The sequence below is a fragment of the Macadamia integrifolia genome, chromosome 2 (assembly GCF_013358625.1).
Source record: "Macadamia integrifolia cultivar HAES 741 chromosome 2, SCU_Mint_v3, whole genome shotgun sequence".
Lineage (NCBI taxonomy): Eukaryota > Viridiplantae > Streptophyta > Magnoliopsida > Proteales > Proteaceae > Macadamia > Macadamia integrifolia.
In genome coordinates this window covers 27,005,425-27,077,364 of record NC_056558.1, presented here as the reverse complement: position 1 = coordinate 27,077,364, position 71,940 = coordinate 27,005,425, and the positions used below count along the sequence as shown (strand labels likewise).

The following is a 71,940-nucleotide window of genomic DNA, read 5'->3' as shown; positions in this document are numbered from 1 at the left end:
TAACCGAAAAGAACATAAGGGACTTCTTCCAAAGGGCGGTAGTCTATAGATTTGGAATCCCCCAGGTTGTGGTGACGGACAATGGAACTCAATTTGCCAATCCAACCTTCGACTCGTTCTGTGAGGCCCTCGGCATCGACCACAGGAAAACCTCCGTCGGTTATCCACTGACCAACGGGCAGACAAAGGTAACCAACCGTACACTACTTCAAGGAATAAAAAAGAGACTAGACGACGCCAAAGGACTATGGGCAGATGAGTTGCACCACATCCTCTGGGCTTACCGCACTACTGAGAGATTAGCCATCGGAGAAACACCCTTCATGTTAACATACGGCAGTGAAGTTGTACTTCCAAGGCGAAAACGATGGAGGGCTCCGGGCGAATCTAGACCTCTTGGCAGAAACCAGAGACACTTCGCAAGAAAGGATTACCGCTTACCAACAGAGGGTCACGAGGCACTACAACACCAAAGTTCGAAAGAACGAATTCAGGAAGGGTGACCTCGTCCTCCGAAGGGCAGAAGTGTCGGACCCGAGACATCAAGGAAAGCTAGATCCAAATTGGGAAGGGCCCTACAGAGTCTTGAGGGTAATACGACCAGGGTCTTATCACCTGGAGACTACGGGGGGAGGAAGGGTACCCCGATCGTGGAACTCTCAGAACTTAAGAAAATTCCATTAGTAGTGAAGTGGCAAGCACGCACACTTGTCGTTTGTAGTTTTTTGTAATTTTCGCCCTTGTGCACTTTTTTGTAATTCCTCATCCTAAACTCTGGAAGATTTTATTCATGGATAGTGCGAAAGCTGGTTTACGAAAATTGAGAGGAATTCTCCAGTCTGATGACCTTTAACTTTACTGAACGGCTACGACCGAAGATCTTCACCTCGGTCGGGGTCTCGGGCAGAGGCGGAGCCGAGCTTACCGAAGGACGACACCTCCGTCAAGCCTCGGGCAAAGGCCGAGCCAAACTGGCTGGCAGTGTTCGCCTTGGCCAGGGGGTTCAGGTAGAGAACAAGCTTTGCAGGGCTAGCATCCACTCCTCGGCCGAGGCAGGGGCAAGGCTGGGCTGACCTGACTGAGGGTCCCACCATCGGCCTGTGACCCGACTCCAGAGCCGAAGGAACTTGACCAAAGGCAATTGATTGTCGGGAGCGACGACTATCGTAGGGTCGGCCCTCGGCTAAGTCTAGGATCCATGCCAGTCTAATAGACCCTTCGGTTGGAGCCAACGGAGAACACTTAGTGAAAATTGCTTGATGTTTATAGGGTCGGCCCTCGGCTAATTCTCGGATCCATGCCATTCTAACAGACCCTTCGGCTGGAGCCGAGGGAGAACACTTGGTGAAAATTGCTTGATGTTCGTAGGGTCGGCCCTCGGCTAAGTCTCGGATCCATGCCAGTCTAACAGACCCTTCGGCTGGAGCCGAGGGAGAACACTTGGTGAAAATTGCTTGATGTTCGTAGGGTCGGCCCTTGGCTAAGTCTCGGATCCATGCCAGTCTAACAGACCCTTCGGCTGGAGCCGAGGGAGAACACTTGGTGAAAACTGCTTGATGTTCGTAGGGTCGGCCCTCGGCTAGGTCTCGGATCCATGCGTCTAACAGACCCTTAGGCTGGAGCCGAGGGACACTTGGTGAAAACCACTTAGTACTTGCTCCAAGTCCCTCAAGTCTAGTCCTCGGACTCAGGAAACCTATCCGATAAGCCGAGGGGAGAGGACCGAGCCATGCTTAAGTAGGAAGGCGGACCCTAAGGCAGGCAACGAGGGGTTTCGGCCTCTTTGCACCTAGCTACGGACTAAAGACTACCTTACTCAAAGGGACACAGAAGGCGAGAGAAATGAAAGATGGGGGCAAAAAGACTTCATTCATTCATAAAGCCCGACGGCCAAGATTACAAGACGAAGGCCCGAAGGCTGTAGTTACATAGGAAGCCCGAAGGATGATTACATAAGGCCCGAAGGCCAAGATTACAAGAAGCCCGAAGGCTGATAACATAACAAAAAGAAAGGGGGTTGTCTAAGCTGAGACCCGGGGTGACCTCAAGGGGCGTCCGTCGGGTTCGCGGCCTCTTCTTGGGCTTGGAGGGTCTCTTGATCCTAACCTCCATGGCCAGGAGTTGGAGGGACCTCTCGGTGCAGCTGAACCTCACCCTCCTTGCTACAGCCTCCACCATCGGCATCGGCAACCTTGGTGGCTGATGGGGCCGCCTCCACGTCGTCGTCCTCAAAGATGAGCCCGCTATCCTCGAAGGAGACCCCGGGGTAACGCTCGAGGACCCAGTCTCGGACCTCGGTAGCGCCCATTGTGAACCCCAGGGCGATGGCACGCTTAATCTCCTCCCCGAAGTCCTCGGAGGACCGATACTCCTCGACCCCTCGGGCCTCGGCCTCCTGAATTCGAGCCTTCATCTGGTACTTTAGCTCCATGAGCTTCCGATCGCATTCTCGACGCGCGAAGACGAGGTCCTTCTCCAGGTGCTCCACCTTCTCGAGGAGGATCTAGCGCTCGTTCTCCAGGGCGGCCTTCTCTCGCTCGACGACCTCGAGGTCTCGGCACATAGCCTCGGCCTGAGCCGCCAGTTGACCCATCTGATTTTGTGCCTACATGAAACACCGAAGGTCAGAATGCTAAGACAAGAAAGAAAAAAAAAGAAGAGGGTTGGGGGACCGATGCTTACCCCGGCCATGAAGATGCAAGCATTCGTGATCATGGCCGCCGTCCCTTGCTTCTGAGCCTCGGCGGCGTCTCGGGGAAGACTCCCCTTCATCACCAGCTTGCTAGCAACTCGCCCGACGGCCAGCGTGTCGTCCTCCTTTACCAACCATTGAGGGACAAACCCCACTTCAGCCCTCACGGTAGCCACCCTTGGGCCTCTAGAGGCCGCGGTGGGGGAGGGGTTTACGAAGGCCCATCGCGGCCCGAAGCAGCGAGGGCCTGGACTGCCTTGGCGCTCTACCCCTCGACTTTAGACGTCTTCTTCGGGGTCTCGGAGGATGGCCCCTTCTTCTCCTTCCACTTCGGCCTCGACTGCTGTTGGGCATCCGGCGCCTTGGCCTCCTTGATTTGTGCTTGCCTTGCCGCAGCGGCAGCCCTAGCCTCGGCCCTAGAGACTTGCACTGCAAAAAGAAACGATGGGAGTTAGTATGAAGCACCGACACCCAAAGGAAGCGAACGGAGCCTAGCCTAACTCACCTGGGCTAAGCCCGAATTTGAAGAGTATGGCGTCGGACTTGAGGCAGTCGGCCTCGACTGGAGGATAGTCTTCTTGTTGCCTCGCCATCGCCAACGACTCCGTGTCTGCCCCGAATAGGGCAGGAGCGGAGTTCACCTCCCTAAGTTCCGAGATATCCCAAACAGTGCCGAAGGGCACCCCCTCGGATGATCTCACAAAGAAAAACTTCTCCTTCCACCCGTGGATGGAAGTTGGGTAACCCTTTAGAAGCCGAAGGTCCTTTCGAGGGCAAAAGTAATACCAACCCGAAAGCCCCTTGCAGGCTTGAAGGAGAAAGTAGTTAATGAAGAGGGGGAGGGAGAGAGGCCTGTGGTGCCTTACGAAGAAGACGACGAAGTTGAGTACTTGTCGCCACCCATTCGGCGTCAGCTGGGTCGAACATACCCCATAGTGCCAAAACACTCAGGTGAAGAAGGGGTGGAGGGGTAGCCGAAGGCCGCCTTGAACGCCTCCTTGTACAAGCACAGCTCCTCGGAGTTCCGATAGTTGGCTCGGTCGGATGGTCTGGGCAGACGGAGCTCGAAAGCGTCCGACACACCAAAGGAGGCCCTCAGCTCCTCCAGTTCTGGCTCGTCCATCGTGGATACGATGTTGAGAGCCTCCACTTCTAAGGGCTCCTGGGTCTGAGCTCGGGAATCGAGCACCCTCTCCCTGAATCCTGCACTGTTGGAGCCACCCTCGGACCCAGACGGCGAGGCCACGGACGATGAGTCGCGGGAAGAGGGAGAGTTAGTGGAATCCGAGGACATCCCTTGGACCTCCCCTGGACTCCTATGCCTACGGTTTGGCCTCATCCTCTTGGTGGACAATGGGCTGTAGCTCGACAAGGAAGACATTAACTTACTTTTTGGGTGTCGCTAAACTAAGAAAAATCAAGACGAAGACGAGCTCTTCGAAAGGAACACTGAGGCCGAAGGTAAGCTCTTCGAAGGAAAAAGAAAAGTGCCCCACAAATGGCCCCCCACACTATATAGATGGGGAGAAAGACGGTACGATTACCCGAGCATTAATGGCGCCGCCACGTCAGAGTACGAACCCTCGAGGTTTGTGCTCGAACGGACCTGACAGAAGGTCCCCCTCTCGGTTGGGAGTTCGGCCAAAGCCGAACGGACCTGACCGAGGGTCCTCACCTCTGATTGGGAGTTCGGCCAAAGCCGAACGGACCTGACTGAGGGTCCCCCTCTCGGTTGGGAGTTCGGCCAAAGCCGAACGGACCTGACCGAGGGTCCTCACCTCGGATTGGGAGTTCGGCCAAAACTAAACGGACCTGACCGAGGGTCCTCACCTCGAATTGGGAGTTCGGACAAAGCCGAACGGACCTGACCGAGGGTCCTCACCTCGGATTGGGAGTTCGGCCAAAGCCGAATTGACCTGACCGAGGGACCCCCTCTCGGTTGGGAGCTCGTCCAAAGCCGAACGGACCTGACCGAGGGACCCCCTCTCGGTTGGGAGTTCGGCCAAAGCCGAACGGACCTGACCGAGGTTCCTTACCTCGGATCGGGAGTTCAACCAAAGCTGAACGGACCTGACTGAGGGTCCCCCTCTCGGTTGGGAGTTCGGCCAATGCCGAACGGACCTGACCGAGGGACCTCACCTCGGATTGGGAGTTCGGCCAAAGCTGAACGGACCTTATCGAGGGTCCCCATCTCGATTGGGAGTTCGGCCAAAGCCGAACAGACCTGACCAAGGGTCCCCCTCTCGGTTGGGAGTTCGTGCCAAAGCCGAACGGACCTGACCGAGGGTCCTCACCTCTGATTGGGAGTTCGGCCAAAGCCGAACGGACCTGACCGAGGGTCCTCACCTCGGATTGGGAGTTCGGCCAAAGCCGAAAGGACCTGACCGAGGGTCCCCCTCTCGGTTGGGAGTTCGGCCAAAGCCAAACGGACCTAACCGAGGGTCCTCACCTCGAATTGGGAGTTCGGCCAAAGCCGAATGGACCTGAGCGAGGGTCCCCCTCTCAGTTGGGAGTTCAGCCAAAGCCGAACGGACCTGACCGAGGGTCCTCACCTCTGATTGGGAGTTCGGCCAAAGCCGAACGGACCTGACTGAGGGTCCCCCTCTCGGGAGTTCGGCCAAAGCCGAACGGATCTGACCGAGGGTCCTCACCTCAGTTGAGGGCTCAGAGCAAGGCCAAATTCGAACGGACCTGACCGAAGGTCCCCTCACCTCGGCTGGGGGCTCAGAGTAAGGCTAAGGCCGAAGGCAAAAAAAGAAAAAACAAAAAAAAAAAAAAAAAAGAGAGAGAGGAAAAAAGGAAGTGAAGAAAAGAACTATGATTGCAAAAAATTTGGTTACTCCCACAGGAAGAGACTCCTAGTGGGAGTAAGGGGGCTCCTGATACAGCCAAATTGATCTCTCAGTGGGGAAAGGACATGTGTCACCCACCAGATAAGGATTCCAAGGACTCAATCACGCTCGATCACGTCGTTTGTATGAAGGGAATATTCCCTACAAGAAGGATGGCCGTATTGGAGAAAGACAGGGAAAAGGCAAGAGAAAACCCTAGACCCCAGGAACCATATAAGGGGGCTGAGAGGAAGGAAGAAGGTAAGCATTCATACCCTCACCATTACTCCCTTACCGAAAACTGTGCGGCCGACCCTAACTTGAGCGTCGGAGGACTAACCCCGGACAAAGCTCTTGGCCTCTGCCGTCTGCGCTTGTGCAGGACTGACTCACGGGGTTTTTGGCAGCAACAATTTCCAACCACTCTCTGTACTTTATTAGATTTCCAACCACTCAGTTGGAGATTAACTCTAGAAGTGAGAGGTTGACATTGTTTTCTATTGAGTCTATCACTCACAAGCTCTACCTAAGAAAAGAGTTTACAGCTAACCAGGGGAATGCCCAAATAATTATCCATAGAAGAGATGGGAGCTGATCCAAAACGACTTTTTACTCGTCTTTTGAAGCCGGCACATATATTGGGAGTGTAATGGACTCTAGATTTAGCCTCATTAATATATTTCTCAATGAAGTGGCAAAAATATCAAGAATGGAGTGAAAAATCCTAGAACTATTCAAGTTTGCTATACCAGAGAGAATGAGATCATTATCATTTTTTTTTCCCTGCTAAAATTTGAAGCTCATTTAATCACCAGTTTCTAACTTTCTTTTGTAGCAAACATAAACAGAAAGTCAGAAACTGGTGTTGAAATGAGCTTATTCTTCTCAAATTTCATCCAATAATAATCTTGGGCAAAAGAACCATGTCTTGACCAGCATAAGATAAGATTGAGATTCGAGATGTAATTATATCACAATAATAGAAGAAAGGAGCCATTTTAATCCAAAAGACTAACCATGTGACTCTCGTTTGCACCTATTACACCCAAACCTTTATTATGGTTTTTTTTTGTTTTTTTTAATAAAAGATGTAAGAAAGTAATCCTGAAACAGAAGATTGGAGATAACTGAAGGTGGAAGATAATTCCAAAAAACAAAATATATGTTAGAAGCATCAAAAGAGGCAAGAACATTAATTAACTAACCTTAAAATGTAAGCAAACGTCACCTTTCGCAGAGAGGAAGCTAGATGCTTGCAATTTTCAAGAATTGAAACAATGCGCCTCAATTATGGGTAGATTCATTAATGAGGACACCACATAAGATTAATTTGACCCATATTATGCGATGGGGTCAGTAAGCGGTCATGCTGCTTTTCAACCGAGGGGAAATTTTTTGATTCCAATCTGACGTCAGAAAGAACCATTTTTTCTTAGGGTCCCACAGCTGAATTACGTGATCATTTTTATTTGGATTTTGGGGTTAGAGGTTACGTGATCCAAAAGTCCCCAACTAAGACAGTTACACTTAACACAAGGCGACATGAAGCGGATTCTGATTGGTTCACGAAAATCCATCGGGACGTCACCACTTTCCGTTCAAAAACTCCCCGCCGTATCAGTGTCCGTTATCACTTTGATAAAGATTTACCGCTTACAACTTATTGATTATACTACTCGAAACACAATCCTTTAGATTGAGATCTCTTGAATCTAACGGATCCTATTCGTTTGTTTTAAGTAATATTTGACTACGAAAGAAAAAAGACCGCTGTTGGAGAAAACTTGGGCAGCTGGGCAGTTTCTCGACGGCTCTGCCCTTCTCTCTCCTCTCTAGGAAGTAGCTGAAGTTTGAGTATAGAAGATAAATGTTACACAGCTGAAGCATCTGCTCCACTCATTGAGAAAACAAAGGCTTCTTTCTTTCTTCTCCTTCTGTAGAGAGTTTGATTTCGATTTGAAGATTTTTTTTCTCTGAAGTCGAAGTGGAAAAGTTTGAAACCCCAAGCATGGCGATAGATGGAAGAGGAGAAGAAGAAGAAGATCTGCCTCAGATTCAGCCTCTGCTAGAGATTCAGAACCATGTACAGCTTCGTCGATCCACCTCCAACGCCACTTCTCAGGTTGCAATTGTGGGCTCCAACGTTTGCCCCGTCGAGAGCTTGGACTACGAGTGAGTTTTCGCTGAAATCTCCACAGTTTTTTTCTTTTTCGGCTTTGTGGATATGATTCTTGATTTGTGAGTTGTTTATGTAAATTGCAGGTTGATTGAGAATGATTTCTTCAAGCAGGATTGGAGGAGCCGCGACAGGGTCCAGATTTTTCAGTATATATTCATGAAATGGATACTTTGTTTAATTATAGGGATTCTTGCCGGCCTTGTCGGATTCTTCAATAACCTCGCCGTCGAGAATGTTGCCGGAATGAAGTTTGTCATCACATCGAATATGATGTTGGAGCATAGGTAAGTTAGTGTTATCTTTCTCATATCTAACTAAATTCCGTTTTTAATTTCTCTATCTCAGTTTTAGTATTTTTTTTTCTTACTTTCTTTTCCCTGATCGATAGGTTGTTGAAAATTTGGGCAGGTACGCGATGGCTTTTGCGGTTTTCGCAATTTGCAACTTCGTTCTCATTCTGTTTTCATCCATAATTACAACTTTTCTAGCGCCTGCAGCAGCTGGTTCGGGTATACCTGAAGTTAAGGCTTATTTGAACGGTGTGGATGCTCCAGGAATCCTGTCTAAGCGAACTCTGTTCGTAAAGGTTTGATTTTGAGGCGCCTTAGAGTTAGTTCTTTGTGTTCGCTGGAATTATTTTCTGGTCCTGGTTTTTTATTTTTATCAAATCATTGGAAATTTATGCAATTTAAATGTGAGAAAGATACTTTCACCAAATGCAAGTTTTGGCATGTTGAGAAGATCTGCTGTGACGAGGTGCACGTAACCAGATGAATGGCATGGAGATGCCTGCTCACTTAGTGGGTATGGCCTGCGCTTTTGGGCCAAAATTTGACTGCTACTCAACTATGTGATGTTTTATACTGATAAGACGTTTTTGCTGTGGCAATTTGAAGATGGTTCCCAATCCCCTGCAGAATGTAATCTTTCCCTAATTAGAATTTAAAAGTGCCTATACTGTGGTTTTTGTCATGTCTGAAATAATTTGTTTCAGCTTTGAGCCAGTAACACGAAAGGATGATTTTCTTCCAACTAAGATATATAGATGCTTGTTCTTGAAAGACTATGTGATGCAATGGTCTTATCTGTGATTCCGAATACTGATTTGGGTGTGTTTAGAGTGGATTCAATCTCATTTTGAAGTTCTATACCCCTTATTCAAATGCAAAGTTATTCTTGCTTTCAGCCTCCATTTTCCTTGCACAGAAGGCATTGAAAAAATCCTTCAGATATTTCTCTTAGATTTTCATTTTTCATAGGCATTTTTTATAGATATCATGAAATTCTGTTCATAGAAAAATCAAGTCTTAATTGAATGAAAGTTTTGGTTGCCAGTTTTCGCTGACCTGGAGTGCTTTGGGTGACAAACTTTGTCAAAATTTTCTGTGCAGTGCTGGTTTTGCTTCTGTTTTATCCAAAAGAAGCACATGCTTTTGTATGAGACTATTGAAAAGCTGAATGACTGAAACTTTAACTTATATTACAGATTATTGGTAGCATTACAGCCGTATCTTCGTCTCTAAATGTGGGAAAGGCAGGACCCATGGTGCATACTGGTGCATGTATTGCGGCATTACTAGGTCAGGGTGGGTCCAAGAAATATGGTTTGACATGGAGATGGCTACGTTTCTTCAAGAATGACAGAGATAGGCGTGATCTTGTAACATGTGGATCAGCCGCTGGAATTGCTGCTGCTTTCCGTGCACCTGTTGGCGGTGTATTGTTTGCTTTTGAAGAAATGGCATCATGGTATTGCCTTTATTAAATCTTCAGTTATTTGTTCATTCTTTCATGGTATATCTGCTTTTCCTAGATTGGGAAGATCATTTACGTTAGAGGATGTGGTATTAAAATAGCAATCTGCATAACGAGGATAGACACGGGGACCTCTTCTCCTCCTTTGTCAAATAAACATATATCTGTGCAACCGTGCCACGTTTGGATGGCTCAACCGTACCCACATCAATACATGTTAACGGAGCCAGAAAACTGTTAAGAATAAGGGATCTTCCTATGTTAAGTACTCTGTAGTATATGGATCTCTATGTGACACATTGTTATCATCCACATATATCCAGTTTTTTTGGTAATGCGCTCCCTATCAGATGATCACTGAAGAAAATGACATATTTCTTATTATTGCTGACTAGTACGGTGTTTTCTGGTGTAGTATTCCTCTAGGAAGAATTGTCCTGCTATTCTTCTTGTTCTAGAAGTTGGTACATACTTCCCAACTGTTTCTTTTTCTCCTCTTTTTTGCGATTAGTATATGCCCTCTAAATTTCTCACTGTTACTGTGTCAGCTAGTTTGTTCAGTTCCTTGCTATCATGCTTTTATGAATCTTTTGGCATGCACGTTATGTCTTGGCAATGCGTTCAACTTTAACAAAAAATTTCCTGCAGGTGGAGAAGTGCCCTTCTTTGGAGAGCATTCTTCACGACAGCTGTGGTTGCTATTGTTCTCCGTGCTCTGATTGACATTTGTAACAGTGGCAAGTGTGGCTTATTTGGTAAAGGAGGGCTCATAATGTATGATGTGACCTCAGAACATGTTTCATATCACCTTTCAGACGTACCTGCTGTTCTACTACTTGGAGTTATTGGGGGCATATTGGGAAGTTTCTATAATTTTATTCTGCAGAAGGTCCTCCGAATTTACAATCTAATCAATGAGTGAGCATTAACTCTACCTAAACCATGACTTAGGCATCCAAAATAAAATTTTGAACTCATTGTGATGTTTGTCCATCTTCCAGGAAAGGACATGCTTACAAAATATTTCTTGCTTGCTTAATCTCCATATTTACGTCCTGTTGTCTATTTCTATTACCGTGGCTTGCATCTTGCCGACCTTGCCCGGCTGACAGATCAGAAGAATGCCCAACAATTGGAAGGTCAGGTAACTACAAGAAGTTCCAATGTCCTCCAGGTCATTACAATGACCTCGCCAGCCTGTTCTTCAACACTAATGATGATGCAATTAGAAACCTTTTCAGCAAGAACACAGACAGTGAATTCCAGCCCTTGTCAATCATCATCTTCTTTGTAACTTGCTATTTTCTTGGTATCTTGAGTTATGGGGTTGTGGCTCCTTCGGGTCTGTTTGTACCTGTAATTGTGACAGGGGCAGGTTATGGGCGCCTTGTTGGAATGCTGTTGGATACACACTCGAATCTCAACCATGGCCTCTTTGCTGTGTTGGGTTCTGCTTCCCTTCTTGGTGGATCAATGAGGATGACTGTGTCCTTGTGTGTTATTCTCTTGGAACTGACAAATAATCTACTATTGCTGCCCCTGATGATGCTGGTTCTTCTTGTTTCAAAGACTGTAGCTGACACTTTCAATGGCAATATTTATGACCTTATTATGAAGTTGAAAGGGCTTCCTTACCTAGAAACTCATGCAGAGCCATACATGAGGCAATTGTCAGTTAGCGATGTTGTCACAGGGCCACTTCAGGTCTTCAATGGCATTGAAAAGGTCAGCAATATAGTGCACATCCTAAAAACCACAAGACATAATGGGTTCCCTGTTATTGATGAACCTCCAGTTTCAGATTCCCCGCTATTGCATGGTCTAATCCTCCGCACCCACCTTATTCTGTTGTTAAAGAAGAAATCTTTCTTGCCTACACATGTCCCTACAGGAATTGATGCCACAAAGCTGTTCTCTGCTGATGATTTTGCAAAGAGGGGTTCAGGTAATAGTGACAAGATAGAAGATATAGAATTGACGGTGGAAGATATGGAGATGTTTGTAGATTTACATCCGTTTACGAATGCTTCACCCTATACAGTCGTAGAGACAATGTCACTTGCAAAGGCTCTCATACTCTTCCGGGAAGTTGGCCTGAGGCACCTGTTGGTGGTGCCCAAGGGCTCTAGTGTAAGTGATCCTGTCTGATTTGTTTTACTTTATAATGAATTCTGCTATTTAAAGATGAGATAATCTGAGAAAACCATAGGCAAAAAAAAAAAAAATTCAATGCACCTATCACATACGAGTGCCTTCTATGTTGCTTCCACAATATCTAGTTTATCTGTCTCAAACAGAAAGAAATGGATAGCAGTTAGGGAAAAATTTAAATTTGCTACCACCCAAAGACTTCCACTTCTGTCGATCCCATGGGTTCCACCGCTTGATGTGGACAAGTGCACTACCGTGCTAGTGGTATTCATACTTTATAAGTAATGTCTCTTTCATCTATATGACCTTATGTCACTGTTGATCTTGTGGATTAACTTTGCCTTTGCATAGTGGTCATTTCTTTGTCTAATTGCTGTTACTGCTTCACTGTTATAATGCAGATATCACCGGTCGTAGGCATTCTGACGAGGCATGATTTTATGGCGGAGCATATTTTGGGATTGCATCCTTCCCTAGTAAGAAGCAGGTGGAAGAGATTAAGATTCCGGCCCCACGGTATAGTTAAGATTTTTAGGGCATCTCAGGCAAATCTGAGAGCCTACATTTGAGTTTGTAAATAGGATCCTTGCAGAGCTACACGAGGTGCATAATTTATTGTAGCACCGATATCATCATTTCTTTTCTTCAAATCCGCTATCTGAACTGTAATACATTTAATAATGAAGTGATACATCTGCTAGAATCAAGTACACACTCTTTCAGGCTTCAGCTGCCTTCATTTCTTCTCTCCAAAAAATGGTTAGTAGAAAGCAGAGGAGACAAGGAAGGATAAAGAATCAACCCTATAATGTGTCAGAACATGTGAACTGCCGTCGCTCAATGGATAGATACAGATAAAAGTATGTTTCCCAAGTAAGCAATGTCTCACCTGCTGCTCTGTTACAAAATATTGATTGCTAGCTCAGGTTTCTGAATATGTTAAATTCATATTCGACTCCTTCAACTGGTATTTGTGCACCTTCCTTGACATTTTGGTCAATAAGCATGTACCTTATTTCAAATTTTAGTTTCAGTTGATTAATTAATCAATAGATTACCCTCTTCTATGTACTCCAGGGCATAGCATGATGACCCTATACTAACTATTTTTTCAATTTGTATGGCTGATGCTCTCTTGACTATTCATGTGGAGCATAGGCAACGAGGGTGACTGACCAACCAAAGGTCTCTCTTGTAGTTTCATGCCAAAACCGATTCCCTCTATCTAATCTATTCATTCCTGAAAGTTACTACTTTTATCTACTGTTTTGGATGATTAAAGAAATGGTGTGAAGATATTTAAATGCAAGGGCAGTGCCAGTGTTTTGCATTTCCTTTTCTGAGCCTGGATTAAAGTAGATAGCTGTTTGGGTTGCCAGCCGAAATTTTTATAGATCCTGAAATTTCCAAGGTTGGATGGCTGAATCAGACGTGTTTTATAAGCACAAAATAGCTTGGAGAAACTATATTGGAAGAAAAGGTAGTAAAGATCAGCAGTGCAATATTGAAAGTGAAGCATATGAAATTGAATTATTCCCTCCCATTGGTCTGCTCGTTAGCATATATCTGCGTCAGCATGGTAGCATTGTTTTACTCATATAATTTTTAGGGAGAGGGTTCCTTGAAAGGCAGTGTGCCCCTGTGCTAGTGTGGTGGGTAATGGGAGAGTATGTGAAAGCATTAACAGGGGGAGATTTTTGCCTTAAATTGACTTCTTGTTTCTTAAACTTATTTCATATTTCATTGCCATTTATCCTACTTTTATTTATTTGTAAATGGCAAGGAAGCAGCATATTTGGATATAAGAAGCCGCATAATTGGATATGGTTAAGGAAGTTAATCCATGAAGAGAAATTAAATAATTGACTAATACCAATCCCCCCCACCCCCAACCAAAAAAAAGAACCCCAAAACAATATCCAAAATTTTAAAATAGAAGATATATTTTAATTTTTGGTTATCATATATCACTATAATTTTCTATTCACTTTTAAGACAATTCCCTTCCAAATATTTTCTGCTGAAATAAATTGAGCCAAATGAAAATGCAAGGGGCATATAAGAAAAAAAGTTGCGATATAGTTGTTTTACAAGAAGCAGTATACTCCAAACACGTCTTTCTGTCAGAAACATAAATCCAAGCATAAACTTGCCCAATTTACACCACATAATTTGCTAAAAAAATGAAAAAGAAAAAAATTAGCTTTCAAGAATTATAGGGAATTGGAATCAAGATTACTATGTGATGCGGCAATAAATCTTCCTAGGCTACTCTTGGAACCTACACAAAGGAATAAACACAAGGGAGTGACCACTAGGCTGATCCAGCGGGGGACTCTTTGATGCCTATATCAATCACTATGTAAATATAGATTTCAGTAAGAATGGAAAAGCCAAAACTGAGGATTATAGCTTAAAGGAGAAAAAAAAAAGGCTACCACTATTTCTTGAGGTCACCTAACTGGGGCTTCATTAATTGGCTATATCCTATCCTTTTGCATGTATAACAAAAATATATATTGTTGGTATACACAATGCTTCTCTATATTCCTCTTGATTTCAAAGTCTCACTAAATTCTAAGGGCTTCACTCCAGGCTGGAAATAGACACAAAACATCAACCATGATCTAGAATTGAAAATGGAAGAATGAAGACGAGGGTGATTATAGATTACAAACCATGGAGTTAAAAAAGGAAATTAATCTGAATTTACCCTTACTACTACACGTGTTTGACACTCCTAAGAAAGTCCATTCTTATTCCCCACAATTGCTCGCTCACTTCTTTCATATCTGGCCGATCAGACCGTGTAGGTGCAGCACACTGGAATGCCAAACTGAACATTTTCACTAGTATCTTTACAGGTACCACTTCCTTCATCAAAGGATCTACAAGCTCCACCACATTTCCCTCTTCACACTTCTTGAAAGCCTGCACACCAACAATAATTAGTTATTTTATCTTATATAATATTAAGTAACAAGATCTAATGGGTACAGTAAGGGAAGCCAAGATGCCATTTCCCCTTGCCTCATCACAAAATTTGTATATTTTAAGGGGTGGTCCACCATTTGATGAGCTACAACCAAGAAGATTCCCAAAATCTACAAGTCTATTGAATCAGTTATCAACCACAGCTGTAGCATTCTCTCATATAATCACAAATACATCAACCCTCCCAACACATCAAATGGTGGAATCCACTGCATGTTATGGTGATGCATTTTACAGATGTGACTCTAGAATATGTCGTAGGGCTTTCAAACCCTCCTGATCAGTAATGACAATTACTATAGAACTAACAATCTATTCAAGAAAACAGATGAATTGCTTACCCATCTGACAGTGACCCTTTCATCAGCAGGTCCCTTCAACTCCATTGGCCGACGACCAGTAATAATTTCAATAAGCAAAATTCCAAATGAATACACATCACTCTTAGGGGTGAGTTGATAGGTCATCATGTATTGTGGATCAAGGTAACCTGCAGTCCCCTTCACTTTGGTTGATATATGTGTCTGGTCATTATCCATTGGACCAAGTCGTGCAAACCCGAAATCAGCCACCTTGGCTCTGTAGCTGTCTGTCAGTAGAATGTTGGATGATTTCACGTCCCGGTGAATTACTGGCTTCTCTATTGAGGCAGGAAGGGAAGGAGAAAAATAACAAACCATTATCGAAAGGCTCAGGACAAGAAAAAACAGTAGCACATTCAAAGTAATTTTCAAGGGTGTCTATGTTCAATAGTGATGTTAACAATAAATGCGAGTTTAGTCCTGTAATAAGCCTATATATATATATATATATATATAGGGGAGAGTTTTCTGTCTGGGACTGCGGCTTCTGCACCAGCACATTCGCCAATGGGTGCATAGAAGCATCGACAGGGCAAGACAGGGGGTGGGGCAGTCATTCCCCCCCCCCCCCCAATGTGTCTGGGTGTAGCCTCCACATTCCCCCACAGAAAACATTTTCCTATATATATATATATTGAAAGGATTTTTGGGCTTCAGACAGTGAAACAGGTGGACAAAGCTTTTAAATGTACATATCTCAAAACGATGCATAGTAAAAGTGTGATGCCACCAAACGATATAGGAAAAAATTGTATACAGATTACAACAACCATCTTAAGTTTGCAGTTTTCTATTCAATAGTTAGTATTTTATTTTATTTATTTTTTTAAATAGTATAATTGGAAAATTCCATTATTGACTGGTTTAGATTTTTCCACTTCACTTCCCTAACAACTCTTCAAGAAAATAAGACCATAAGCAAGAGTAGTAGGGGCCCTTAAATTCTTTGACCCCAACTGCATATAACTCTCTCATGTCATCTCGCTCATTTTATTTTATTCACTTCAGTTTCTTAACTGCAGACTAACTCATATTTTCAGCAATAGTGCAAGAGGACACTAAAATATACATCTCCCCTTCCCGCACCCCACTTATGTTTGTATCTTAAAAAGATGACAACTGCAATTTTTTTTCTCCAACATAAAAACATAACTGGGGCTTCCAAAAAAATAGTAGTCTCAAGCAAATCTTGTTCCATTAACTTCATCTTCTGACAATTCAAACCAAGCGATTAATCTTTTGCATAACTGTATATTATTTTCTTCTCAAAATACCAAGTTTATTTAATTTAGAGAAGTTTTTCTAGTCTGGCAGGCCTACAAAGTTTCTTTAGTCCGGCATTAATATTTGCTACATGGAATATTGGATAGAGCTGAAATTTTGGAAACAGATGGACCACAAGGGCCCTTGCTTACATGTCAAGTTTCAGCCACAATAGATTGGCCTAGTAGCAATATAAAGATCTGGAAATCCAGTGAAAGGACCAAATCTTCTTCTTCTTCTTCTTCTTCTTTTTATATATATATATATATATATATATCCCTTTCATACTTATAAGTAAATGGGACCAAATTTAAGATTTTACAGAAGAGGCTCTCTTTGAAAGTAAAACTAAAAGAATAAATTCTAATATATTTTCCTTTCCACTATTTTATATGTAATGCCCTAGTTTCCTAGGCGTCTAGGCACCCTCCAACCACTTAGCATTGCCTTGTCATCATGACAACGATGCTTGTTCCATAAGGTATGCCAGTGTTTTTTAAGGCCCAGCCACTTATATTGATTGAATTTAATTCAGTCTGGTTTTCTCTTACCTCTGCAGTTTTTACAACGAGGTTCATGTCTGTCTAGGAAGTTTGTTTGTACATAACAATTAATTAATGGAAATTCTCTCTCAATTTGTGGAGAGGACCACATATTTTTCTGTTGCATTAAAAAATTGAAATTTAGAATTCTGAAGGATCTTGAAAAACAGAAAGTCTAGAGAATTTTTGCTTGGGTTTAAACACTATTTACATAGGAAAGCTGTCAGCATATTTGTTGCACCCCACATATTCCTTCATTTACTTTACTTATAGTTGGGACTACTTTTCATAGTCCTGCTTCTAGACTTCTACTGAGTTCTAGTTCGGCTTTAAAAGTGAAGTTAGGGAACCATTCATTTTCCAACAGCATAAATGATTTCTAAAAAATGATTCTGTACTTAAGAGCCCCTAAGTATCCTTCATATCTTCACATGATAGAAGAAAACTTAATCAACATGTCATCCAACTCAGAAAAGTCCATAATGAACACAAGAGTTGTCCTAACCTGCATATAGATGAAGGTAAGTGAGGCCATGAGCAACATCAATGGAAATTTCCAGCCGCTGATTAAAGTCCAAGATTTTTCCACGCTTACCTAACAGGTTAAGAAGGAAAAATTGCAATAATTGTAAGATATTAATTAAATTAGAAATAGAGTGAATCCTATGGGACAATAATTGTACCATCCAGATGCTCCCTAAGAGTGCCATTCGGAAGATACTCAGTAATAATAATGCGTTCATTCCCTCTGTCAAAATAACCAAGTAGTCTAACCAGATTCCGATGTTCAATTTTAGCCAGCAGTTCAACTTCACTGCTGAATTCCGTTTGTGAATTCCCGAAGCGTTCCTGTTCAAAGTCTAACATGTCAACATAGGACGATCAAATAACATTGCGGGGAAATCAACAATAGACGATATATAAATATAAAGCTGTTCAAAATTATAAGCCCATTAATATGGGATAAAGAAAACTAAGATTTCTTTTAAAAGCTTATATACGCATAACCTTAAGAGAGCACAGTATATGAAGATTAAAACACAATGGATCAAGTTGTAAAACAACACACAATCCGAAACACGAGCTACAATTATTAGCACAGCCTTTTTTAGTTCTGTTCTTTCAAGTCTAACATCTTTTGCTCCCATAAAATTTTAATATCACTATCTGAATAGGTCATGGCATCCCCACAAATTTCTTTTGCAACCTTTCTTCTTGGTCACAGTTAAACTTTTTTGAGTGGAAAACACACTATGACCCATCGGGGGAAGATATTAAATCTGTCCTCTCACGAATAAAATGATAAGTGAATTTTAAGAACCGGCAAACTTTTTGACCAGTTTGATGGAAAGCAAGTATTAGGCCTAAAGCTTAAAATAACTTACCATTATCAAATCCCTCTTTTGCCTGTTATGTGTTGCTTTTAGGCATAACAAGGATAAAAGTTTCATTCTCACTCAACTCTTTACAGAACTGTAGTACCATACAATATATCAATGTTACGAATTCTTCATCATTGCAAATTCACAGAAAATAGGCTGACCCCAAGAAGAAATTAAACTTTTATGATGCAGTGAACGATAAAATAATTCATATATTTTATCCATATCTAAGGTTTTTTCATTTTATTTTATTTTTAAGTGAGGGGTGAGGTGGGAAATAGAACTATTATTGTTGACGCACAAAATCTAACCAAAGGGAGAACAAGGTGAAAATTATGAGTCACACTACATCATACTTAAGGACCAATATGCATAGATTCCTTGTGAAATTTGTTGCCTAAGAATTTGGCATTGGAAATGTGAGAACAGGATAAAATGCCACCAGGTTACATTAATGAGTTGGCCTTACTACTAAAGTACAATAGCCTTAATAGGTCATCTATCCCTTTCTAGTGTGAGCTACCCAAATCTCACCATTTCTTTACCACAATAGGATACCATTTGTCAAAGTCAAAGATAATTCAAAAGATCTAAACTTCTCCAATTTCCCAAAAGCCATAACTATAATTAAAACTAGATAAAAGAAAATATTATTAAAAATCCTCTGACTGTACTATTTAGGATGGTGCCTATGAATCACAATTTGTTACCAGAGCTCCCTGCATGGTTCAATAACCCCCTTCTTTAGAGACAAGATTTTCCACTTTCAGCAGTTAAGGAAAAATACTAAACAAGATCCTTTATATGTAACTGGAAGGAGGATTCAGTTTTTCAACCAACTCTAAACCCTTTGTTAAACTCTCTATTTCCAAGTCACCTAGCTAATCAAGGATGGCCACTGAGAGGGAGGGGGTGAATCAGTGGGCTCTAAAACTTTTCCTTAACAGGTACTTCCCAGTTCACCTGTTGATGTTCCCGACACTGAACACACAGTCACTGCTGGAAGCTCTCACTGTCGGCACACATACACATTCACTGCCCGGCAGTTCACAAACAAAAAAACACACACAATTGTGTGATGCACCCAGCCTCTCAACTATAGACAAGCACACAATTCTGTGGCAAGGTCCACCCGGTGTGCACACCTATCTTGCACACAAGGCAGTCCATATACATACAACATCCATGGTTGTACTTCCACAATACAAGATATAATGTGGTTCGGCAGTGTATCTACTCAACTGAGTAATGCCCACAGGGCTTAGCATTTACTCAATACTCAGTTTTGACTGCAACCACAGTCCAAGTCCTACAACACCTGCTTTGTCCTGTGATGACACAGAGGAGTGTTTCAACCCTGGTTTACCCAGTAAACAACTGAGAGGCCGCACCCACAGAAAATTTTAGGTAGCAGTAGCTACCAAGGAACACTTGTCCTTGTGTCCAAATGCAACTGTACACTTGGGCTTATATTTTATGCCCTACAACTAAACTACATCCAGTCTAGGATTTTGGCAGTAAACACTCCCTAAGACTAGCATACAATGGATACATAATGAGCTTATATTTTATGCCCTACAACTGAACTATATCCAGTCTAGGATTTTGGCAGTAAACAACCCTGCACCGTCTCTGATTCTTGGTATCTGGAGATGGAACTAGGATCTCCAACTGCCCCCATTGACTAGGGAAACTTGACTCAAGTGCACAATGAACTGGAGCCCCTCCGGTGATCCTTGGCATTAGAACTTCACCTGACATCTCTCTCCTTCTCTTTCTTCTTTCTTTCGTCCCTTGTAGAAGCTCCCAATATCTTCAACAATGGCACACACATACATCCACACAAGCCCAAAATTACAAGAACAACAGGTGGAATGATGTTTGCAAAGCTTCAATGCACCATACAAGGGTTTTCCCTTTTTTCTCTTTCTTCCTTGCCAATTCTATTTGGTTTCTTGGTCTGGAAAGATAGTGCTCACAAACATGGGGATTCTGCAACTTGAATCATCCCAATCCAAGCTCAACTTGGGTTCCCATGTATGACCTCAAATAGCCTTTTTGGAGGGCTAGAATCCATGTTCCTGACCCCATTTATGTGTTTGTGTGTGTGTGTGTGTGTGTGCATGAGTTCTCCTTTCCTATGACTTTTCTTTTGTCATCTTTTATCAGATCCATATAGCTGACCCCATTTAGTTGGGATAAGGCTGTTTTGTTGTTGTTGTCGTCGTCGTTGTTGTTGTTGCTCTAAAAACACTCCAAGTGGAATCTTTGGGATGGCTATGGTACACCCATGCGACACTGCAGGATGAGGCACATGTAATCCATCCAATCTGCATCTCACAATTGCGGGTTTAATCCAAGCCATTAAATCAATGTCTGGTGCAAGTGCACCTTGCACGTGTTCAGCACCATAGATTCGCCTTGCACGTGTTCAGCACCATAGATTCCCATCTTGTGATGCGGGGGAACGACACGAGACATGTGGTTATGCCTTCCCATTGGTCTGGCCGCATGGATCAAATACTGGCCATCCAATCTCTCATGAATGGCAGGACCAACTTGCAATCATCCAATGTAAATTTCAAAACATTCTGATTCCATTGGCATGCGAAATGTCATCTTTGATGAGCATTCACCTTGCACATGGTATTCCCAAGACAAATGGCTTCTATGTGATGCGGTGTAAAAAGTCTTCATGCACGCATCCAATCGGAGCCTGCATGATATAATCTTCTTCGCCTGGAATCAGCACAATTTGGAGTCCACCCTTGGATTCGAATTTCATCCACAGGGCCCCATTCTGAGTCGTCAATATGGAATCAACCACGACTTCTATAATTTTCATTTGAGGCCCTCCACCTTTTGGAATATATTATTAAGCACTTTCAATTTGGGAATTTGCACCCCAACTTCTGAGACGCAATCAACTCACTAAGAGCTGTAGCTTTTGGTTACTCTCAGCGGAAAACCGTCGAACACATTGTCCTCCTCTCTTTCTTTAGCCGCTGGGACAATTTTTAAGGGCTGACCCTATGACCCTGCCTGGAGACCCTGATGTGCTAGGTGCAGCATGTCTGTGGACCACGGCCTGCCTATGCATACAACCTGCGTGCCCCTAGTGTGGTGCATGGCCCGTGTCGTGATGCCTTGTAGCGTACGGTCTGCCTACCCAGCAAGCCAGCCTTGGTTGGCTGCTACAACATCTATTGATACTTGCTGGCCTTGGTCTTGTGCTATGGCACCAAGCTACTGTGGCCTTAGCCTTGGTCAATGACCCCATGATGGCTTCAAGAGCTGCAGCCCTTGGATGCCCATGCAACCTATTGTCCATGCGGCATGTGTGCTACCCTCTTGGTGCCCATGCACACAGTATGGCTTTGGCTATGCAGAGACGTGCTTGGGATTAAACCCTTGTGCTCTTGTGTATACCAGCCCGTACTGGCTGTCTTGAACCTAGGGCCACCTCAATACAAATTTGCTACGTGGCCATACCATATCAGTAGCTTGTTTATTGACCAAAATACTCCTGTAGCCCTTCTATCCAAAATCACCTCAACCTTGAGCTGCCTTGGACCCTGTAAATCTCATCAGATGAACTGACACCTCATCTGGCCACATCATATGCTGCCACTAGCCACCTCACCTACCAAGTCACCTTCGCCATAAATACGTGACATACTATGCATCAAAGCTATCATTATCATCATGCATGCTACTTGCCTTCTTAGGTGCTATCTTGTCATGTTAGCTACCACATCATCATGCGACTGGCCATACTAGCATCCCACTTGCTAAATCATGAGCTGGCCGGCCACCTCAACAGTAGACTGTCCACATCATCAACTCCAAATCATCAAGTCGGGCCCACATATCAACTCTCATGCATAAAAACACATCCACATATAAGATATACTTCTTTAGGGCATTTTGTCGAGCACTTGGGCCTCAAAGACTGACCGCACTGAACTGGATATATCTTCCTCATCCGGAATTGGATTAACACGATTTCAGTTGCGTTGAGAAGATAACTCAAAGCTCTACATATCACCATACAACTCACCTGCCAATTCTGGTTTTTAGCCCAACCAAATTTTTTTCTGAAGCTGAGTGCTCTGCCCAGTCATTGTATGACCTATCCAGTGCTTCCCAGTACTTTCCTGACAAGCCTAGACACTGCCAACTCACCCAGATGCTATCGGATAACTCTATATCACTGCCAACACCGCCATTGCACTATCTGCACTGCCCGGATACTGTCTGAAGCTTCCAATCTTCCAGGTCATTGCTAGACCTCCTGTGACCACTACCATATCACTCTGCCAGCTGTAGAACCTTTGCTGAAATCTCCCACATCAGTACACTGCCTGTACTCTACACTGCCACCCTGTATTGTTACTCTGCTGCCTTAGCTGCACTGCCACTCCTACTGCACTTTGTTGACAACCAACTCTAAACCCTTTGTTAAACTCTCTATTCCAAGTCACCTTTACTCCAAATCCTTACCTTTTTCACCTTAAACAATGACACTCAAGGAAAACTAACAATTAAACATCCAAGCAAATGACTGTATGCATGCAAAGTGAAGGGCAAGGTCTATAGCTCTTAATATGAAGGGTTTTGATGGGAATCGACATGTCAAACCCAAAAAGACTTCCAATGAGTCCTACGAGTTGTAACACAGGTAAAAGGGTTTTTTTCTGGTGTGTGGCCAGGATCCATGTCTTATGTTAGGTTTGTTGGACCGAATCCAGTTCATTCTGGAAAGTAGAGCCTAGTCAGACATGGATTGGTTTGACCATCCTACCATATAGCCGTATCTGTAGTCTTTTGTCCCATTTCATTTGAATTAGAACAACCTAAATCACTAGTTTCTTTTTAACATTTTAAGAAGTTTCTAAATCCTGTCACAGATAGGAGTGTAATCAATTAGTCCCAAGTCAGCCATCTTTCTTTTTAAGCAAGCAACTGCCTAATTTCTGATTTGAAGTTTAAGGTAGTAGTGGGAAAGAGAGCTGAAATCCCCTACATTAGTCTACAAATAGGAGCTGCTGCATTGTCGTTCAAAAACAAGTTTTTATTATAGACTAAGAGGTTTATTTGCTTGGAACAGTTCGTGTGAGTGAAAACTGACTCTGCACATTGTCCTGGTGGTTCAGATTTCACCAGAACCCATTTTTTTTTTTCCAAGAGTAGTTTAACTCTAATTCTTTGTCAAAGTGAGTGGGATCTCTCCGACCAATATCCAAACCATCTTTTCTCAATTTCAATTAAGTTCCCAAAGCTCTAGAATTAGGTTATTGAAATATTCTAGGATCTGGAATTAATCCTTGAATATTGAATTCTTGGCCCTTGTTATTGGTTATTTCTTCTGATCCATGAGTTCAAGGCCTCTTTCCTCATTTTTCCTTGATATCCTAACCCTAAATGTATTGCATGTGTAATTATTTAACCCAAATTTAATTGATTTGCCTTTAAACCCTGGTCAGTGTCGCTGAAACCGTCTAGTTATTTTAATTTTCTTTCCTAGAACTTGAAAGCAAAGCTGCGGCTACTAGCTCAAGTGCTGGTGAAACTCGCTTTACAGGGATTTGGGATTGGGGTTTGTAAAGCCCTTATAAGCCAAATATATGAGCCAAGGTGTATGTCCAAGAGAAGAAAGACAGTTTCCTTGCCGCTTACCCGGAACTAATGCATTTCCTATCCATACCGCCTATCCTTTGTCTGGTCCTCTCTTTGCTCTCTGTACTTCTGCCTTTCTAAGATGTTCCGCTTGACTAAATAGCCTTCTTGAGAAAGAATAAAAGCTACCTGATGAACCAACAAAGGGAACTCTCAAGGAAACTGTTGTAATAATAGGTTTTAGGGAAAGTGTCAATTGCCAAACGGACCCTAAGGGGTTTAATGGACTTTGTAATTCTCTAGAACTTTCTCTCCATTATTATAAACAAAGAGGATTGATGTCATATTTACACAAGCCATTACCCCATCCAATATGGTATTAGAGTCATAGGATCCGAAATCCTAAGGGCTCTCCCTCTTCTCAATCTCTTTCACTATTTCTTGTTTCTCTCTCTCCTAGCGCATCCTTATATCTGCGCCTCCCTCTATCTCTCTTCATTTGCCTCACTCTTGTGGTCAAAGCTTTTTAAACCACCAAGAGGGTTTCTAGCCCAGACCCTTTTTTCGTTGGTTTTTCAGGATTTTCCCCCCGAAATCTCTTTTTTCATTTACAAGATGTTTTTTCCTTGCTCGATGCTCCGATCGTCTTGATGTTTGTTGCAATTGGTGCTCCTTATCCTTGTAGTGGTATGTATCAACCACTTTTCCCTTTAAGCTCTCTATTCTAGAGCTATCCCGAAAATCGATTTCTTAGGGTTTTTACACTTTTATTGTTTTTAAGGTTTTCTAGGCTTTTCTAGTTTTTTGTGCTTTCTCTATTTTTGGCTAGCGTCTCTTCTATTTACACAACCCCTTTGAGTAGCAACCATGTCTACCAGTTCGTCTGCTTCTACTACGGAGACACCACAACTCTTCTTACATTTCCTTCTTGTGCGATCAAGCTTGATGGCACAAACTACCTTATATGGTCACGCTCGGTTTGCATCTTCATCAAGTCTTGTGGCTATTACGGGTACATCACTGGAACCTCGAAGTGTCCGACCACCGATTTTGAGATTGACAAGTGGGAGTATGCCAACTCTCTGGTTATAACGTTCCTTGTCAACTTCATGTTGCCATAGCCTTCATGTAGCCATCCCCTCCTTGAATCCGCTGGTAAGATCTGGAAGTCTGTCCAAGATATCTATTCCCAGGTGGGAATGATACTCAGGTCTTTAAGTTTCACCAGAAGGTTTGTGATCTGAGGTAGAGAGGACTCACTTTGTCACAGTACTACTATGAGTTGTGGACACTATGGACTGAGCTGGACCTTTTATGAGGAGTAAACTCCTCCACCCCTACAGATGTCACCCGTTTTTAAAAGTAAGTGGACAAGATCTAAGTCTATAACTTTCTGACAGGTCTGAATGTGGAGTTTGATCAGTTGCGGTCCTAGGTTTTGAGTCGTGAGCCCTTTCCTACCTTGGATCAAGCCACTGCTATGATCTAACTTGAGGACAGCAGACGCACGACTATGCTTCCACAGCCTGCTACCACTCCTCCTGAGAGATCTGCACTTGTCTCTGGCACTCAGTCTCTTAGTGTAGCCCCACATTTTGGTGGCTCCTCTACCAGGACTCTAGTGAAGTGAAATTACTGTGGGAAGGGCCATCACACCAAGGAGTGCGCACTACTAGAAGCTTCATGCCCATCTTGCTAATACATCTGGCAAAGGGTGAGGGAAGGGTCGTGCCGGTACTCTTGGGCAGGCCACCCATACTGAGAGCCCTAGCTCTGCTCCCAACACCTTAGGAGCCTCGCTATCATCTGATGAGCTTACTGCATTCCGGCACCTTTTGACATGTCCGGACTCTCCTACACCAGCCACTACGGGCTCTACTCATTCCACCCCTTCTGGGTCAGGTATCTCCTTCTGTGGCCATACTATATTTGTCTCTTCTGCCCCTTGGATTATAGACGTTGGGGATGATCATATGACAAGCCGTTTACCTCTTTTCTCACAGTATACTACCTGCCTTGGTAATGGAAAGGTCGAGTTGGCTAACGGGACTTATTCCACTATTATGGGAAAGGGCTCTGTTAGGTGTACCCCTTCTTTATCCCTTTCTACTATATTAAATATTCCTTCTTTTTTCACTAATATTTTGTCCATTATTAGTCTTACTTCCAGTCTTAATTGCAGAGTTACATTTTTCCCATCTTATTGTGTTTTTCAAGACCTAATGACCGGAGCAACGATTGGCTCTAGTAAGGTGTGTGGTGGTCTGTATCTGCTTGATGATGACTCGGTATTGGTCTCTGGTCAGGCTCTTCAGACATCTTCTACATCATCTCCCATCTATGAGTTACTATAGTGGCATAGTCAGTTGGGACATCCCCTTTTGGAAATTTTATCTAGGGTTTTTCCTTCTTTTAAAACTTATAATTCGAGTCATTTTTTTTGTGAGGCATATGTTTTGGCCAAACAAACTCGGATCACTTATTTTGTTTCTGAAGATAAAAGTAACTCCTTCATTGATACATTTTGATATTTAGGGCCCATCCCACTATGTGTCCATCAATGGTCATCAGTGGTTTGCCTCTTTCATTGATTGTCATTCTCGAACCACTTAGGTTTATATAATGCGAACCAAAGGCAAGACTTTCTATTTCTTTTAGCAGTTTCACTGCATGGTTCAGACTCAATTCGGTGCTACCATTAAGATCCTTCGAAGCGACAATGGTCGTGAATACTTAGAAGGGTCCTTTGAGGCTTACCTTTCCAATCATAGGATAATCCATTAGACTAGTGTGGATAATCCGACTCAGAATGGGGTTGTTGAGCGGAAGAATATCTACCTTTGTGAGGTAGCACACTCTATTATATTTGAGATGTATGTTCCTCCCCAGTACTAGAGTGAAGTGATTCTTATTGCTGCCTTTCTTATAAACCGAATGCCTTCTCGGATCCATTCCTTCTGCTCCCCTCTGGATCTTCTCCAAGGTTCTATTGCTTTTCCTATTCCTCCTAAGGTATTCGGTAGTGTTTGTTATGCTCGTGGTCATCATTCTCATAGAAAGTTTGATCCTCATGGTTTTCGGTGTATTTTTCTGGGGTATATTCATACTCAGAAAGGTTATCGGTCTTTTTATCCTCCCACTCGGTGTTAATTTGTGACTATAGATGTTGTCTTTCACGAATTTATGTTATACTACACTGCGACACCTCTTCAGGGGGAGTCTCCTTCCATTGTGGAAGATGTGTCGCCTCTTGAACTGGCTATCCCTACTAGTATCCCGTTTCAGGGGGAGAGTGACACTACTAGTTCGCCTCGGCTAGAGATATGTGTTTATAGTCGCAAACAGAAGACTCAGACCATGACACATCAAGCATCTACCCTACCATGCCAATTGTCTCTTCTTGAGCCTGATCTTGTCCCTTTTGACCTAGGTAATTCTCCTTTTATTGATCCCTTGAGCTGCATATTGCTGTTTGCAAAGGCACTAGGTCTTGCACTTTATATCCTATTTCTAAAACTGTTTCTTATGACTCACTTTCTCTTTCCTACTATAGTTTTGTGTCTTCTCTTTCCTCTGTGTCCATTCCCCATACCTGGAAAGAATCAAATGTAGATTCACACTAGTAGGCAGCTATGGTTGAAGAGATGCAAGCTCTGAAGAAAAATGACATATGGGATCTAGTGTGTCTTCCCTCACAAAAGAAGACAGTTGGGTGCAAGTGGGTCTTCCAAGTAAAATAGAAAATTGATGGTACAGTGGATCAGTACAATGCCAGAGTTAATGCCAAGGGCTTCAATCAGACTTATGAGATTGACTACTAGGAGAATTTTGCTCCAGTTGCTAAGATGAACACGATTTGTGTTATCTTAGCTTCTGCCACCAACTTAGATTGGGATCTCCAACAGCTAGATATGAAGAATATCTTCCTTGATAGGGAACTTGAGGAGCAAGTGTATATGGACATTCCTCCTGGGTTCACTTGCTCCAAAACCTAAGGGAAGGTATACAAGCTGAAGCATGCATTGTATTGGCTAAAGCAATTCCCTTGTGCTTGGTTCTGGCATTTCCATAAGGTTATGGTTTCTATAGGCTACTCTCAAAGCAACGCCGACCACACTCTGTTCATCAAGAGATCTGGTGGGAAGATTGCTATCCTAATAGTCTATGTATATGATATTTTTGATACTGGCAATAATCTGGCATAAATCTCTCGCCTCAAGAGATACTTGAGTAAGAAATTTGAGATCAAAGATCTAGGACAACTTTATTACTTCCTTGGAATTGCAGTTGCAAGGTCTTCTCGTGAGATCAACTTCTCTCAGTGGAAGTATGTGCTTGATCTTCTTTCTGAGACAGGCATGTTGGGGTGTCAGCCAGCAAATACTCTTATTGAAGCTAATGGTCACCTGAGTAGCAAGGAAGGCGATCCTATGGATAAGGGGAGATATCAAAGATTAGTGCGGCGTTTAATCTATCTTTCTCATGCATACCCTGAAATAGCATTTTTCATCAGCCTGGTTAATCAGTACATGCATGATCCCTGCTTGACTCACATGGAAGTCGTGCTAGATATTCTTCGATACTTGCAATCTGCCTCAAGACATAGCATCCTTTTTTCTCCTTATTATCAGTTTCAAGTGGAGGCCTTCACAGATGTTGATTGGGTAAGTTCCCGTAATGACTGTAGGTCTACTACTGGTTATCGCACCTTTGTTGGTGGTAACGTTGTTACATGGGGAAGCAAGAAGCAAGCGGTAGTTGCCCGTTTAATGCCGAAGCAAAGTTCCATGCTATAGTACATGGCATTTGTGAGCTCCTATAGCTTCATAGTCTTCTCACAGATTTGGCTGTCCTTACCACCCTTCCTATGAAGCTCTTTTGTGACAGAAAATCTGCCACTAGCAATGCTCACAACCCTATCTAGCATGATCAAACCAAGCATGTGGAGATCGATCAACACTTCATCAAAGAGAAGTTGGATATGGGTCTTATCATTGTGCCTTTTATTTCTAGTAGTGAACAAATCGCTGATGTATTTACTAAAGGTCTTAGTAGTAAAAGGTTCATCCTATTATATGCAAGTTGGGCATATGTGATATATATGCAACAACTTGAGGGGGAGTGTTGTAATAACGGGTTTTAGGGAAAGTATCAGTTGCCAAACGGGCCCTAAGGAGTTTAATGGTCTTCGTGATTCTCTAGAACTTTTTCTCTCTGTTATTATAAATAAAGACGGCTGGTATCATATTTGACACAGGTCATCACCCCATCCAACAGAAACAAACTCTGTGAAAAGTCACCTTTGCCTAGAGTCCCCACACCCACCAATTTCCATTGTGCAGTAAATTGCAAAAGCATTGCATGGTAAATGATCATTTAGAATATCTGTCAAAATGAACCATCAATCTCCTCGATTAAACTACATCAGTATATTAACATTTTCACCATCTTTAGCAGTAAATGACAAAACTTTTGGCTGCTTAAGGATCATTTAGACTACTCATCAAGATGAACCCATCCCTTGCGATGCAACAAACTTTGGCATCGTCCTCTGTAAGTGTAGTTCCATCCACACACACACACACACACACACATATATATATATATATATTGAGGGGTGGGTGAGGGGAAGAACTGCAACTGTGTGACAGTCAGCCAGGACAATAAAATTTTAGAATAATCCTAGTTCACTCAATAAATAAATAATCAACTAGGGATATTAGATATGTTGTCAACCCAATACATTAGTTTTTATTTATACCTAAAAGTTGGGGCGAAGTAAACTATCTATGGTGAAATTGCAGAGTATCCCTGCTTAGGAAATCTATACAGCCCTAAATATCTATCATGTGGCAGCATCAGTATTATTATCTCATTAGTTTCAGCCTAAAATGCAATTTTCCATGTGGTAATATAAAGCTTGTAAAACTGGTTGAAAAGTCAATTTGGCAACTTTAATTCAAGAACTGAAAGTACAGGGTAAAAGTTCAATATGGGAATTGAAACATGAAATGTGGCTATTTCAAGCAGCATCCTTATACTATGCATTCAAATATCCAATTATTGGTTTGCCCAGATCAGTGCTTCACATCACGAAAAACGGTAGACTGTTAAGGCAAGCATTCCTTCACAAAAATGATTGGTTGAGAAAGTGGTCATATAAAGAAGGATGTTATATTGAAATGTGAATCAACTCACATATCAAGTTTGCATAGTGCAAGACACCAATTTCTTGGTGATAGTTGGGGATTACAAGTTAATTGGACTGAAAAACCCCCCTGACGGTTTAGTAGCCTTGCATTGTGATGGTTCATTGTTACGAGACGCTAAGGGATCTCCTATTTTCACATTTTCTGGTTTAGGAGAGACTTTATCTATACTTAATATGGAGTTGCAGGCCATTTTTCAAGGGATATCAATTTTTATTGATTGTCACTTCAAGGAGATCTCAATCCGCTCAGATTCAAAGTTAGCTTTTGATATGATTAGGGGCAATGTCAAAGGTCCTTGGGTGGCACTGGTGTTGAAGAAAAAAAATTTATATATTTTGAAGTCCCTTACCCGGTGTGAGTTCAAGCACGTCTGGAGAAAAGTTAACTAACCAGAAGACTTATGGCTTCATTCCAAAAGATTAATGTGGAGGGTGGTCCTCTTCCCTTCGGATTTCCCTGATGATCTAATTTCTTTAGTCAAAGGGGATGCAGATTATTCCACTTATTTTTCTAGTGTAATTCTGTTTAGTATTCTGCTTAAATTTCTTGTATTGAGGGGTTTTGTCCTGCTTGCTGTTAGGAACTTCCCTCCCTTCCTTTAGATTTGTCCAAAGAGGGCGGGGGGTTGCCTTTTTCCTTGTATATTTCTGTTTTTTATTCTTAATACTATACTTTTTACCTATCAAAAAATAAATAAATAAGTAAATAAATAAATGCTCTAGCTGCTGAAAGACAACTGACTTTCACTGAAGGTCCCACTCGACTCTCCATCTCCCCATATCTTCTTTGAATGTTCCCCATCTAATTTTTGAAAATTTAGTTTCTACAAACTTACACCCCATTTGAAATCTACCCTCAAGCCTTATACAGAACCAATATAATAGATTTACTGCAAAGTTTTTTTGGAGAGTCATGACTTGAATTGTCTATCATACAAGATGGTCTTGAAAAAACAATGCAAAACACAATTTCCCTACTTCATGAAGAAATAAGCAACCTATTGTATGCAACATTAGAATTTTTCCACAGTAGTATTAGGTTCAAGTTAAAGGAAAAAATTGATGACTACCTTCTTTGCTCGTTTAACAGCAACAACCTGACCATCTTGCAACTCGGCTCTATAGACAGTTCCAAATCCTCCTTCACCTATCTTTAGCGATGGGGAGAAATTGTGAGTGGCTTTGACCACCTGATTCATATTGAGATGCACTGATCCAATTCTGTCCAATTGTGGGTGCATCCCCAATAGAGGACTGAGTGGCACTCGTAGTGGACTCGGAGGAACCTTTTCAGGTGCAGAATTCATTCCTAATGAAGAAACTGAATCCACTGGAACAATGAATAATATTTGTCAGGCAAAATGAAATTCTCATCAGGACTAAATGAATTGAATCAGAAAATACGCAAGTCTCAATGAGTTGGTGGTGCAGAGAAAATGAGAATTAGTGAAGACTGAGAGACTGAATTATCTGATGGGTTTAACCCTGAATTGAAGGAAATCTTTAAGCACATATATGTTGATTTGGAAAAGTTTATCCTGAACAAGAACAACTTTGGAGAAAAACCCAAGTCACTCTACTCAACAGGTTTCGTTGAGTTCAAACTATTGTGTAGATTCATGCACCCCTCAACTGGGTGCACGGGGAATTGGACATTGTACTCATACCAGATCATCTTCTATCAGCAGGAAGTTTGTTGCCAACTTAATTGAAAGCAAAACTCGATCATGACAGAAGGGTGGGCCAGTTATGTGCCAAGAAGTGAATATGCACACTTTATTTTTTAGAAGTTTTATGTAACTATTATCCCAAATCAAATCTCAACAGAAGAAGAGTTGAACTTTCAATATAAGAGTTCTGACTCACTTGAACTCAGTTCCTTTGGAGGGACAGTGTCGGTTGTCTCTTTCTTTTTTAAAAGAGAGCCACGAGCACAGAGGAAACTGCAACATAGAAGCAACAATCCTGATGCAACCATGGCAACGTTCTTAGGCGCCACCCAAGAATTATGAACACGGTTCTTTTCTAATTGATCACTTCTTTGACCAAGCATACGGAAGGTAGATCGATTAGTTCCCAATTCACGCAGCAATTTTCTCCCTCTCCTTTGAGGCAACTGCACTGCAAATTTCAAAGCCCAAGTAAAATCAAGTGAATAACCATTTCTTTCTTTAATGATTAATAAGAACGCATTAAAAGTAAGCATTTTCCAGTTTCGGAACCTCGAGCGAACCTTATGATGGAATATTAGTGCTTATGTCAAACTCATAAAATCTTCAGTGGTGGTTTTATTGGAAGAAGAAGAAGAAGAGACTATAGCACGTACATACCTGAGTAAATCTCCAAACCACAGCAGTTCCTTGCAAATCCTCCCCATTCTTCCTGACCCATATCCAGATCTCTGTAGTAGAATTCAACAGTCTTGCAGAAAGAAAATTTGTCTACTCTGTTCCCATTTATGAAAAACAACTCATCGCCTAAATATCTCCTATAGGTAAATTCATCAACTCCACAGACCTTTGACCAATTTACTGATTCGGATACACAGCTTCCAGGAAACTGTAGTAAAAACAATAGGCCCAATATAACTAAAAACATTCTCAATGGACCAATGCATTCATACTCCATTTTTTAGCTATGAAACATAGCAGAACCATCTCCGTGTTCAGACTCAAGAAACGATTAATTTAACGAAACTCAACCATAATCATCTGCACCAATTCACCGAATTAACCAGGAAGCGAACCCAATAGGCAGAAAACTACAAATCCAAAAACCCACATGGAAAAAACTAGAATTTAGGGTACCAGTGCGAAAAAAATCCACGTAACTGCAGTCACCGCCACTAGTAAGACCCAATTCTTCGACACCCTAATACCCAGTTGAAGAAATCAAGAAAGAAACCCAGACACCAGCAGAAATGACACCCCAAAAGGCGCTCTTAGACAATTCAAGGGTTCAAGAAGCTAACTTTCTCGAACCCACATAGGAATAAGCAGTAACAGAGAAGTCGAGATTTGTTTGCAACGAATTAAATTTATAACTCAGAGGAAGAGAATCAACCTGGTTACGGTCGTCTGACTTGTGCGGAGCTAGTTGGGGGAAGAAGAAACGAAGGAATTAGTTTGAAGTTAAAGAAGTAGCCATTGAAGGAAGCATGCAAGAAAGCAAAGACCCACCGCGATGGTGGGCTTATGTAACTCCTCGCTGGCTCTTCTGCAGAAATTTCAAAATCATCCGTGGTTGACCGTTAAAATGACGGCCCTTAACTCGCCCGACTATCATATAACACATAACAAGAGGCTAGGAAATTTCACAAACAAGTACCATGATCCACTCCAATCAGTATACATAACCAAATCTCTGACTGAGTTATCCTGTATTCCTGTCCATCTGATTAACTAATTAGGCGAGATGATTGATTTAGTCAATGATTATTCCACTTTGGCCCCACCTGAAGAAGTGGGGGTTTGAGATTAGCTGGCAGATGTTCCAAATCTACGGTTCAAGGATCACAATACATGGGAGTCAGTCTTTGGAGAGAGTGACAGTAAAATTGCTCTTGGAAGTAGATCCTAGTCAATATATATATATATATATATATTTTTAAGATCCTAAGTCAATATTCACCTTCTACCAAAATATCAAAATAACGCCACATGATTGCGGACCGCTAACCCACGTACAGTGGTTGTTGAAAAGACAGACCCAGTTCCTCTACGGCACCACAGGGTGGTAGTGCACATCACATCTGATTGGACCGTCTGAGCACGAACCCCAACACCCCCACCAACACAAGGGTGCATGCCCTAAGGTGCTCTGGGCATATAGATTCGGGCTGTCACATCTGTCGTGCTTTAGAGGAATCAACCTTGAAAAGATCACCCAACCCTTGATTGGATACCATAGGCTAGGGGTGTCAATCGATTGGTCCGACTCGATTTTGGTCGAGGTTGAGTCAGTTTCGATGTGGTAAAGCTGAAATCAAAACCGAACCAATAAGAAAATTTTGGTTTCGGTTTGATTTCGATTTCAGTGCAGTTTGGTTTCGGTTTGTCTTCAATTTCTTAAATCGATTTGTAACCGGGTTAGTTTTGGTTTTTGGTCCAGTTTGGATTCGACTTTCCATACAAATGTATACAAAACTATGCAAATTTTGATTTTTTTAATGAATTTTGGAGTGTTTCAGTTTCTTACCGGTTTGGTTTCAGTTTCGGTCTGGGTTTTAAGCCGGTTTCAGTTTGGTTTCGAGTTCATCCGGTTTTTGGTGCGGTTCGGTTTGGTTTTGGGGTTGTAATACTCCAAACCAAACCAAACCAATAAGGCTTCGGTTCGGTTCAGTCCGTGTTGTTATCGGTTTGGTCCGGCCGGTTTTATCGGTTCGGTTTAGGAATTGACACCCCTACCGTGGGCCTTCCTTGTTGGTTTCTTAATGCAGTGGTAACTATACACCTAAATTTAAAATATATATATATATATATATTTATTTTAGAAAAACATGTAATTTATGATAGAGAAAAAAAAAAATCCCCATAAAGTTGGAGTGGGGATTTCTTCATATAATCTCTTACATAATGAGTCGTGTAATCTACACTAACACTTTCTCTCTTTAGACAAAATGTGGATTCCTTCGTGAATCTATCCATCTCATCTCTTCAAGATTTCAAGTATTAGTATCTAATCAACCACGCCCAATGTTCAGTATCTAATCCACATGGATTAGTTGATATGGTACAGGTATTCATATTTTTTATTTTATAATAATAATAATGATAATAATAATTAATAATAATAATAATAATAATAATAATAATTATTATTATTATTATTATGTTCAAATTCCATATTGATCTCATATGACTTGATATGATCGATATTTATCAATATCTTTATTTTGTTTCTTCTTTTGGGTAATGATATGTATCAATATCAACATCAACATCAGTATTGAAGATGAAGGATATAAATGTAATAACATGAACTAATAAATCCCTATTTGACTTCACACTACTGTGGTCTCCACTCTGGTGTCGTGGAAAACCCAAGTCCTTTAATATGTGATGTAGTGACTTTCAAAGGACCCACCATGGAGGATTTCTATACATATTGGAGAAAGAAATTCTTATGATTTGGTTTACCTATGCTTGTTGATATTATCAACATAAGTGGGTTAGTTTACCAAAAAAAAAAGTGGGCCACACAAAGACGGAAAATAAGTAAATAAGTGAAAAAAAAAGTTTATGTGGAGGAGGAGTATGGCCCCTACACTTAGAGACATGGGGGCAAAACGACTGGTCCATCCCCTATGAAATGGAAAATGATGTCTATGTGGATGTTTTCTCGTGCATTCCCATTATTAATTGTGAATGCATAGAAACTCCACTCCCTTACAATTAAGGGTGTTGATCGGTTTGGTCCTGGTGTAAACGGTTCGATTGGTTAGATACAAGATTTTCTAAGTAAAACCAAAATTGAAATATTTAATCAATGGTTTCATATATTGAAACCGAAACCATTTATAAATGATTTCAGTTTAAACGGTTTTCTTATGTAAAATTTTTAATGAAATGGATTTAAATTTTAACATTGAATTGAATTGTATATTGTTATTATTATTTTTTTTCGTAGTTGTTTAATGTAATTTTTTATTTATTGAAATATATGTAAACTTGGCATTGAATACCTAAACTTACTATGCATATGTTAATCGGTTTAATGGTTTACTTAAATAGTTTAAATGTTGAAATAAAAACCGAACCATTTATTAAAAGGTTTCAATTTTAAAACCAAAACCGAAGCATTTATTAAATAGTTTCATGATTTCAGTATAAACAATTTGATTTGTTTTTGATTTCAAATTTACATCCTTACCCACAGGAAACACTTCCCTATAAACAAAAACCATGATTATTAGTGGCCTTGCAGTGCCAGTAGGGGCGTTGTAAGATAGATAGATAAAAAATAATAAATAATAATAATAAAAAAAAGATTAGGACATGCAAAAGGTCACTTATCCTTTACAAATTCTACCCCTCACACTTCCCCTCACCCAAAAAAAAAAAAGAAGGTAAAATTATCCAAAGTCCCACAACCTTTGTCATATATGCTTTCGCTTCAGTTGTCATAGGTCTTAGGTTTGACACTATGAGATAACATAACAAAAGCGACTTTACAAAGTGTCGACATGATTCAACATATTTGCAGTGCAGTTTTTCTCTATACTCCAACATAGTGCACCCCTCTTGTTGCTTTGTACTACTTAACCTCTATAGCTTCTAGTTCTGTTTCAAATTATGTAATATGTTAATCAAACTAGGTCGATCTGGGTCTTGATTTGGTTCGTTCGTGGGTCTCCCACATGGGATAATCATAGACCCACTAAGATTAGAAAACCTAACTGGCCAAACCTTTTTAAATAAGAGGTTTGGCCATAACAAAGCAAGGTTTGGACCTAATCTCAGGAGCTCTCTCTCTCTCTCTCTCTCTCTCTCTCTCTCTCTCTCTCTCTCTCTCTCTCTCCTTATTCTTTTATGTCTTTCCCAATTGAGAGTGCGTGTCTCCAAAGATCTCCATTGCAATGCTTGCATTGATTCAAATTCTTCATGGCAGAGGTTAAGAACCAGTTAAGCAAGAGCTTAAAAAATCTCTACACTGACCGAGGACGGGAGTATCTATCTGACTAGTTTAAGGAACTGTGTGAGGAGAAGGGGATTTGGAGGTAGTTGACCATTCCTTATACTCCTTAGCAAATGGCGTAGCGAGGAGGAGGAATAGGGCACTCTCAGGTATGATTAAGTTGATGATGGCGCAAGTCAACCTTGCAATATCTTTCTGGTGGATGCTCTTTTGACTACTGCCACATCCTTAATAGGGTGCCTTCACAGTCAGTTCCTTCGACTCCCTATGATTATGAAAGGGCGCAAAGCCTAACTTGGGGTGTATGCTATCACGGGGATCAGTTGGTTATGTTCAAAACACCTCCCATAAGTTTGGGAAGCTTGGCTCTAGAGCTAGAAAACACATCTTTATAAGATATTCCGATAGCTCAATGGGTTACATTATATACGATGAACACCCTGATGGTGGAATGACCGAGATAGAGTCACGCAATGTCGACTTTATTGAGATAGACTTTCCTAGCATTAGTGAAGCTAGTAGGGTCTCGACCTCTTTGAGATAGAGAATAAGGAAAGCATCTCACCTACTATAAGCGAGGGTGGGGAATTAACTCATCCTGTAATCGTCAAAGAAAGTGAGACTGATCATCTGCCTAGTGGGAGTGCACCACTAGATGATCATGAAGATTCCCTTTTGCGTAGGAGCACTCGTGGGCACATTCCACATAGTCATTTTGAAATTGAAGGGGAGGCTCTCATTGGTGTTCCAAAGGATAAGGATGAACCCGCTTTTTTTCGAGAGGCATTCTTCTCACCAGTTAAGGACAAGTGGAAAGTTGTTATAGAGGATAAACTGAGTTCTATTAGTAAGAACTAGGTATGGGAGTTAGTTAACCTACCTCCTGAGCATAAGACTATTAGAAACAAATGGATTTTAAAGGTCAAACGCAAGGTAGAAGGTTTAAATGACAAGTATAAGACACACCTTATGACGAAGGCTATACACAAAAGGAGGGTTTAGACTATGATGATACTTTCTCCTTGTGGTGAGAATTGCCTCAATTTGTCTCATTCTAGCCATTGTTATAACACTGAATTTAAAACTCTTTCAGATGGATTTTAAAACTGTATTTCTCAATAGAGAACTAGATAATGAGACCTTTATAGATCAATCAGTGGATTTTGAGGTCAAGGACAAGAGTACAAAGTCGGTCATCTCAAACATTCTATAATGGCCTTAAACAATCGTTTAGACAGTGGTAATCTAAATTTCATTGTGCCACTACCTCTAATGGTTTTGAAATTATTGAAGAGGACAACTGTGTGTATGTCAAATGGTTCAAAGGAAGTTTCCTTATTCTATCCTTGTATGTTGACGACCTTCTATTAGCTGAAAATGATATAGAGATGATTGTCCCTACTAAAGATTAGTTGTCCTCTACTTTTGATATGAAGAACATGTGTGAAACCAACTTTGTGTTAATCACTAAGATCATGAGGAACTAATCTAGGAATTTTCTTGGTTTGTCTCAAGAGACTTACATAAAAAGATCCTTCAATTATTCCACATGGATAAATCTAAACCCATTAACACTCCCATGGACAAGGCATGTGCTTTGAACCTTGACCAATTTCCTGAGACAAATGAGGAGAAAAATCAAATATCCAAAGTAACCTATGTAGCAACTATAGGCAATCTGATGTATACGATGATGTTCACGTGTCCAGATATATGATTCTCAATTGGCATGGTTAGTCGTTACCAGAGTAACCTAACACCAAGTCATTGGAAGGAAGTGAAAAGAATCTTTCGATACCTTTATGGGATTACTGGTCTCATCCTCACCTACAGTGTTTCGGATTTAAGATTAAGAGGCTGCAGTGATGCTGAGCAGTCTAGTGATAGAGACAAACGTGAATCTACTTCTGGATATGCATTTGTCTTAGGAGGCAAGGCTTTATCTTAGAGTAACAAGAAGCCAACCTGCATCTTCTTATCCACGATGGAGTCCGAGTACATCACATATCCGATAGCCATTTAAGAGGCCATATGGCTAAGGAGGTTTCGATAGTGCTTTGGTATTACCGCTCATTTAGGAGATGCGGTGCTTGTACACTATGATAGTATGACAACATTGGCATTCATTAATGACCCCAAATTCCAAGAGAAATCTAAACACATAGACATCAAATATCACAACATTTAAGACATAGTTGCACAAGGGAAAATTTTCTTGAAGCATATCTCCACAAGTAGCATGGTGGCCGATCTATTGACCAAGCTTATTACTCGAGACATTCTTCATTTTATTTTGTAAATATGTCACTAAGCTTGAATCGATCCAATCACATGGGTGATTCAACTTGGCACTTAGATACAGCGAGCAAGATGAGCCAAATTCACCTTAGCTCTTACAGATGACAAGCAAGATGAATATATAGCTTTTAACCTAAGTGGCGCCTTAGAGCTAAAATGAGACCAATCTATGATCGAACACAAAGATCCCACATCTTAGTGTAGCCAAGTGTGAGACTTCAAGCGAAAGCTGTGTGGCAATTAGGCTAAATGACTTAGGTTAGGAACTTAAAAGTGCAAGTGAACCCAAACTCATATAGTGTTCTTTATATCTTATAAGTGACATGCCCACCTAGAGTGGGAGAAGCACCATAGCATAAATTTCATATTGTATGTGCTTTGTTACGACAGTTTGTGAGAGTGACTTAATGAATTCCCTCTTCGTCATTGTGTGAGCCACTTAGATCAAACTGAGTTAATGCTATGGATACTCTCTACCTAAGACCATATCATGAAGAGGATGCCCAATGACGCTACTTTGATGTAATTCTTAGGATCATAGATGATGTATCCAACGGGACAGATTGCGAAAGCAGTTGGGAATAGTTAAATTGACATGTGGGCTTAGGAAAAACTATTTATAATTACACCTTTATTTTGTGGCTCATTATCTGGGTGACTTGTCGTATTTGTGTTTCGATGTAGTCATGAACACATTACATATTTTGAGGCCAGCACTGCTCATCATGAAGGATCGAGAGTTCTAAATTTAGTGTAGTTGGATTGTTTAAGGTACCTCAGATTATTTGTGAGTGATGTCCTTGATATAATTAGATGGAAGCTTGATATAGCACTCCTACCTTCGTACTATTTCGTTAGGTCATATGCTCCATTTCTTGTATGATGAGACACCTATGGTAGAGAAACTTCTAGAATGGACAAATGAATATGCCCTCCTATGTGGGGAAGTGGGAAATGTTAATCAAACTAGGTCACAATAGGTCTTGACCCAGTTCATTCTTGGGTCGCCCATTTGGAGTAATTATAGACCCACTAGGATTGGGAACCCTAGTTGGCCAAATCTTTATAAACAAGAGGTTTGGCCACAACAAAGCAAGCAAGGTTTTGGACCTAATCTCTCTCTCTCTCTCTCTCTCTCTCTCTCTCTCTCTCTCTCTCTCTCTCTCTCTCTCTCTCTCTCTCTCTCTCTCAATTGAAAATTTTTATCTCCAAGGATTTCCATTGCAATAATTGGACTTGGAGGGTGGAACTTTGCCTAGCGAGATCGTCGCAATCTTACGCTTGTTGTTGTTTGTGCAGATCGACGCGTGGTGCAACTTGATCCGTTCCCTTGTGTGTAAAGCTACATCGAGGTAATCCCCGATCCTCTATTTTTTTTCCGATTACATAACATGTACATCCATATCTAATGATAGGAAAAAAAAAAGTTCCACCACCTTTGGCGAAAAGTAAGAAACCATTCTAAAAGGAGGGGGAAGGAACATACATAGGAGGAGGCTCCCCCTAATCAAATATATATCCAATAGTTGTTGTCAAAATAGGAAGCATTTATAAGTAACTCCCCACCCCCAATAAATACATGAGGCAACTTGACTACAAATTAGAAGAAATAAAGATGTCAGTCATATGATGTAAAATCTGGAGCTTACATTGAACACATGGAGGAATAAGTAGGAGGCCGTTTATATATATATATATATATATAGGAGGGGTTCTCTTGTCTACCTATGTTGCATGCAATTGGGATTTCCTAATAGATTTCACCTCATTCTACATAAATTGGGATCTAGTGGTCGAAAATGATAAAATGAAGATTATTATATCTAAGTGGAAGAAGTAATTGTGGTTAAAGAATGAGGAGTATCTGAAAAAAGGGAGAGAGGATGTTACCTAGTCATGCGACCCGTGCATCAGTGAGGGGATCAATGGTAGTGTGTACTGAGGTATCCAACAAAAAGGGTAGCATTCTTTTATTCATTAAAAAAAAATGGGGCAACTATCACTTTGATACCCTACTTTTTAAAGCCGGTTTAATTACCCGTATTGACTTGGTTGATAATATAGGCGCTGAATCGGAGCGAATTGACACAAGTACCATATGGAATATGGTAGCAAGAGTGACCTTGAACTTGGGTTGGCCTAACAAAACTAAGTGGGTACCAAGTGTAATATGTGCCCCCAAGTCTTGCACTTGCACGCACCACGAGGTCATATACAAGAAGTAAGGATACGTTCTAGTTATTTTAGGTGCCTATGCAATTTAATTATGATTATGAATTTGTCCCCATTGAAGTCCAAGTGGAACACTAGCAATGGGCTGACTAGAATGGAATACCCACCTGAGATATACTCACCTGATAATGTCTACCTGAGATATACCCACCTGAGAATGCCCACCTGAGATGTACCCACCTATGACTAGAAGATATTTTTTGGGGCCCAGGTATAAAAGGGGTACAGTTATTATCTTTTCCCTCATTAATGGTAATTGTTCAGTGGGAGAGTAAAGAAGAGAGAGAAAGAAGAAGAAAGGAAAAAGAGGAAGAAGAAGAAGAAAGAAGAAGGAGAATAGACCATAGAGCTTCAATGGAGCTGGGTCTTGGTATTTTAAGCCTGGATTAATGATTAGCTCGTTGGGATCTTTGATTTGAGGTAGGTATTGCACATATTCCAAGAATCTTTGGGAAAACCCCTTTCTTAAATCCTCTTTTTGATTTTTGGGAAAGAACCCACTTGGATCTTGCAAATTTTATATGGATAATCATATCTAAGGACTAACGGAAGGTGTGTACAATGATTTTGAAGGATTTGTAAGGAGTGTTGGTGAAAATCTAGAGTATTTGAAAGTTCTTGAGCAAAATAAGTGAGATTTGGGGTTTCATTGGTGTTCTTAAGAAAGAGGTAAGAATCTCCTTCCTTCTTTTGATTTGATCTTAGATCTAGGTTGAGGATATATGATTGGACCTTAGATGAGTGATTTGAGTCACCGATTTGACCCCAAACAAGTTTCCCAAACCGAAAAGAAGATGGAAAAGAAGATGGGAGAATTTCGTTTCAAGACTAGGGGTGTTTCAGGCCCACCTGTCTTTGAGTTCTGACCCACCTGAGTTCCTAGAACTCAATTTCTAGGCTCTGGTGTAACCGGCGGGCATGAAATCGGTGGGCTATGAAGCCTACCTGTCTTTGGCTTATGCCCACCTGTCTTTCCAGAATGCCCAGAATGGGTATAAATTGGATGGGTAACCTTCATTTATGATTCTAAACCCGATTAGTGTTTACACATGATGATTTTGACCCCAAATTAGTGAAATGATAAACCATTATGTTTATCATACGTTACACTCATTATATACGTACCTACACATCGGATCTCTTATGTGCCGGGTACAAGCACCGAATACATATACAAGTAAGTGGGGAGTGGACTCTGATTTAATTTCAGAATGTTATGCATCATTTAACATATGTTAGTCTAGCCATGTCATTATGTCACTTGTGTGTAGACTAGACATCACATATGCCATATCACGCATTTGAATGTGCATTTACATAATATGCTATGCTTTGTGTTATGGTTGAATATTCATTATGTCTTAATGTATGTGATGGAGGAATCTCATTTGGACATGATATGCATGCTAGATTTTAGATACCGTAGTCGACTTGGAAACAAGTGCATGGTGGCTTATGGAATGAGACGCGATGCCATCGTGTAATCGTACTATGCTCATGTAGAAGCATGCGACTAAAATTTATATACCCCTTTGTGCTATGGCCCTTCCCAACAGGGGTTTATGTGTTGAGTTACTATTGGGGGAATGCATCGGGTTGCGATTGTCGAACTCCTACAGTGATTAGAAGTATACACGACTGATCGCTAGGACAGTCGGTAACCCCGGTGGTATATTCAGAGGGTTGATCGTACTGCTTTTATTTCGGGTGGAGTCACCCATTTACTTTTTATCATTTAAATTTACTGGGAGTCGGCTTGTATTTTAAATTCCGATACCAACGGTGGGCCTTCTCCAACAACCCTATGGGCGTATCGTGGGATGGGGTTTGCAGCGCGTACCTGGGGCATATGTGCACTGTGGTTGTGAATAGCACATAGCCTATGACCTAGTAATATTGTTAGGCTGATTAAAATGAATTACATACATATAGGCATATATGTGTTGTGACTGTGTGGTTTTCCTTGTGTGGTCTTCCTTTCCACTTATTAGGCTAGTGAGCTCATCCCATGTGTACAACTTTTTTTAGGTGATTTTATAGGTTACTCGCCTGGAGATCAGGAGCCAGGTTCCACTATGGAGTTTCCCTCTAAGGACTGGTGGGTCCATGGTTTTAAGTATCTCCGATACCGATACGATACCCTCCGATACGTATCTTAAATTTAGCCGACCGATACGATACACATCGATACGATACATGAAATTTTTAAAATCCTTTCGTATCGATATATATATTCTACAATACATACCGATATGCATTAATACACCACCAATACACATCGATACGATACGATATGCCTCGATACGACTATGAAAATTATAAAATTGAGGTAAAATATACGTTTCGGTATGTATTGGTACGTATCGGTGAGTATCGGTATGTATCGATCGGTACGTATCGGTATATATTGGCACGTATCGGTGAGTATCGATATATATCGATACGTATAGGGGAGTATTGATACGTATCGGTGAGTATCGATACGTATCGGTGAGTAACGATACGTATCGGTGAGTATCGATACATATCGGTGAGTATCGGTCATATAATGGCCAAGATGGGTAATTTTTCAGAAAACACACGATTTTTTGAAGGGTTTTTGTTCCAAAGTTGCTGTTAGCCATATTTCTCTCTAACTAAAGTGGAAATCAAGGTTGGGAACAAGGATTTTACATTTATGGGACAACTACAAACCTTGAATTCTTAGTACGATACCCTCAATTTAGAGTTTATGCATAATACATGTTATCAATAGTTTTTTTTAATAAAATCTTTATGCAAAAGTGTTTAAAAAAATGTTTCCTATCTATTTATGTGTGTATCTTTAGCGTATCTTAGTTTATCTCCGATACGATACGATACTCTCCGATACGTATCTTAATTTTGACCGATCGATACGGCGATCGATACCGATACTTTAATCCTTGGGTGGGTCCCTGATGAGTTTGAGCATGGTATCGATTACACGTGCGAGGATTGTGCTGCATGGTAGCTGTGACTCCTCAGAGGATTGTGTGGTTTTCCTTGTGTAGTATTCCTTTCTACTTACTGGGCTAGTGAGTTCATCCCACTTGTACAACTCTTTTTAGGTGATTTTACAGGTTACCCACTTGGAGATCAGGAGTCGAATCCCACTATGGAGTTTTCCTCTGAGGACTGGTAGGTCCCTGATGAGTTCGAGCACAGTGTCGATTGCACGTGCGAGGATTGTGCTGCATGGTAGCTGTGACTCCTGAGTGATTCTTTTTTATTCTTTTTTTGATGTACTCCTTTTTGATTATTTGATGCTTAAATTGTTATATTTTTGTGTATATATCATGCCTTCGGGCCCAAATGTATATAATTTTTATGACTCAATTTGGTTATCAAGTATTTGAGAAACAATTACAGATATTATTATGAACAAGTCTTCCACTGAAAATACAGGTCTTATCTTAGTTTAGTAGATGTATGCTATATTGCAGTTACTGCATTGTTGATCCTGATAGGTTTGTGAGTTAGCCGGAGTTAACTCGGTCCTCGGCTCGGTTCTGTGTGAGCGGGGTGTGACAACGGTAGTATTAGAGCGCGATGATCTACCTGCCTACAGTATACTGCTTAAACCTCATAGAAACTATAATAGGTCTGGGGTGGGTGAAGGTAAAAACCTTATGAAAAGTTAAAAAAACCTTAATTAAATGTAAAATTTTCAACTCTTGCATTTCATGACATGCATGTATTGATAATATGAATTCTTGTTAACTAGTTCAAAATTTTCATAATTGAATTCACTTGTTAGCGAAGATTTTAACAAAATTTCGGTAGCATAACGACATAAAATGAGAAACCAAAAATTTTTCAACACGAAACCTGATAGACAACAAAAATAATATGATAATAACATATAGTGACCGACATGGCCACCATCAAACCACGCAGTTTAATATAAGTAAACCATTCAAAAATTTACAATTACCATCAAAATCACAAATCAAACTTTAAGTACACAAATGAAATAAATTACAAAATGAATGGCAGATGCTATCATTGTTTAAGGCTATACTAGTCCAATCAAGTAAGTAAAGCAGGAAAATCAACTATGAAACCCAAAATAGTTAAGACTGTCAAATAAACTCAAAAAAGTCAAGTAAGAATGACAAGTAAAAGGTTAGAAGAGGGTAATAGGCCACCAGCCTAAAACACTAGTCAGAGTCATCGCTAGAGACATCGAAAGGCTCTCTTATGTGAACCCTGGAGTCGATGCAGAGGTGCGTGTCCCAATGAGTGAAACAATCATGGAGGCAAACCAATCTCCTCTATACGTGTTGGACATCCGCAGAGAGCACCCTAAAAGAGTGGTACATATCCCAGGTGAGTCGCTGAAACCTGGACTCTATCTCTCCAAACTGCCTCCACATCTGGAGCTCTCTACTGGTGTTCTCATCCACTCTCCTGAGAAGCTCCTGGTCCCTGGCCACACTCTCTCCAAGATGAAATCTGAGCTCAGCTTGACCTTCCCTTGAGGTCCTCAACTCTGATAGTAGGTCTTGTATGACAGATGCCTCTCCGGTAGGTGGGGGAGCTGAGGCCTGTGTGCCAGAAGCACTAAGGATATCTGGGCCACTAGCTCTGGCTGATTTGGAACCCCCAACTCCAGGAAAAGCTGGATCTACTGCCCTAGTATCTAATGGCACCTCCTCCTCTCTGATATCCTTATAATCAGGTACCCCTTGAAAACCCTCCTCCTGGTACGGGAAATAATCCTCGTCATCTTTGTTATGCTCATCCTTATCCATGGGTACATCCTCTCCCTACTCCTCGGCTACCTGAGGCTCTACCATCAAGGCACACAGGCTCATCTGCCTCAAGTTCCTCTTTAAGAACTTGTCCCTTGGGACCGATCCCACCTCCCCAGATAGGTTAACCATAAAATGCTCGAAGACTCGAGTGAGAGCTCTGCCATAGGGTAGGTTTGCATCCTCTGGATGCATGGCATGGTGGTGTATAGACCTCAGTATGAAGTAGGGAAAGCACAGCCTAGGTACATTACCCTTAAGGGCATACAACTGGTAGGTAGCCAGGTAGGTTGGCATAAAACCCACCTGATTCCTGTGACCACTCCTAGGAGCTAGATTGAACTGCACCAATCTGGAAAATACCCTGCCCGTAGGGGAAAAGGCTAACTTAGATGCAGGTCTCGCTCGTGAGTCACTGATCACCTCATAGATGTGCTCCTGCATGTCCCGACTCATCAGTGGACCCATGCCTCTGGTCCTAGGAGGACTGTAGTAGTGGATGCCCTCTAAGGAGATACCCATAGTCTCTGCCAGTCTATCCACAGTCAGAATGATCCCACACCCTTCACCATACTAATTATGGCAAACTGCCCCTCCTCCTCTATAGCCTCAAGGTTGTAGTAGAACTTTCTTACTAAGCCCTTATAGCACGAACGGTCGATGTTGAGGATAGACTCCCAGAGTGAAAAACCTCTCTAAGAGGTAAATACGACAGAAATGCTCCACAACCACCTGATTCTCCAACATCACAGGTAGTGAGCGAAAAATACCCCATGAGGATGCAGCTCTCGAACTATAGAAGACCATCTTATCATAGTCGGATGGGTCTTCAAGATCCTCCTATTCTCTACATGGTGATGGGACTGAAGAACTAGACCCCACCTCTTTCTTCTTAGCCTTGGAAGCTTTCCTCTTCTTTGAGGGATCAATAGGTTCCTTGCATTTTCGTGGTGGCATCCTAAAAATGCAAAGAAAAGAGATAAGCACATATATAAAATGAGAAGTTAAAGTATAAGGAGTACCAAGTTGAGACAAATAGTAGAAGTGGAATCAAAGAAATGAATATAATGAACTATGATAGCATATGGCAGAAAGTTTTAGGAAATGTGATATAAGATAGCATATTAGAAGTTATGAAACTCGGATACCTAAACCGGCCAAGTGATTCAATACATAGATAAGAAGGATTAAGATGATGGAAATCACTAAGTAAACACAAGTGATGCAAAGTGGTTTATGAACTGATGCATATGGTGATTGAGGTATACAGTGACCCCAATGAGATGTAGCCTTAATGCATGAACAAGTCTAAGAATATGGAATATGAGTAGATCCTTTCAAGAGAACACGAGAAACAGTACTAGATTAACCAAGAGATATCATTTCACTATTGGGTTCGAAATAAGAAATGGGAGTATTTCAAACAAGTATACCAAGCATGTAGGAAATTTCAAATTTTGGGAGCCTAGTCAAATGAAAGGTTTACATACCAATAGAAACAATTATCGATGATTCTAATATGCTTGGAAACCATGATTCAAATGTAAAAATGAATTCAAGGGTGGCTAGGTATAAAATTCCCAAATGTTTTGCCCCTCCTTTTGGGCAAGTTTATATAAGGGTTGAAAACAACCACACCGCCCAAATTTGGGCAAAGTATGCAATGGAATGAATAGAAAACACAATAGAAGCCCAATATTGCAATGGAAACAAAGAAATTCATAATGGGAATGCTAGATTGACATAGAGGAAAGAAATGAACAATAGAAACCCAAAATCGATGGTTAGGGCATAAAAAGGGGGAAAATTGCTCTAAAGTTTCCATTCCATGGATCAAAGTACTTGGAAACCATAATTTAAGCTCTACATTAGCATGTAAATGGTTTTCCATGGAGAAAATAGAAGGAAAAACCAAAGTTCTAACCACATTGACGATTTTCCAATCAAAAAGAGAGAAACTCAGATTTTAGAGAGAAAAAGAGGGTTTGTGAACGAACCTTGATGATTGAATGAGGGAGAATGCAACTTGAACGGATCATTGCGTCGATTCGGTGAGTTGAGTAGTATGGAATCGCCCAAAATTCGCCCAAGAATAGCCTAAGTTGGAGTGAAGGAGAAAGGAGAGGGAATGGGTGAAAAAAAAAATAGGGGTTTAAACCCTTTAAAACGCAGCTCTCGGGTAACTCCGACGGGCATGAAACTGATGGGGTTCAGCTAGCCATGCCCACCGGTCTTTAGCCCGTCAGTTTTGGCAGTGGCTGCCTGATGCCACCCGTGGGTCCTACATAGCCTACATTGGTGGGTTTGAAGGTCATTTTTGAAAAATTATAAGTTTATAGGAGAGATTTGGGCCGACACATATAATGAAATATAAATTTGGAGTTTGAATTATTATGTGCATGTTCCTTCGATTGTTTTGGGATGGAAGTGCACAAAGTTGCGTGCTAAGCTTTGAATAATTGTGTAATGATTTGTAATACTAACATATACAAAATTTTATGCAAATCAGGTACACTGGCGATGGTATGCACTAGATCTGAGGGTGTCGCTCGAGGTGCACCTCGGGGTCCTCGTCCTGGTGGTAGGTCACCAATCAATAGGAGTCCTCAACCTATGGGTCAAGCATCTAACCCACAACCTCAAGAGACAATTGATCAGAATGTGGCTCATGAGGATCCACCCATGGCTACACTTCCTGATCCTCTACTGGTACTTACCTCTGGTGATGTTGAGAACTTGATTCAACAATCGAATCAGATTCTCTATCAGCAGATTCTCTAACAACAGCAGGCATTTATGACTATTATGCAATAGCAATGGTATGCTACACTACCAGGTCAGTCTCCCCAAGTAGATATTCCACAAGGTCCAACTGGAGGGCCTGGTGTTAGGGTACAGGTTGGAGGTACACCACCTGGCATCAACCCTCAAAACCAAGTTGGAGGTACACCACCCATACTACCTCAGGGTACACCTCCATATATGATGCCACCTCCTTAACCGTACCATTCGGTATATGCACCATATTTTTAGTCGGTGGACCATACCACAAGAGTGTGGAGTCGTTCAAAAGGAACCTACCACCTACATTCACTAAGATGGAAAGTGACCCTTTGGAACAGGACCGATGGATTCAAGAGATTGAGAAGATATTTGAAGTGATTGAGTACACTGATGCTCAAAAGATAATATGTGGGGGGTTACAGTTTAAGAATGAGGCCAACTCCTGGTGGCAAGCCTCAAAAGTCATGTTGTTTGCTACACACCCAGAACCCACATAGGAGCAATTCAAGGAGTTGTTCTTAACGAATTACTACCCTCAGAGTTTTAGAGACCGTAAGGAAGCGGAGTTCTCAGCTTTGACTCAAGGAAGCAAATCTTTCCTTGATTATTAGCAACAGTTTGAGGCCTTATTCTACTTTGCACCCCCTCACATGAAATCGGCTGAAGAAAAGGGTAAGAAGTTTCTGAAAGGATTGAAGGTATCCATTGGCATGATACTTGAGGTATTAAATCTCACCGACTATGCCTTGATTGTACAGAAAGCCAAAACCATTGAAGACAAGCTGAAAAGTGAATCATCCCTTACACCTGAAGTGTGGAAGAGAGCGAACCCTTATATAGATTTGGGAGGCCCGAGTAAGAATTTTCGTGGATCATACGGATTTGGTCCTTTATACAGGCTACGCTATAGGCCATTGGGTTATCCTCCTCGAGCTGCTAATGGGTCTGGTACTACATCTTTTCACCCGAGTATCAGTACAATGCCCACAGCTACTAGGCCACCTCGCCCTCCACTTGCTACAGGTCAGGCTCAGAGAGCTTCTGCTCTAATTCAAGCTTTGCAGAACCATTGTTTTAATTGCCATTTATATGACCATTTTACTAAAGATTACTGAGCCCGACCAACCTTACCAACTAATTAGCCTTCTGGGTACAGACCTGCTTTGACTCAAGGGAGTCAACCACAAGGAAGGATGTATGCTTTGTCAGCTAAGGAAGCTGAAGCTAGCACAGAAGTGGTAATAGGTACGATTAAATTTGAGAATTTCCTTCTGATAAATATTGATAACATACTTTACTTATGTGCATTGTTGTATTAGGTGTCCTACCTATATCAGGTATACCAACATATGTCTTGTTTGATTCAGGGGCTTCACATTCATTTGCATCAAAGAGATTTGCTGAGAAACTTGACATGACACCCAAGATATTAGAGCATAAGATGATAGTTAGTACACATACAGGCAAAATTTCATAGTTGAAGGAAGTATATGGGCCATGCACCGTTGAGACCAGTGGAAAAAAATTATATGCCCAACTCATCAAGTTCAACATGCAAAACTTTGATGTTATACTAGGAATGGATTAGTTGTCAGCACATCGAGCAAGCATGATGTGTGCTGAGAAACAGATCAAGGTGATCGATAATGAATGGAAGGAACTAATATACTAAGTAGATATGATAAAGCAGGCTAAGAAGGTCCTTATGTTTGCTCTGTAAGTGGTGAAGTTGTTAGAAAATGGGTGCCAGGGGTACCTGGCATCGGTGATTGATTTAGATGCAAAGGTCACACCTCTAGAGGAAGTAGAGGTAGTTAAAGAGTTCTTAGACGTCTTTTCAGATGATCTGACTCAGCTACCACCTGACAGGGAGTTGGAATCTACTATAGATTTGATTCCTGGAGCTATCCCGATGTCTAAGGCTCTGTACAAAATGGCACCAGCAGAATTAAAAGAATTGCAAGTATAGTTGCAAGATCTATTGAAGAACAGATTCATATGCCCAAGTGTATTACCTTGGGGTGCTCCAGTGTTATTTTTTACGAAGAAATATGGGAGCCTACGTATGTGCATTGATTACCAGGAATTGAACAAGTTAACCATCAAGAATCGGTATCCATTGCCATGCATAGATGATCTATTTGATCAGCTACAAGGTGCTAAGATATTTTCAAAGATTGACCTCAGATCTGGGTATTATCAACTCAAGATGAAGAGTTGTGATATACCAAAGACAACCTTTAGAACTCGGTACGGTCATTATGAATTCTTAGTCTTATCTTTCGGGTTGACCAATGCACCAGCAACTTTCATGGATTTGATGAACCGAGTGTTTCACGAAGTTCTTGACAAGTGGGTCATTATTTTCATTGATGATATCTGGATCTACTCAAAGTCAAAAGAAGACCATGCAAAACACTTGAGGATGGTACTACAGAGATTGAGAGAGCAACAGTTGTATGCGAAATTTAGCAAGTGTGAATTTTGGCTCAGACAGGTTGGATTCCTAGGACACGTGGTGTCTAAAAATGGAATCGAAGTGGATCTGGATAAGGTGAGAACCATAGTAGACTGGTAGGTACCTAAGAGTGTAACAGAAATTAGAAGTTTCTTGGGTTTGACAAGTTATTATAGACGCTTCATTGAGAACTTTTCTTAGATTTCAGCACCAATGACCAAGTTGACTAGGAAGGATATAAAATTTGATTGGTCAAGGGAGTGTGAAGAAAGTTCAAGAGCTGAAAAAGCAGCTAGTGTCAGCACCAGTGTTGACTATTCCTAAAGGCACAGGTGGAATGAAAGTGTATACCGATGCTTCCAAAGTCGGATTGGGCTGTGTACTTATACAACACGACAAGGTGGAAGAAAATGCGTCCAGACAGTTGAAGGACTATGAAAAGATTTAACCTAGCCATGACTTGGGCTAGCAGCGGTCATTTTTGCCTTAAAGATTTGGCATCACTACTTGTATGGTGAAAAGTGCGAAATATACAGTGACCACAAAAGTCTTAAGTACTTTTTCACTCAAAAAGACTTGAATATGAGGCAAAGGAGATGGCTTGAGCTCATGAAAGATTATGATTGTGATATTCAGTATCACCCAGGGAAGGCCAACGTAGTGGCAGATGCATCAAGCCGGAAAACTCAAACTGTGTTGCTTTCTTATCTAGCTGTCAGTCTAGAGCTCGTACAGGAGGCGATGTTAATGGATGAAATCCTCTTGTATGAGGGAGCAACCTTAGAACTAGAGCACCAGGCAGATGATGTTCAACAGTTGACAATGTGCTTGGCGGCTCTACAGGTACACTCTTCCATCAGGGAAGAAATCATAATGAAACAACCTTTGGATCCTGAGTTATAGCGGATCAGAGAGAAGATTCAAGAGCAAATAATGAATGACCCTAGCTTTACATTAGCCAATGATGGGGCACTGTTGTTTCGGGGCAGAGTGTGTATACCCTGTGATGAGGTAATACAAGACAAGACAAGACAAAATAGTAAAAGAAACACACAGTTCTGAGTATTCTCTTTACCCTAGAAGTACCAAGATGTATAAAGACCTAAAGCAACACTACTAGTGGCCAGTAATGAAGTCCACAATAGCTTTGTATGTGTCGACTTGTCTTGCATTTTAGAACGTCAAAGCTGAATGGCACCAACCTTTTGGCACTCTTCAACTACTTCCAGTACCTGAGTGGAAATGGGATAACATTACAATGGAATTCGTCACCGAACTACCACGTACACCCAAGGGAATGGATGCAATTTGGGTAGTAGTTGACAAGCTTATTGAGACAGCTCACTTCATTCTGTTCAGGACCAATTGCACCATGGATAAGCTAGCACAACTTTACATGGATAATGTGGTATGTTTGCATGGTGTACCAATAAGTATTGTATTAGACAAAGACCCGAGATTTATCTCTAGATTCTGGAAGAGCTTCCAGTAAGCCTTGGGATCACAATTGAACCTGAGTACTGCCTTCCATCCACAGACAAACGGATAGTCCGAGAGAACAATACAGATATTAGAAGACATGCTCCGAGCCTGTGCCATGGAATGAGTGGCAATTGGGAGGAATTTATACCTCTTATGGAGTTTTTTTACAACAACAGCTACCAAGCTACAATTGGGATGGCTCCATATGAAGCATTGTATAGTAGAAAGTGCAGAACTCCTCTATACTGGGATGAAGTAGGTGAACGTCGAATGCTTGGACCAGATATGATTCATATGACATTTAATAAAGTCGATGTCATTAGAGAAAGAATTAAAATAGCCTAATTACGTCAAAAGAGCTATACAGATAGCCATAGGGAGTTAATGGAATTCCAAGAGAGAAAGAAAATATTCCTCAAAATATCTCCTACCAAAGGTTTGTGTAGATTTCACAAAAAAGGCAAGTTAAGTTCGAGATATATTAGGCCATTTGAGATTTTGAAGCGAGTTGGGGCAGTAGCATACATGTTGGCATTACCACCTTCCCTCAACAGTGTTCACAATATCTTTCATGTATCCATGTTGAAGCGGTATATTCATGATCCATCCCACGTGCTACCTATGGAATTGGAATACTTAGAAGCTGATATGACATATTAAGAACATCTGACTGAGATCTTAGATTAGAAGGTGAAAACATCTTAGATCAGAAGGTGAAAACTCTCTGCAACTGCTCTATCACTTTTGTGAAGATTCAATGGGCCAACCACCTTATCGAAGAGTCATCTTGGGTGAAAGAGAATGTATTCAAACCTTGTATCCTCCTCTTTTCTGACAACCAGGTACTGCAATTTCGGAGATGAAATTTTTAAAAGGGGGGGTAATGTGATACCCTACTTTCTAAACCTGATATAATTACCCGTATTGACTTGGTTAATCATATAGGGGCTGAACTGGAGGGAACTGACGCAAGTACCATATGGAATATAGTAGCAAGACTGACCTTGAACTCGAGTTGATCTGATAAGACTGAGCGGGTACCAAGTGTAATATGTGCACCCAAGTCTTACAGTTACATGCACCACGAGGTCATTCACAAGAAGTAAGGGTACGTGCTAGTAATTTTGGGTGCCTATGCAATATAATTATGAGTATGAGTTTGTCCCTATTGAAGTCCAAGTGGAACACTAGCAATGGGCACACTAGAATGGAATACCCACATGAGATATACCCACCTAAGATATGCTCACCTGAGAATACCTACCTAAGATATACCCACCTGAGATATACTCACCTGAGAATGTCCACCTAAGATATACCCACCTGAGAATGCCCACTTGAGATGTACCCACCTATGACTAGAAGATATTTTTGGGGCCTAGGTATAAAAGGGGTGACATTTATTATCTTTTCCCTCATTAATGATAATTGGTCGGTGGGAGAGTAAAGAAGAGAGAGAAAGAAGAAGAAAGGAAAAAGAGGAAGAAGAAGAAGAAAGAAGATGGGGAATCGACCGTAGATCTTCACCAGAGCTGTATTTTGAGCCCGGATTAATGATTAGCTCACCGGGATTTTTGATTTGAGGTAGGTATTGCACATATTCCAAGAATCTTTGCGAAAACCCCTTTCTTAAACCCTCTTTTTGATTTTTAGGAAAGAACCCACTTGGATCTTGCTAAGCTTATATGGATAATCAAATCTAAGGACTAATGTAAGGTGTGTACAATGATTTTGAAGGATTTGTAAGGAGTGGTGGTGAAAATCTAGAGTATTTGAAAGTTCTTGAGCAAAAAAAGTAAAATTTGGGGTTTCATTGGTGTTCTTAAGAAAGAGGTAAGAATCTCCTTCCTTCTTTTGATTTGATCTTAGATCTAGGTTGAGGATATATGATTAGACTTTAGATGAGTGATTTGAGTCACCGGATCGACCCCAAACAAGTTCCCCAAGCCAAAGAGAAGATGGGGAAGAAGATGGGAGAATTTTGTTTCAAGACTGGGGGGCTGTTCTAGGCCCACCTGTCTTTGAGTTCTGGCCCACCTGAGTTCCCAGAACTCAATTTTTAGGCTTTGGTGTAACCAACGGGCATGAAACCGACGGGTTATGAAGCCCGCCTGTCTTTGGCTCATGCCCACCTGTCTTTCCAAAATGCCCAGACTGGGTCCCAATTGAATGGGTAACCCCCATTTATGATTCTAAACCCGATTTTAGTGTTCAAACATAACCTCAAAATAGTGAAATGATAAACCATTATGTTTATGATAGGTTACACTCATTATACGCGTACCCATACATCGGATCTCTTATGTGTTGGGTACAAGCACTGTGTACATATAAAAGTAAGTAGGGAGTGGACTCTGATTTAATTTCAGAATTTTATGCCTCATTTAACATATGTTAGTCTATCATGTCACTTGTGTGTAGACTAGACATCACATATGCCATATCACGCATTTAAATGTGCATTTACATAATATGCTATGCTTTGTATTATAGTTAAATATTCATTATGTCTTGATGTATGTGACGGAGGAATCTCATTTGGACATGATATGCATGCTACATTTTAGATGCCGTAGTCGACTTGGAAAACGAGTGCATTATGCTTGTGGAATGGGATGCAGTGTCATCGTATAATTGTACTATGCTCAGGTAGAAGCATGCAGCTAGGATTTATATACCCCTTTGTGCTACGACCCTTTCCAAAAGTGGTTTACGTGTTGGGTTACTATTGGGGGGAAGCATCGGGTTGCAATTGTCAAACTCTTACAGCGATTAGAAGTACACACGGCTGATCGCTAGGACATTCAGTAACCCTAGTGGTATATTCAGAGGGCCGATTGTATTGCTTTTATTTCGGGTGGAGTCACCTATTTTCTTTCTGTCATTTAAATTTGCTGGGAGTTGATTTGTATTTTAAATTTTGGTACCAATGTTGGGCCTTCCCCGATAACCTTATGGGCATATCGCGGAATGGGGTTCGTGGCTCGTACCAGGGGCATCCGCGCACTGTGGTTGTGAGTAGTACATAGCCTATGACCTAGTAATGTTGTTAGGCTGATAGAATTAAAATGAATTGCATACATATAGGCGCATATGTGTTGTGACTGTTTATGTGGTTTTTCGTTCCACTTACTGGGCTAGTGAGCTCATCCACGTGTACAACTCTTTTTAGGTGATTTTATAGGTTACTCACCTAGAGATCAGGAGCCGGGCCCCACTGTGGAGTTTTCCTATAAGGACTGGTGGGTCCCTGATGAGTTTGAGCACGGTGCCCATTGCACGTGTGAAGATTGTGCTGCATGGTAGCTGTGACTCCTAAGTGATTCTTTTCTATTATTTTTTGATGTACTCCCTTTTGATTACTTGATGATTAAATTGTTATATTTTTGTGTATATATTATGCCTTTGGGCCCAAATGTATATAACTTTTATGACTCAATTCGGGTATCAAGTATTTGGGAAACAATTACAGGTATTATTATGAATAGGTCTTCCACTGAAAATACAGGTCTTATCTTAGTTTAGTAGATGTATATTGTATTGCAGTTACTGCATTGTTGATCCTGGCAGATTTGTGAGTTACTCGGAGTTAACTCGGTCACCGGCTCCATTCTGTGCGAGCGGGGTGTGACAATCACTCCCCTATCCCCAACCTATATTTACTTGAAGTTTCTAACACTTAACTTATTTTTTTATTCCCCTAGAAAATATACATTCCTCCTTTCCTTCTCCTGAATCTCCCCTGATATTTTGAAAACCCCAAATTATGGAGTACTCTTCATCTCCTCCCTTTGTTCTCCATCTAATAGCAAGCCCACCACTGCCTACCACCACTGCTTACCCTGTCTTCTGCATCTCCTCCCACCCTATCCCACCTTTCCTTTCCTCCTCCTCCCATCACTTTCAAAATCCCTGCCCACTCCCTTCTGAACAACTCTCACCCCACCCCCACATGCAACCCGGCCTGACTTCCCTATGTTATTCCCTTTCAGTGTGTTCTTTGCTACCCTCCTCAATTTCTTTGGGTTGGATTAACGTTCAATTCGTGCTCGATTACTTCCTGAGCTACACCCAGATGTCAGTCGCTAAGCAAGTGAAGACATCTGTGATAATCTTGACGAAGCCGATGATCTCATCATGCTTAGGCCCTTGTTGAAATTATATATTGGCATTAACATTAATGAGTGTACAATGGTGCTCTTATATAGAGATTACAATTATTGAGTTATAGACAAACTCTATGATCACATGTGGGATCCTATTCCAACTCTGCTATCTCATGAGGTAGTTACAATTGGATTGCAAGTAGTCTTCTAGAGTTTGTGCTCACTAAAAATGTCTACAATGTAGGAGAGGTTGTTGAGTATGAGGATGACTCTAGAGGTTGAGTTCGAGTGGGACGCTAATTGCCCTGATACACCCCCTCAAGGTGGGGATTTGAATGGTCGAATCCGCAGCTTGTCCCGTAGAAAGGAGAACCGTGTAGAGCTGAGAGCTTTGGTAAGGATATCGGCTATCTGGTCATGGGTTGAAATGAACTGCACTTGAAGTTCCTTGGAGGCGACTTTATCACGAACAAAGTGGAAGTCAATTTCAACATGCTTGGTACGAGCATGAAAGACCGGATTGACCGAAAGGTAAGTGGCCCCAATGTTGTCACACCAAAGAATGGGTGCAATGGAAACAGGGATCCCTAATTCCTCAAAGAGAGAGTGAAGCCAAGTGAGTTCGGCGCAGGCATCAGCCACTGCTTTGTACTCAGACTCGGTGGAGGAGCGTGCAACTGTCTTCTGCTTCTTAGAGGCCCAGGAGATCAAATTAGAACCCATATAGATGGCATAGCCTCCTATGGATTTACGATCCGTACTGTCACCAACCCAGTCAGCATCAGAGAATGCTTGTAATTGGAGGGAACTAGATTTGGAGATGAACAACCCATGATCCTTGGTTCCTTGGAGATAGCGTAGAATCCGTTTGACTAGTGTCCAATGGTCTTCGGTGGGGGCATGCATAAACTGGCAGGCACGGTTCACTGAATAAGCCACATCAGGCCTGGTGAGGGTGACGTATTGGAGAGCACCGACAATGGAGCGATATTTGGTGGGATCTGAAAGAAGGACACCCCTGTGGAAGATGCTGCAAAGGTGGTGGCCATGGGAGTAGGGACGGGCTTACAGTCAGTCATGCCAGCCCTTTGGAGGAGATCAGTGATGTACCGATGTTGAGAGAGGAGGACACCATCAGACCGATATAGGGCTTCAATACCAAGAAAAAAGCTGAGATGACCAAGATCCTTGATAGAGAATTCTGAAGCAAGCTGATGAAGGAGAGTCTGAACATGAGTTGGTTGGTTCCCTGTAACCAAGATGTCATCGACGTAGACAAGGACATATGTGACAACAGAGCCCTGCATGTAGATAAATAGTGATGTGTCGGTTTGGGATGACCGAAAATCGGAGCGAGTGAGGGACTCAGTTAACTTGTGAAACCAAGCCCTAGGAGCCTGTTTGAGCCCATAGAGGGACTTGTGGAGGCGACAGACATGATTAGGGCGCAGGGCATCTTCAAAACCCTGGGGTTGAGCCATGTAGACTTCCTCAGATAGAATACCATGCAAGAATGCATTCTGAACATCAAGCTGATGAACAACCCATCCGTTAGATATGGCCAAGGAGAGGACCGTTCGTATGGTAGTAGGTTTGATGACAGGGCTAAAGGTCTCATGATAGTCAAGACCAGGTTGTTGATGAAATCCTTTAGCAACTAAACGGGCCTTATAGCGCTCAAGGGAGCCATCTGCCTTCCGTTTGATGCGGTACACCCACTTGCAGCCAACCAGATTCATAGTTTCCCTGTAAGGCACAAGAGACCAAGTACCATTTCGTAATAAAGCATTAAATTCATCAGACATAGCAGAACGCCAATGAGGAACCTTGTGGGCCTGGGAGAAGCATGTAGGTTCAGTCGGGTCAGGTGAGGTGGTGGTAGAGAGGGTCAGGGGGTCAGCATAGAGATCGTGTAGGGTTCTGGTGCGACGGGGTGGGGTGGTAGAGGAGTCAGGGTTAGGGCCGGTTAGGGTTAGGTGAGGTGAGAAAGGAGGGGATATGGGAGAGGGTGGTTCGGGTAGGGGCGGGTCTGGGGTGGCAGGGAGAGGGATGGGTGGATTTGGGAGTGTAGGTAGAGGGCTAGGGTGAGGTTGAGGGGTAGGTATGTTAGGTGCAATGCCCCACGGGAGAGGGGTAGTAGGAGGGGGTTGGGTTGATGAGGATGGTGGTGCAGTGTGAAATGGGAAGGTAGATTCGTCAAATCTGACATGGCGAGATATATAGATACGACGGGTGATGAGATCCATACAACGATAACCATGATGGGAAGGGCTATATCCTAAGAAAACACATGAGGCAGAACGGGGTTCAACCTTGTGATGATTGTAAGGACGGAGCCATGGATAACAAAGGCATCCAAAGATTTTTAGAAAAGAGTAGTCCGGAGAGTTGCCTATAACTAACTGATGGGGGGATTTGTTACATACGATTGATGAGAAAGACTGCGGTTTCAAAGGCATAATCCCAGTAAGCCTGGGGAACAGCGGCATGGGATAGTAGGGTAATCCCAGTTTCAACAATGTGCCTGTTACGACGTTCAACTGTTCCCTGTTGCTCATGAGTATGAGGGCAAGATAACCTGTGTTGGATGCCCAACTTGGCAAAATAAGATGGGAGAGTACGGAATTCTCCCCCCCAATCAGTTTGAATGGCCTTGATGGAGCGAGAGAACTGACGTTCCACCAAGGCCTGAAAAGTACGAAAGGCAGAGTAAACATCAGACTTCAACTTTAAAGCAGTAAACCAAATATATTTAGTATGGTCATCAACAAATATAACAAAATAACGATTCCCATTTGAAGAAACTGTGGGGTGGGGGCCCCATACATCACTAAAAATCAAATCCAAAGGAGAGGAACTACGAGTACTAGTTTCACGTAGTGACAATCTACTAGCTTTGCCCATTTGGCAAGCGGAACATAAAGAAGGAGACTTCACGAGCTGATGACCCGGTAACATAAGACGAAGCACACGTTCATGAGGGTGCCCTAAACGATGATGCCAGCGACTGAAAGAGGAGGCAGAGGCCAGATTGGCATAAGGTGACGCTGGAACAGAATAGAGACCATGTTTAATGTGTCCAGTGAAGAGGGTTTGATTGGTCTTCAGATCCTTCACAGAGAAAAAGGAAGAGTGAAACTCAAAGTAAACATTATTGTCACGGCAAAATTGCTGAACAGATAACAAAGAACAAGTGAGAGTGGGAACATGTAAAACATTAGAAAGAGAAAATGAACGAGAGGGAGAAGAGATGGAAGTAGTGCCTATGTGAGATATAGGAAGACCCTTACCATTACCAACCACAAGTTGGTTATTACCTGTGTATGGATCATAGGTGGAGAATTGGGTTAAGTCAGGGGTGGAATGGTGGGTGGCTCCAGTATCAGGGATCCAAGAGGTGGTGAAGGATTGTGGAGGTGTGGGGTGATGGGGTGGAGGTGCGATGGTAGGAGGTTGAGGGGTAGGGAAGGGTGTAGTATGGTAGGCATTGGGTTGAGGTGGTGGCCGATTGTAGGGATGGGGAGGGGTAGGTAGAATGGCGGCTCTGGTAGGTCCCTGTGGGTTGTAGTAGCAAGTGTCTGTCTGATGATTAGTGCGTCCACAGATTGTGCATGGATTGTGAGCGAATGCATTAGAGCGACCAAATCCACTAGCACGACCACGACCACGGCCTCGGGAGGAGCTTGTACCACGACCACCAGTGGAAGGAAGACCACGACCTTGGTGAGTGACATGGGCTGATGCATCGATGGCAGGATCAACAATGGGAAGGCGTGAGTGCAGAAGGTTCTCGTGACTCATAAGGAGACCATGCATGTCGGTGTAGGAGATGGGTTCCTTTTGTGCCATCATAATGGCGGCAAGGGCTTGATATTCAGTGCGTAGGGCCCGAAAGATGTGGATGTTAAAGTCTTCTGATGGGAGGGGCTTCCCTGCAGCAGCTAGCTCATCGGAGAGATGCTTGGCTCGATGGAGAAACTGAGTAATGGTTTCATCTGGTTTGTGAACCAGATTTTGAAGAGAGACGTTGAGAGACAGAATCCTGGTTGTAGATGGAGAACTGAATGCAGCATGGAGTGCATCCCAGATCTCTTTGCTAGTGGTCCATCCAACTACTAATGAAAAGGCTTCTTCAGAGAGAGAGGCGATGAGAAGGCTCATAATAAAGGCATCTTGTTCACGCCATGCCTTGGCTTTGATAGGGTCTTGAGGGCAACGATTATCACCGGTGACATAGTCGAAGAGGCGTTGGCCAGTGAGATACGGTACGACCTGTGTGCGCCAATAAACATAGTTCTTAGATGTGAGCTTTAGAGATATCATATGATGAGCACCAGATAGGGATGTGGGAGGTGGGGATGGTTCGGCCATCGTAGAAGAGGGAGGAGAAGGGTGCTCGGTGGAGCTTTATGTGGCTCTTGATACCATGTTGAAATTGTATATTGGCATTAACATTAATGAGTGTACAATGGTGCTCTTATATAGAGATTACAATTATTGAGTTATAGACAAACTCTATGATCACATGTGGGATCCTATTCCAACTCTGCTGTCTCATGAGGTAGTATTGGACTGCAAGTAGTCTCTAGAGTTTGTGCTCACTAAAAATGTCTACAATGTAGGAGAGGTTGTTGAGTATGAGGATGACTCTAGAGGTTGAGTTCGAGTGGGACGCTAATTGCCCTGATACAAATTGACATTTAGGCTAAATCAACACATAATTGAACTCAGTTTCAAATATCTTACACATCAAATGCATCCATGGAACAAGGTTGCAATCAACTATATCTTCCAAGAAGATGCAACATTAACTGCATTAAGGAATATGTTGAAAGAAGAAAAGAAAATGGCATGCATGAGTTCAACATTGCTTTATCTAATCCATCAAGTTTCATACTTGAAATCAAAATATAAGCGAGAGCTTTTGTGTCTTTGCAACTTCTACAAAGTATCAATACTTTCAAGATAAGAACAATGTAAATTTTGTGGATTAATATGAACACATAATCTTTAGTTTCACTTTACATAAATGAGACAATTTCTGACAAGGAGACAATATCTAGAGGGTACTACCTTGTTGGAGAGGAAGAAGGGAATTGAGCAACATGAAGGGAATTTTTGGATATATTTATGGTGGATGTAGAAATGGGGTGGTACGCCTAAGTTCTGCTTGCTTCAATAGAATGAATAGAAAACATCGTAAGCTTATGTAATTTATCTTGGAGAATACCAAAGGATAAAATAAGAGGAAAAGGAGTGCAACTGAGGATGGGCTCAAAAGCTTGAATCATTATATACTGGAAGTTCAATATCCCCATGGATCATCTTCATTCGCCCTCTGTTCTAAGCTGCGTCGAACTCAAAATCAACTCAAGAGTTGGAACAAAAATCACATTGGCAATATTTTTCACAGGATGGAGCTTCTTAAGAACTCACTTGTTGCTCATTCTTTCGTTCCACCTCAGTTGTGCAATGATCAGTGGTTTCTTCAAGAAAAAACAATGGTTGGCTCTGCTTCATCGCTTAGCCCATCAGGAGGAGTTGCTTTGGCGACAAAAATCGTGGATTGATTGGGTCAATATGGGGGATCGCAACACATGGTTCTTCCATTTGTCTACCCTCAAGCATCGGGCCAGAAACTCCAGAAACTCCATTAACTCCATCAATGTTAATGGAATTACCATCCAAGGGGATCAACACATTGGTACTGCTATTGCTAATTTTTTCAGAGCTCTTTATACAACCCAGCAGCCAATCTTGGAAGATCAGTATTTTGCACCCATTCGTGGCAGGGTCAAGCCTGAAGAAAATTTCTCCCTTACCAAACCGGTTTCAAGTGGATTGATTGGGTCAACTGTTTTTGCCATGCCTGCTCACAAGTCCCTCGGCCCGGATGGCTTCCCAGGTCTCTTCTTCCATAAAGCCCGGTTTATCATTGGTTCAGAGGTCATCAACTGTGTACAGAAATTCTTTACTGATGTTGTCTTCAGCTGGCAGATGAATCTCACATACATCTCCCTCATCTTAAAGGTAGATCATCCGAGCAGTATTTCTGAGTTTCGCCCAATTGGATTATGCAATTTCATTTATAAAATTATCTCAAGAATCATGGTTAACAAACTTCGACCCATTCTTCAAAATATTATCTCCTTCAATCAGAACGGATTTATTAAAGGGCGACACATTCAGGACAATGTTCTTATATGCAACGAGCTGATGAATAAAATCAAGCTCACTAAACGGGGCAGGAGTCTCTTTGAAAATTGACATGAATAAAGCTTATGATCAGCCTAAATGGCAATTTCTGAAGACCACTCTCCTAAACTATGGTTTTGATCAGGCTTGGGTCCAGAAGATCATGTTCTGTGCTGAAACTACTCAGATGGTCGTTCTCCTCAATGGTACGCCGCTGTCGTTCTTCAAACCTTTTTGAGGCCTAAGGCAGGAGACCCTCTGTGGTCTTATTTGTTTGTCTTATGTGCGAAAGTTCTCTCAACTAAATTGGCTATTGCAATGGATGAAAGGAAAATTGGTGAAATCCAACTTCGAAGAGGCGCCATGAAAATCAACCACATAGCTTTTGCAGATGATTTGATCTTCTTCGGGACTGCATCTATGAATGAGGCTAGAGCTCTGCAATCTATTCTGGATGAGTACTGTAAGTTCTCGGGCCAAGTCATCAACCTACAAAAGTCAAGAGCTCAGTTTAGTCCAAATGTTGATTCTCACATCAAGAGAAGTTTTCGTGAATTCTTCCAAATTACTCCCACCACGGCTCTTGACAAATATCTGGGAATTCCTTTGATCAAGGGTAGACTTTCTAAATCCCATTGCTCTGAATTGATTGATCAAGTTACAAAAAAGCTTGTTCATTGGAAATCTCAGTTTCTCAGCCCCACTAGTAAACTTGTTCTTATTCATTCTCCCCTCTCAGCCATGCCTCTCTATGTCATGTCTTTTCAAAATTCTGGCCTACATTCAGTTATTTCTGGACTCTACGAGTCAAAAGTTCTTTTGGTCTAATGGATGTCTTTCTTCTGTCCCCACCATTGCTTGGAATACCATTTGCCAACCAAAGAGGTTTGGGGGCCTCAATGTGAAGCGTTCGGCGGAAATGAACTTGGCCCTCCTTGCCAAAAAGGTTGGGAACTTCTTCAGCGCCACACATCTCTCTAGTGCCGTCTCATGAAGGAAAAATACTTTCCCTATTCTACATTTCTTCAGGCTGCATGTCCCCCAACATCCTCATGGGGATGGAAATCCATTTGTGCTGCCAGGGAACTTCTTAGAAAAGGGTTGTTCTTTCAGATCGGTGATGGATCTTTTATCAATCCATGGTTCGACTTCTAGATCCCAAACCACTCGCCAGGCTCAGCTCCTTTTCCAATTCATTTTACGTTCATGGCAAAGGGATCTCATCCTCTACTGGTGGCCTCTAGATATTGTATTCAGCATTCTCTCAATCCCTCTTCCCATTTTCCCAACCCAGGGTAGATACATTTGGATTGCCACTGCTAATAGTCATTTCACTGTTACATCAGCTTACAGTCTGGCCATTTTGGATTTTCAGCGAAAGAACAATCGCACCTGGATGAAGGTTTGGTATCTTCCCACCGCTCCAAAAATTCAGCATCTCTTTTGGAAGATCTTGCATCAGAAACTGCCTCTTCCTGATACTCTCAATGCCAGAGGGTTCCACTTGGATCCTTATTGCAAGCTCTGCTCGCAGCACCATCAAAATATCAATCATCTTTTTTTGGGTTGTTCATCGGTTTTTCAGGTTTGGTACATTGCTGGTTTCTTACTGATCCTCAACAATCGATCACTTTGCGATTTCATCACCGAGCTTCTTTGCAACATGGAGTTAAAGAATAGGGAGCATACTCTCAAGTTTTCTTTCTTCTGCAGCCTTATTTGGAATATTTGGGTCGTGCATTGGAACTGGGTCTTTCGTCAACAACAGTTTTGCCTTCAAAGATTGTCCGTGCAGCCACTTCTGCGGCCTTGGAGCTACCCCTCTGCTCAAGGACTCTTGGCCTGAGACAAACAAGATGGGTCTCTTGGAGCCCACCTTCCCCTAGTATCAAATTTAATTTTGATGGGTCGAGCCAGGGCAATCGAGGACGCGCTGGCATTGGTGGGTTGTGCAGGGATTCTCTTCCAAATTTTGTGTGCAGCTTCAAAGCAGGAGTTGGATCTAATTTGGCTATTGTCGCCGAGGCTCTCGCAGCTCACCAAGCCTTGCTTATCGCACTCAATTACAACTTCAGACAAGTCATTTTAGAAGGAGATAACTTGCTGATCATTGATCTTATGAGAGGCAAAACAACATCTTGTCCGTGGCGTATCTCATCCATCATCTCGGATTGTCTTCATCTTTACTCTCTTCTTGGTTCTGTTTCTTTTTCACATTGTCTTAGAGAGGCCAACGCTGTGGCAAATTCCTTTGCCAAGGAGGCTGCTCAATCTCAATGTTCTCTGGTCTATTTTAATTCCCGTCCATTTGAATTGGGTTTAGCTTTGTATGGTGACTCCGTAGGGACTCTTTTCCTTGGGTTGAAATCGTCTGCAATTCCGATCTCGTACAATTCTGTGAAATACCCCCTTTAGGGGGTGACACGTGTATTGATACCAATACAATGGTCCAGATCTGGTACAACTAATAAAACCTTAAGTCATTTAAATCAGATCTGGACCATTGCATTGGTATCAATACACGTATCACCCCCTAAAGGGGGTATTTCACGGAATTGTACGAGATCGGAATTGCAGACGATTTTCATCCCTTTTCCCTCGTTAATAAATTGCTTTTACACCAAAAAAAACCATATATTGGAAGTTGATGCGTTATTTTCAATGGAAGTCTAAAGGGCTGAGAGTAGGGGTGTCAATCGGTCGGTCTGGCTCGGTTTCGATCCGGGTTGAGTCGATTTCGGTGTGGGAAAGCTGAAACCGAAACTGAACCAATAAGGAAATTCTGGTTTCGATTTCTTAAATCGATTTGTAACCGGGTTGATTTTGTTTTTGGTCCAGTTTGGATTTGAATTTCCATACAAATGTATACAAAACTATGTAAATTTTGATTTTTTTTTAATGAATTTTGAAGTGTTTCGGTTTCTTACCGGTTTGGTTTCAATTTCGGTCTAAGTTTTGAGCCAGTTTCGGTTTGATTTTGGATTCATCCTGTTTCTGGTGCGGTTTGGTTTGGTTTTGGGGTTGCACTACTCCAAACCGAATCGAACCAATAAGGCTTCGATTCGATTCGATCCATATTGTCATCAGTTTGATCCGACCGATTTTACCGCTTCAGTTTAGGAATTGACACCCCTAGCTGAGAGGAGTGAGGACAGCTCAAAGTATCTATTTTAATAATTAATTGACCAATTTTTCTCTTTACAATATTTTTCTTTGGATGGCCATGCTTTTTTTTTTTGTACATACAATCTATCACATAGAAGATTGAATGGACTAAAATGGTACTAGAAGGTTAAGTTTTCCCCTATTTTTTGGGATAAGATATTAGGCTAGGTTTTTCTTTTCTTTTTTTTACTTTTTTAATGAAATTTACATCAGCTCGTATTACCATTTACCAGATAAGTTAAAAATAAAGTTCATCGCTGAGGTATTTTCTTTCCTTATATGAATAAACTTTATAGACCTTGATAGTTCTATCTTGTGAAAAGTTGCAAAATGCAAAATAGGCCACACTCCCTTCATTGATTGTGGCATGAGATGAAGTAAGTCCTCCTTGGAGAATCAAACTTCCTGTATATTCGATTATCTCTCCTTGCCCTTCCTAGTTGACCTTGATTTCTTCATCTTCCGGGACTTATTATCATCCACACTTGTCCATTTGTAATCGCTAGGTAAAGCAAATGGATCCGATTGTTGTGGGTCCAAATCCCACCTCTGCTGATGCCGAGTGCTATTACGCCCAAGCCATGAAGATGAGGAGGGAGAGGAAGAAGAAAAGATGTTGTAGCTCTTTGTTTGATGCCTTCCTTCCCCAACGAGCCAGTGACCAGGGCTTGACAGCGGCGTAAAGAACTCCTCCTCCTCCGTGGGTTGCATCTCCACGAACTTCGCAAACGTTATCACCACCTTCACCGTCGGCACCACCGGTATCGCCACCTGCATTCAATTCCAAAAGGGACATAATCAAGTTGTAATCTTTCAATTTGAAAATTATATATGAAAACCTGGAACCAACCGCCACTGATACTCTTGGGGGCCCCAGTCAATACCACCTAATCCACACCCCTCCCAAGGAGTTCTCTGTTCAAAATAATTCAGAATGCCACGTTGAAGACTAGAAGTCGAACTTGAGAAGTGAGCCCACTTCGATTGAATAGTCACAGACAACAGGCACACGTTACACCAGGCCAGAGCTGTGTTCAGCTTTGCCAGATCCCTATGATTCTTCTTCTGCTCCCTCTCCTCAATAAACGTGTCGATTCAGCCAAAAAGAGGAGGCAAAACAGAGCCAGCAGAGTCCACGCCTCCACGCTCACTCTGCCCCCTTCTGAGAGCTTGGCCGGATTTTACCAAAAAAAGAAAAAGAAAAGAAAAGAGAGCTTGGCCGGCGCTTCCTGGGGAAGACGACGACACTGTGAGCAGAAGTGGTGGGGTCTCACGCTGGCAGAGTGATCAAGAGGACTGAATTGACTGATGGCTTACGCAAAGCATCGAGAACCAGAAGCGTAAGGGAGGGAAAGGCAGAAAAAGAAAGAATGACAAGGTGTAAGGTGGGTGGGCCCACAATTTTTTTTTCTTACCTTGACCGGAAAAGTTCCCGGCGGGAACTTTGTGGTTAGTAGTTCTCGAAGACGCCGGACGGCCTTGACTTTGTTAGCGAGGATATCAAGTAGGGGAAGAATCTCTTCTGTCTTGAGTGGAAACTGCTCTGTTAGCCACACAGATGGCCGGAGGCTCTTCACATACTCTTTCTCCTTGTTCGGTGGTGTCTGCGGCAGCGGCAACATTGATGGTACCCTCCGGCGATCAGGGATATTGACGCTCTTCCTACGGAACGATACAAATTCCCTTTCTTCTCTAACAAAACTACTGTGTCTACGACGATCTGGGGGTGGGAAGCTCAAGGTGGGGTTTTCTGCAACCAAGAAACCTTCCTCTGCGTCTTCGTCGAGCTCCAGCGGCAATACCTGCTCGCCTCCTGGGCCGTCACTGGCATTGTCTCCCACTACTTTCCTTGTGCGGAAACTGAACACGACGTTTTGCATCTCGTAGACCTTCGCTTTCCATTCTCCCACACTCTCTGTTCTCTCCTGCTTCCTCCAGTTGGTTCTTCCGACTAGCTCGGCCTTGGTGACGTCCACGCCTGGGCGGTATACGCTGGTTTGGGAGCAGAATCCGGCGACATCGGATTCTGACATGGGAACACCGGCGTTTTCGAAGGCATCGAATATCTTGCGATCGTCACGGTTAAGTACCAACAAGGTCCCTGATGGGAGGCCGCGGTCCCCATCTCCGTCTCCTAGAAAGAGGAAGCTCTGATCGGCGCGCTGGATCTTGAGGCCGTCGAACCCTGATAGGGATGTATCGGCACGGAGGTTGGCATCGCGTTTCCAGATCCGGTAGGTGTCGGAAGGAGCGATCTTGCCGACGAAGGGGACAATGGAGCTCTCGAAGTGGAAGGAGATCTCCATGTAGAAGTCCCGCATCCTGCGGAGGACGCCGATAAGCCGGGGGAGGCGACGGCGCCACTTGAACCAAGCAGAACGATGATGGTGGCGGAAGAGGGAGAGGGCAATATCGGATGAGCGGCGGCAGAGGGCCTCCTGCAATGGGTTCCAGCCGGAGGCATTCTGTAGGGAGACATCGGCACCGGAGGCAGCGAGGGAGCGGGCGGCAAAGAGGTCGTTGAGGCGAACAGCAAGGTGGAGTGGGGTCTCTCTGTGGGGGACATCACGGCGGTCGAGAAAGGAGGAAATGTGATCGGCGATGCGCTCATGGGAGAGGGAGTCGGACTCAGTGAGGATCTTGGAAGGTTCTACGAGCGTTGGGAGGGAAGAGAGGAGACGGGAGAGAGTGGTGTGGTCTCCCAGTGCCACTGCGTAGTGGACTGGACTGTGCTTGTAGTCTTCCAAACGAATGCCTGTCGTCGCCATTGGAGAATGGAAACAGAGCCACGGAAACTGAGAGAAAGGCACCTTCTTCACTTGGTGGAAATTCGAATGGCGATTGGGATTGGGATTTGGGGATGTTTGACTGCTATCGCAATGTTGGGAAGGGACAGAATGAAGACTACCTCCCTACCTCCCTACCTCCCTACAGATTGCCTCCAAAGACTTTGGCCGCTTGGGAGGGAGATTTGGGGGTTTTGTCTTCGTCAACAGTTGTACACTTCTCAACTAATAGGGTGTCAACCTGTCGGGTAATATTGTTCTTGGACGATATCGATACAATACCGATCCCAGGTCGGTTGTATCAATCCCAATATCCTTATTTTTCATTAAATAAATAGCTTTTTCTATTATTTTACGCCTAATACCGATATGGCGGATAGCTATATGAACAGTCGATTCAATACCAATATTCCTGTCCAAGGTTCTAAGTATTGGTATCTATCGAGGCCGATATTTAAATATCGGTATCAGAACATCGTAATAAAAAACATGTAACTTATTTTTTTTTTATGGAAAGTAAGAGTGACACTGATTAATCCGGGTCGATACAGAGTGAAACGGATCACTCGAGAACTTCGTTGCCTAATTCCAATAGAAAAAAATTAATAAATAAATTTCAAATTACAAAAATACCCAAAATAACTATATACACCCCCCACGCAAAAAAAAAAGAAAAGAAACCTAGGATTGAGATTCTCTGCCATGCGATGCTACATACCTTGTAAAGCCCATCCAATGACCATGAATGCCTTGGGCTATATGTCTAGCATTCCTAGTTTTTGAATATACTCTACACGCTCTGTAATGCTACAGAAGAGCTTGATTCCTCCAACTAACCCTTATAGTTCTCAGCGTAATTTTGCCAGATATGTTAAGCCAGTCCAAATTAAAATTAACATGTTAATGAATTGACTAGTCTAAATTTGCTAAAGATTATGGTAAATACCAATAATATCTTATAATTATTATTATTTTTTTTTGCTTAACGACTAATCTCTGTTCATACGCTATTAGAGAAAAGGTTCTGTGACTTCGTTGCATTGCAATACATGATACTATGTTTTTACACCTCATTGTGTGCTTCTCTATACCATTTGCTCAAAGAGCCTTTCCATGGTTGGTGGCCAAAAAAATGAATATATCGACAAAAACTTATTTTTATGGCGGATTATTCCCATTATTTATAATATCTTGGCCCTCAATAGTTATAAACAGATCTATATAACATAGAAAGACGAGGTGTCCCATGTGGAAGATCAATATTGCAACTCCAACCACTATTTATCGAAGGAACAGTTTGGGCCGACCACATCTCAAATATCAAAGATAGATTCAATCCATATCGGTATCAGCCAATTTAATCCCTGATTGCTCTACCCATGGGAAAACTCCAATTAGCCGTGGATACTATATGCCCATAAAATGTCCACCATTTACCCTCTCACGTGACAAAATTAGGTGCCCATGACTCCATCACATGGACTGGAAGGTCCGTCCACATTACTTTTTCATCCCATTTATCTGACATAAATGCTCCTGTGACCCTAATCTGACCATCATACCACCTGCCCATGTTCTTTCTGAATCACTAACCCTGGTATAAGGCAAATCATATAACACCTGCAGGCTGCAGGGCACACACCTGAGATGGAAGCGAGGAAGAGCTCAGAGATGCCCACTTGGGATAAGCCTCGTTTCCGCCAGCTAGTATTTCTCAGCTCTATCCACGAAGAGATAGCAAGTGCGAACTTCTTTTTCACCATCAATGGTTATAACAAGATTTTCCCTATATAGAGTCCTTGGAGTATATTTCACTTCAGTACACTCACATCTGACCATGTGCCTCGGGAACTTCAGGAACATGTTTCATCTAAGCAAAATTGGATTTTGCAATAGATTTTCAGCATCGAAACCTTCATGGACCCGCCAGAGAAAAAAAATAAAAAATCAAGAGAATTGTAAAATATAGAGTAAATTCAATCTATATCATCATTGCCAAAAAAATTCCGATAGCACCAGAGAGGGAACATACCAACAAGAGGGTTTTCCACCAGACAACACTCTTGATCTCCAATCAAGCTACAAGCAGTAGATAAGCAGCTGGAGGGGAATGGGAAGGGGAGAACTTTCTACAGAAAGTACACTTTATCACTATCGCTGAATGGATGGGTTGGCTGGGCTTCCTTTGCAATAAATATCCAGCTGCCAAAGACGATTTCATTCAGTAGGGAGCCCATATGGTGTTTTGTGAGTCTATGCGCGCCACGGGTCATTGTGTGGGAAGAAATCCCTACTCTGGCCTCATTGATACTCGATACAGACAAAATAAAAGGCTACTACAGTGTTCTCTGATTATCCTCAAATCTTGACAAAAAATTCATCTCAGCTCTAAATAAACAAATAAATAAAAGAACCATGCAGACCATTAAATATCACGGATAAACAACCAAGACAGTATATATCCCTAAATACAGCTGCATTTCGTAAATAATAAGATTACAATAAAGAAGGGAACTATACTATTTTTTGCCTTCTGTGGGGGGGGGGGGCAGAAAGATCACAAAACCAGTAAGACTACAAGGAAAACTACCTAGTCACTTTGACAACAAAACCTCTGCCAATATACTAAATACTTCTGTGCAGGTACAATTGATCTGCATGTAATTATGGATTTGACACTGTACAAAGCACCTAATGCCCTCATCAGTAATTACTCCAATCTGGCCTTCCCATTTAATTAGTACTACTTGTCTCCTCCAAACATGCCCATCATATCTTTCGAAGAACCCATTTGCTTCATCAGGTTTTGAAGGCCACCCATGCCACCAATTTGCTTAAGCATTTGTGGTGGAAGGACTTTGCTCATGTGTTGTGCATTCATATTTCGAGATAATGCACTCATGTCACCCTTCTTTGGAATCTTCAGCCCTTTCATTTTGCTCCAGATCTTGGCGAGACGTTTATATTCTTCCAACATATCCATAACTTCTCTAATAGGACGACCAGCACCCCGTGCTATCCGCATGATCCGAGACTCAGTCA

At 42.0% G+C, this 71,940-nt stretch overlaps 4 protein-coding genes across 6 annotated transcripts in view; 1 reads left to right on the top strand and 3 right to left on the bottom strand.

The window, feature by feature from the left end:
• Positions 1–7,293: 7,293 nt before the first annotated feature.
• LOC122091866 (putative chloride channel-like protein CLC-g) lies at positions 7,294–12,322 on the top strand. Of its 2 annotated transcripts, XM_042662078.1 has the most exons (8): positions 7,294–7,695; positions 7,786–7,986; positions 8,091–8,110; positions 8,200–8,288; positions 9,189–9,451; positions 10,106–10,375; positions 10,459–11,587; positions 12,010–12,322. In XM_042662078.1, the coding sequence occupies exons 1-8, from the start codon at positions 7,532–7,534 to the stop codon at positions 12,175–12,177; spliced, it is 2,304 nt and encodes a 767-aa protein (XP_042518012.1). In that variant the 5' UTR covers positions 7,294–7,531; the 3' UTR covers positions 12,178–12,322. The 2 variants fall into 2 exon arrangements, with proteins under 2 accessions (XP_042518012.1, XP_042518001.1); XM_042662067.1 differs by lacking the exon at positions 8,091–8,110 and having other exon boundaries at positions 7,295–7,695; positions 8,111–8,288.
• A 1,808-nt stretch (positions 12,323–14,130) lies between these two features.
• LOC122091873 (calmodulin-binding receptor-like cytoplasmic kinase 3) lies at positions 14,131–33,246 on the bottom strand. 2 transcript variants are annotated; one of them, XM_042662100.1, is made up of 8 exons: positions 33,045–33,246; positions 32,312–32,540; positions 31,848–32,102; positions 31,052–31,311; positions 17,453–17,618; positions 17,275–17,364; positions 14,944–15,242; positions 14,131–14,539 (listed from the first exon to the last, which is right to left on the bottom strand). In XM_042662100.1, exons 2-8 carry the CDS (start codon positions 32,370–32,372, stop codon positions 14,330–14,332), a joined length of 1,341 nt encoding a protein of 446 aa, XP_042518034.1. In that variant the 5' UTR covers positions 32,373–32,540; positions 33,045–33,246; the 3' UTR covers positions 14,131–14,329. The 2 variants fall into 2 exon arrangements, with proteins under 2 accessions (XP_042518034.1, XP_042518026.1); XM_042662092.1 differs by having other exon boundaries at positions 32,312–33,246.
• A 33,104-nt stretch (positions 33,247–66,350) lies between these two features.
• LOC122087599 (ankyrin repeat domain-containing protein 13C-like) lies at positions 66,351–69,242 on the bottom strand. The gene is made up of 2 exons (XM_042656796.1): positions 67,528–69,242; positions 66,351–66,883 (listed from the first exon to the last, which is right to left on the bottom strand). The coding sequence occupies exons 1-2, from the start codon at positions 68,878–68,880 to the stop codon at positions 66,530–66,532; spliced, it is 1,707 nt and encodes a 568-aa protein (XP_042512730.1). The 5' UTR covers positions 68,881–69,242; the 3' UTR covers positions 66,351–66,529.
• Positions 69,243–71,303: 2,061 nt separating this feature from the next.
• Positions 71,304–71,940, bottom strand: part of LOC122066828 (signal recognition particle 54 kDa protein 2) — a 42,544-nt gene continuing 41,907 nt past the window's right edge. Inside the window, exon 9 of the mRNA XM_042630662.1 lies at positions 71,304–71,940. This exon is cut by the window's right edge and continues 27 nt beyond it. Within this exon, the coding sequence (XP_042486596.1) occupies positions 71,642–71,940 (299 nt within the window). The 3' untranslated portion in view covers positions 71,304–71,641.

Excerpts from the sequence above, each read along its gene's own strand:
- LOC122091866 (XM_042662067.1), top strand. The coding sequence starts at position 7,532 with ATGGCGATAGATGGAAGAGGAGAAGAAGAAGAAGATCTGCCTCAGATT. Across the intron at positions 7,696-7,785 it reads GTCGAGAGCTTGGACTACGA|GTTGATTGAGAATGATTTCT; the intron begins GTGAGTTTTCGC and ends TGTAAATTGCAG. Across the intron at positions 10,376-10,458 it reads ATTTACAATCTAATCAATGA|GAAAGGACATGCTTACAAAA; the intron begins GTGAGCATTAAC and ends TCCATCTTCCAG.
- LOC122091873 (XM_042662092.1), bottom strand. The coding sequence starts at position 32,609 with ATGGAGTATGAATGCATTGGTCCATTGAGAATGTTTTTAGTTATATTG. Across the intron at positions 17,619-31,051 it reads CTGTTAAACGAGCAAAGAAG|GAACGCTTCGGGAATTCACA; the intron begins GTAGTCATCAAT and ends GACTTTGAACAG. Across the intron at positions 15,243-17,274 it reads TTACCTTCATCTATATGCAG|AGAAGCCAGTAATTCACCGG; the intron begins GTTAGGACAACT and ends CTGCCTCAATAG.
- LOC122087599 (XM_042656796.1), bottom strand. The coding sequence starts at position 68,880 with ATGGCGACGACAGGCATTCGTTTGGAAGACTACAAGCACAGTCCAGTC. Across the intron at positions 66,884-67,527 it reads CGGGAACTTTTCCGGTCAAG|GTGGCGATACCGGTGGTGCC; the intron begins GTAAGAAAAAAA and ends AATTGAATGCAG.